This window comes from Echeneis naucrates, chromosome 9 (assembly GCF_900963305.1).
Source record: "Echeneis naucrates chromosome 9, fEcheNa1.1, whole genome shotgun sequence".
In the NCBI taxonomy this organism is placed as follows: Eukaryota; Metazoa; Chordata; class Actinopteri; order Carangiformes; family Echeneidae; genus Echeneis; species Echeneis naucrates.
This window is the reverse complement of record NC_042519.1, coordinates 2,301,032-2,373,120: the sequence shown is the minus strand read 5'-3', so window position 1 is coordinate 2,373,120 and position 72,089 is coordinate 2,301,032. Positions and strand designations below refer to the sequence as shown.

The 72,089-nt window shown below is 40.0% G+C and overlaps 2 protein-coding genes across 2 annotated transcripts; one reads left to right on the top strand and one right to left on the bottom strand.

Moving 5' to 3' along the window:
• Positions 1–5,095: 5,095 nt before the first annotated feature.
• On the bottom strand, positions 5,096–7,512 carry LOC115049118 (Golgi-associated plant pathogenesis-related protein 1-like). The gene is made up of 6 exons (XM_029511096.1): positions 7,415–7,512; positions 7,210–7,236; positions 6,878–7,087; positions 6,444–6,521; positions 6,099–6,248; positions 5,096–5,579 (listed from the first exon to the last, which is right to left on the bottom strand). The coding sequence occupies exons 2-6, from the start codon at positions 7,214–7,216 to the stop codon at positions 5,575–5,577; spliced, it is 450 nt and encodes a 149-aa protein (XP_029366956.1). The 5' UTR covers positions 7,217–7,236; positions 7,415–7,512; the 3' UTR covers positions 5,096–5,574.
• A 23,058-nt stretch (positions 7,513–30,570) lies between these two features.
• On the top strand, positions 30,571–51,124 carry LOC115048712 (protein crumbs homolog 1-like). Its single transcript, XM_029510413.1, has 13 exons — positions 30,571–30,640; positions 37,546–38,241; positions 40,262–40,457; positions 41,284–41,423; positions 41,701–41,886; positions 41,978–42,091; positions 45,281–46,234; positions 46,455–46,996; positions 47,718–47,883; positions 49,009–49,870; positions 50,222–50,338; positions 50,505–50,631; positions 50,903–51,124. Exons 1-13 carry the CDS (start codon positions 30,571–30,573, stop codon positions 51,122–51,124), a joined length of 4,392 nt encoding a protein of 1,463 aa, XP_029366273.1.
• Positions 51,125–72,089: the final 20,965 nt, after the last annotated feature.

Sequence of the window (72,089 nt, the reverse complement as noted above, 5' to 3'; positions counted from 1 at the left end):
TATTAGGTTATTTGTTTGTTGTTTGTTTGTTTGTTTGTTTGTTTGTTTGTTTGGTGGGGGGGGCGGGGTTAGTTTGCATCTGATAATCGTTGATCAATGATTATCAGATGCAAACAACTCAATACAAGAAATTAATAATATAATGGAATATCTGTTTGCATTATTTTTTCTCTTTTTATTGGACCTCTGTTGTATAATGGGTTGACCACTGATCCAATTTTTTTGATCTATTGTACAATCCATTGTATCGATGTACTTCATGTGGTTTCATGGTTGAACCAACTTTATTATCATATACAAAATTTACATTTTGTTACATTTATGATATTGATTTTAATGTAAAAACAAGAGACAGAAGCACACTTACCTAATATCAATGAATGTAGAATTGTAAATATTTAAACCAAACAGTAAATTTTTATCAAACAAACAAATTAAATTGTAAGGCTACAAAATCAGGCTTAAAATAAGGCTGAAAGAATGCAAAATACAAAATAAGGCTGACAGAATGCATTTGATTTTAAGATGTTCAACCTTCAAGCAAGATGAATCTCCTCAGTGACATTGTGTGGGTTTACAGGATAAAGTGGTTTAATTTACCAACCAAATCGGTGAAAATGAAGGCATAATAACTATTTAATCTGCTGTACAGAACTCTCCTACTTCTTTAGTGATGTCTGATGTCTGATTTTTAGGGTAGAAGATATCAACCGAAAACAGAAGAAACATTACAACAAAAACAGGACATGTAGATGAATATGGCAAATCTTTTTAGCTACAAAACTGCATCAGAGCTGAATAGTAAATGCTATTTACCACAATTTTACACATCAACTGCCACATATTTGTAGTTCCTAGTTGTTTGTACTTCTATCATTAATACAGAGTTGGACATATCTCACTTTATAGAACTTTCATATCATTTTGTATGCATTTGGTGTCTTGAAGTGACACATGAGAGCCTCTGTTTGGCTGATCTCCAAAAATAAGACTGAAGTGGTCAGTTTGATGCTTATAAAGGCATACAGTCACCAGTAGCTTATGCACAGTCACAGCCCTACAGATCACAAAACACGATGGCCATGGTGGCTTGCTCCAGGGGAAGTCCAAGATGAATCCGCCCACCATGGGATATCATGTTACAGAAGTATGCTCACAGCTCCATAATGTTAAGGCATTGCTGAAGGGCCAGATGGGTGCACTGGGGGAGGGTCAATTTGTACTATTAGTCTACCTCTGATACTTGTATTCAAAATATTTTGAATATTTTGATGAACTTAAATTCAGAACGATGTTCTCTATATATCATATTTAATTCATCACCAAATGTCATAAGCACAGACTCTTTTGCCCTGAGGACTGCAATGCAGCGTTTGAGGCCAGCAGGAAAATCCCTTCCAGCATGTTAAGATGTCAGCAGCGAGGGGGCAGGATCAGGAAGTGCCAGGACTTATGGGAAATGTGGTTTTTATTTCTTCCTTAGACAGGAAGTCCATTCACGTTGAGCTCCCTACCCCCACTACTACACTGTCAGGAGGGAGGAGAAATAAATTACGTCACCTCAAGCAGACAATCACCCGGACACACAAAGTTAAAGGTTACACATTATCTTCTGGATTTACTACACTGTTGAGGCCGAAAAAGGGTAAATGGTGACTGTTTAACGGTCTGTCGTTTCATTTTAGGGAAAAAACTAAGCTTACAAAAAATGTGGAGATGAAAGGGTGTGATAGTGAATGATGTATGAAAGGCCATGAATAATGTGTATATATATATATATATATTCTTTCTCCTACTGTTTTACTCTACTCTTTTTGGTGTCGCCACAGCCAGCCAGCTGTTGCACTTTTGATTTGGCTACAGTTTGTTACTCTGGATGCCCTTCCTGCTGCAACCCTCCCTATTTATTCGGGCTTGGGACCAGCACAAGCCTACCACTGCTTTGCCTTCTGACTGGGGTTTTAAATATATATAGTAATAATATAATATATAATACATAAGTAATATATAATAATATAAGTGATAATATATAGTTTTAACACATTTTAATTTAATTACAGTTACCTTTATTGCTCTATCACCTAGCTAACCTATTGCAAGAGGAAGGCGAGGCTGTGCCCCCCCCCCCCCCCCCCCCCCTCCACACTCTCTCACACACACACAAAGAAACAGCCATAAATGATGCTGATCATATGACACAATTAGAAATGATGGGTCCAGACTGGAAGGTGGCAGCAGGAAGTTCAGCTCTGACTTAAATACGTTCTCAGTGTCATGAATAAAGTGATTTTTAGCTGTTCAACTTGAATAAGACATGAAAAGTTTGAAATTTCATGCCCAAAGCTGATAATGAAAGGATGCATGTCAACCGCCATCATTTGCATGACTGACCATCCTTCTCCTGTCAGACTGTAAACCAGCATCAAAAATATGTAATGTTTTTTTTCTCCCCATGTGGTACTTCAAAGATGGCATCAGGTGCTGGTTTCCTTAGTACAACCTTGTAGAACAGGCTGATACTCATCTGACCTATCAACCAAAGTCAGAACCAGATGAGGGATGGTGTTAGTCTGGTATCAGTCGCAACCTTTAAAGATGTGTAGTTTAGATGAACATGAAGTCGAAGTTCATTCATTCATTCATCTTCTACATCTTCTTCTGCTTATCCATTTCCAGGTCGGGGGATGCTGGAGCCAGTGCCAGCTGACATAGGGTGAGGGCAGGGTACACCCTGGTCAGGTCACCAGTCCACCACAGGGCCAACACACAGAGACAGACAGAGAGCAGCAACCACCCACACTCACACTCAGACCTACAGACAATTTAGAGTCACCAGTTAACCCAAACATGACGTCTTTGGACGGTGGGAGGAAACCGGAGTATCTGAGAGAAACTTACACAGGCATGGGGAGAACATATGAATTCCGCACTGAAAGGCCCCAGGCTGGGCAATAGCAATAGTCATGCTGCCCTAGACAAATTAAATCAAACATTTTTAATATAGTGCCAAATCATAACAAAATGACACCAAGGCACTTTACACAATGGAGTTTTTAGAGAGACCCAACATATTCCTGACGCACAACCTGAGGCATCATGCTGTCAGAACTTGCAGCACCTGATCCCATCTCCAGGTGGTCTCTAAATATTGTCTGCTGGTCATTTACATCATGTGAAACCCTTAATAATCCTAGTTGGGAAAATAAACAGCATTGTAACACACAATATTAGTTTTGCTGGAAGCAAATAAAATCAAAGGAACCTCTGAACTTTTAGGACTAAGGTTAACAATTCATACAGGAAGAGTGTGCATGTGTGTGTGTATTTGCCCAAGCCTTTGAGCAGGTGCTGATACAAAAAACAAGGCCACAACACAGAAGGCAATTCCTTTATATTTTTAATTCATTTAATTCTTTCAACCCTATTTAGAAACAAGCATTCGACTGTAAAAGAATAAACCACAAAGGCAGCATGGAACAATCTCATTTTCTCAGTGTTTGGATTTAGGACAGGGTGAGGTGGAGTCTGACCACCACATCTGTGAAAACCTACAGCTACAAGGGGGCTCTTTATGTCAGCCAAACGTGTGTTAAAGGTTTATCCTTCAACACGTTTAATCCTTGGGTATTTCATTGCCGTATAAATATTCAGCATTAAGACAATGATCACATGTCATCCAGCAACCATCCAGTTTATCTGGTGCTATCATACAAGCCTGCAAGGCTTTTTGGTGTTGGACAGGATTTCACAACTTTCACAACAAGCACAACTTCCTGCTGCTTGTACAGAGCAGAGGGCATTTGGCAAAGTTGACAGGTAAAGATAACAGATATTAATTTCTCATTCCACCAGATTTCTTCCTGGAAACCTTTGGTTCCCAGTGTAGGCTGTTATCGTTCCTTCATAACTGACAAGAGTTTTCTGTAAGAAAACAACAACACAGCTAATACTAATACATTATCTGAAGCAGACTTAGTTCATTGGTTGGATGTTTTTTTTATATATTTTTTGTCTTAGAATTCTTTTCTATTCTAATAATATCAAAATCAGGATTGGAAATGCTCTATTAATTTCCAGGGTTCCAGGTAAGTGCCAGTGCTGACACATCACTTTTCTGCTATTTTAGATGTGGCTCCAGAATTTAATAATGAAAATAAAACAGAATTCTTTCAAACAAGAGTAAAAAGTGTGTCATATGGCTTTCTCTGAAAATGTGCTAATTAAATGAATAATGTCCCTCTTGTTGTATAATATAAGCCTCTGACTGTCATCTTATTATACCAAAAATGTTTTATGGGAAATGTAGTTCATGGAAACAATTACAGCTAACTTTGTAAAATATCAGGTTCTTATGTGTGTCTAGTTTTTCAACTTCCAAGAAGTCTAGCAGGGAAACAAGCTTTGTTATCCAATGCTTCCATCTAGTGGTACACTTTAGAATTTCGTATATGGATTTATAATCTGTCGAGAGCGAATCTATCGAGAGCTCCATCCATCATTAACGATATCATTTATCAAAGCAAGATAACTCCCCAGGCCTGGGGTTTGAAGCTAAAAGGTTCACACAAAAAATGAGGCTGTAAAGGTTTACACATTGTTGAAAAAACTTCATTACATTCAGACGGGTCTCTGGCCGGTGTCAGGAAGCTGATTATAGTTCACTGAACAGCTACCAGTATAAATCAGGAATTTCAATGATAAATGCAAACTTTTCGTTTAATACAATTGCTCAGATTTACCTCCAGACATTCTGGTTCTCAAATTGGTAAGGAAGTTTGTGATACTGACAATGACAATGTCAACTCATGCGTAAGCTCAAGGAGGATACTGAGAAAACCCTTTGTAGATCTTCAATAATCAGAAAATGTCTTTGTGTCAGTCAGATGACTCCTTCAATACTTTTTTCATCTATACATTTCCATGGTGTTTTTATATTTTGATTTTGTTCATTTTGTAGTTTATGTGTAGTTTTATTAATAATTTTTCAAGAAAAAATATTCCCATATGTCACACCATTTGATAACTAAAGTTACCAAGTCTTTAACACTCAGAAACATACGCTGAATGACATGTACTTAAATCTATTATCAATACATTTGAGGCTCTTCAATTTATTGGCAGTACTGTTTTATACATTGTGGCCTAGGTGAATATATTCCCCTTCAAGCTGTTCATCCACAAAGTCCTGATGGAGCGTCACTACTTATAACTTTTTCAGATGTTTCCTTTAATCTGTAACAATACCTTTTAAAAAATGTTTTATTCATGCTTTTACTCATACAAATTCTGTGTGACATGAGCCATTAGAAGTTGGTAATCTGACTGTAAAACTAAAAACAAATTCCCCAGTGATTTATCAACCCAACATATACCAAGTTTTAAAGACAAGCTTTTTGTTTTTTTAATTTTTAATTTTTATTTTATTATTCAAGTGCTACTTATGCAGAAAAACTGGAACACAAGGAAGGGTTCTGTTCAGGAGCAGTACAGGTCATCTCCAGCAGTATGCAGGTTTTCACTGGGCACCCTCCAGCCCTCTCTTCACAGGTGTTATCCCCTCCAACAGCTGTAAAATCATTCTGAAAAGTGACAGTAAATATTGGTATAACATAAAGATGACATGACCACATGACTACAACTTCAGAAACTGCTGCTACGGGAAAATTTTCTTTTGCATACACAAGATGAAAAAGAAATTGAATGACAGGTGGCTAAATGAGCAATTTGTCCATAATTATTGAGAGTAATGCATTTGTAGGTACCATCAGCATACTGTGTGCTGAAGAGATGAATTCACTCTTATTGTCTTTTGTTAAATATGTTTAAATATGTTCAGTTACATGTAACATTACTGCATTTAAAATATTGTTAAAAGCTGGTATTTTGCTGCTCTTGTGTATTTTCAAAATGAAATGTAAATGTAAAATTTAAAGTAAACTGAAATACAACTACCACACGGTAGTCTCCACTTCCATCACTAGCCGGGTTGTGACATTGAACTGATTGTGGGCAAAACTTACTGTAAATTTTTTGTTTCACTTTGGACAACAAACCTGTGGAGTTGCATTTTTACACCACAAAATATGTCATCCTGTTACCTAATGGGAGGACATTTTTCTCAAAGTATCCTGCCATGCTCATATTCCCAGCTGGCCGATACTGTCCAACGACAAATGCCCTTTTGCCGTCTGTAGCCATGCCCACTCCCAGTTCAGTGCTCTCCTTCCATACCACCTGAGTGAAATGACCTGCAGAAAGAATCACATCAAGTGAATTGTGGAGCTGTTTTCAACTTTAATATTAAAGTTCTAAAATTAAAGATCTAAAACTGCATGATTCTTGCAATATAAGATTGATATGAAGCTGTCAACCATGTCCGCATTGTTTAATCATTAGGTGATATACTATATATTTCAAATCTGATCATATGGATTGTGCTTTACCAGTATTGCCACTGAATCCAGGATGGGCCCAGTTGTAGTCTTTGATCTCATTGTACCAGGAATCAACAGCTTCTTTGCCTATCATGCAAAGAAAAAAAAAAAACTGTTAACATTTGCATTGCAAACTGAGTAAAATTAGATGACGGCAATTAAAAAAAAAAAAAAAAAAAAAAATACATGGGTAAGTAGCTTGACAAAAGTAAATCATTAAGTTTGCCCACATCAGCTGCTACTGGTATAAAAAAAGTGTGTGATGCATTGACCAAATAAGTGTCTCATGACTCATTAATTACATTTTTAACCTTTTAGTCAGGAGAAATTAAGTTAATTAAATGAAAAAAATGAAATAATAGAATGAAATTGATGTTGAATGACTTGGCTCTAGTTTTAAAGGGATGAAAAAGACTGAGGGATGGGCTTGGGCTGGAGTCAACCTGTCAGTTTGATGGTAGCTGAGCTGGACATGGTGAAGACATTTTCTCCGTCCTGAGTGTCACTGTGCTTCAGGGTGTTGGCTGCCAACAGATAATCAGCCCATTTCTGAGCTGCAGCAGTCAGCTCGCTGCTCAAAGTCAGCGGGGGGGTCGCGTGCTTCGCCCTGTAAGTGTTGTGGGCTTCCAGGAATGCCTGCTGAAAGCTTGAGTCTGGAGAAGGAAAGGTATTAATAATTTATTAGCTCGGAGTACTGAGACAGAACAGGCCCTGGAAGTCATTGAGTTTGGCTTTGGATATATGAATCCTGCCAGTGATCAAGTCTTTTGTTCACCTGTCATTGTGCCTGCGATTGTGAAGCCTGAAAGGTGGGAAAAAAAAACAAACAATTATCAAAAACTAAACCAAATCCACTGATCTGATGGCTGAATTATAACAATGGAACAATGCTATTTTGTACATGTCATCTCAGGTTTATCTCCTGCGGCTGTGGCCAGCAAAGACACCTTCCTGTACCTGCAATGGTCTGTGGCACTCACCTGAGTCTGTGTTTTCCTGAAGTCTGGTGGAATGTCCTGTATAGAGACATTCCTTGTCTCTTGCACCAGGTATTTATTCACATCACCCTTACTTCTCCTCCCTCACTCCACACATGGAGGAGGAGACTTAAGGCAGCTTTTGCTTGTAATTATTTTACGTTGCTACATGACACTTTTTATGATCTTGCAGGTTGCGGTAGAGCTGTTTGCCGGATATCCTGCATAACTGCACATGCATTTTTACATTCATTTTACATTACGTTCTCCATAGATACTATTATATATATTATTTCATATTATTATATTTTTATAATTGTATGGCTACAAAGAAGCATTTTTTGCTTAAGTGGAAGTTAGTCATGTGTTGTCTGATTCTTTGCTTCAGTCATATATTAAATATGATCTTTTAAAGTTTGTTTTCAAAACTATCATGTCACAGGTAATCAGATCTTATGAGTCTGTGTGACCACTCTGGCTTTAGGGAAACGGCTCTTGAAAACATGATTAATAAAGCAATTAAAAGAAGCTGCAGACATAAATTTTGAGAATTAAAACGTGTAAACAGAAAATAGATGAGTCATGGCATGTGCAGGAACCTTGTGGTAAACTCTTCTGACATCTGATAGTAAACATCAACAGTTGCTGCTGGTTTTTAACAAGTCAAGACCAGACAGTAAGAAGACTTCAAAAGCATCTGGATTCCATTAAATGACTCTAAAACCCCTGTACTTTTATATTGGTTGCTCTTAAGTACCACTTATCCAGTGGCATGGAGATTATGAGAAATAATAAAAATTTTCCCTCAGCGATTTGTGTGATCCCTACAGGAAGAAGTCAAGTGTACAGAAAGATGTATGCCAACGTAAGCTGGTTTGCTATAATGGAAAAACAAAACCCAGCCAGCCTCTCTGTGGTCAGGCTGGTGAAGGCACACTTAATGCATCCTTTAAAATTCAGCAAGTGTGCTAATCATTGCGACATGATGAATTGCTTGCCCCATAGCTTCATGGTAAACTGTCAGTCTGTATAATCAAAACATCAGTGTTTGTCTAAACCTCAGCTATGGTTTGGTTTGTAAAAAAAATCTTTTCCTGTTGCATCACAGCAATAAGGTCTCACGCTCAATTCCAGGCCTGGGGCCTTTCAGTGTGGAGTTTGTATAGTCTCCTCATGCATGTGTGGGTTTCCTCCTACAGGCCAAAGAGATGCATGTCCAGGTTTACTGGTGACTCTAATTTGCCTGTAGGCTTGAATGTGAGTGTCAGTGGTTCTACTGTATGTCTCTGTGCCGGCCCTGCATTGGAATTGCAACATGTCCAGGGCGAATCCTGGAGCAATGAATTGTCTCCACTGCCCCCAGCCACCTTGACAGAGAAGTGCTAGAAAACGAGTTCAGATGAGACATTACCTTGACCATCACCCTTGACACTGTGTGGTTCCACTACAAGCAGGGATCAGAGTTGGAGTACAACAACAAGGGCGCAGGAATTTGGAGACCTCATCCCCTAACTCCCTGCTATCATAGACTGGTCCCACAGATATGAAATGTTACTTCTTTAGCAGCAAAAGAACTGGAAGTGAGGAATCAATCAATCAATCAATCAAACTTTATTTATAGTGTACAATCACCATGCAGGATGGTCTCAAAACACTTTACAATTAATATAGTGGATGTGACAAACATACAGAGACAAAAATAAAGTGAAAACACAAATTAAAACAATCATAATTATATCATCATAAACAGGATGTTAACCTTCCTGTTATGTTCAACTCTCAGTAACAGCAAAAATGTTGCAGGTCAAATTGACCCGGTGCATGTTTAGCCATCCGGAAGTAGTTTTGAAAATATTTTTTCTCCATAAACATTATCTTTAGCTCAATTAATATCAATTTAATCAATATTTAGCGCATTCACTCCTGTTTCACTCCTTCCAGGTGATGGTTTATTTGTGATAATTCACTTGTTTTTCATTATTCAACTGCTTTTTCTACTGCTTCATTGGGCAAAAACGTTTCATTCATTTATATTTTATTTAAGCTTTTAACAATTAACATTTTTTAACATTTATTTATTATTTTTTTTAATTTTTACATGTAACTCACATTTTACAAGTCACTCAACAAGCCCAAGGGATAGTTAAGCATACAAAGCTGTACTCTCCCTCTCTCTGTCCCTCTTAAACACATCATCATAGTGGATCATCATGGAGTCGAGCTATATCAAGGAAATACACCAATCAGGCACAACATTATGACCACCTGCCTATCATTGTATTGCACCCCCCCCCCCCCATTAGCTTCCAAAACAGTCATAACCCTTCGAGGCATGGACTCCACAAGACCCCTGAAGGTGTGCTGTGGTATCTGGTACCAAGATTCTCATCCATCCAGGTCAGACACTGGATTTAAATTTGTTGGCCGGATACTGGTACCAAGATGTGAGCAACAGATCCTGTAACTCCCGTTTGTTGCGAGGGGGAGCCTCCATGGATTGGACTTGATCTGGGGAATTTGGGGTGTAAGTCAACACCTCAAACTTGTTGTACCAATACTGTTTCAATGAAAGGGGGTACATGGTTTGCAACAATGCTTGGGTGGCTGGTATGTGTCAGAGTAACATCCACACAGGATGGCATGACCCAAGGTTATCCAGCAGAACATTGACCAAAGCATCAAACTGCTTCCATCAGCTTGCCTTGCCTAGTGCAACCTGGAGCCATGTGTTCCTCAGGTAAGCGATGCGCACACACCCAGCCATTCACGTGATGTTCAACAATCATCTGTCTGTGTCCTGGATCACCCTTCATTCAGCCAGTTTATTTGCTTTAGTTACTGGCCTTAACTTCCCCATCACATCTACATGAACAACACAAGAGGGCACAGCACACATACACACACGTATAGATTTCTACATATTTATATCTTTACACTATTTATAGTAGGGATGAGCAAGTACACCACTTTACGTATCCATATCTGTTCAGCCATCTACATTATCTGCATCCGTATCCTTGATTGGGAAGGTTGAAGCCTAAACCAGAAGTGGGCGTGGTTTATACGATAGTTGTATTTTTAAGCCTGAAATTGATATGGGTTAGTCAAAAGTTGCTATATTCATTGAAAGCCTCAATATATTTCTATCTACAGCTTCATTTGTATTACACCAAGGTAAGAAGAGCAAGCTGACTGAAAAAAAAAAAAAAACACAAACCTGAGTGGGTGAAGAAACAGTGAGAAGTGACACACACGTCACATAAGCACTGCTTCTGCTATGAATCAAGCTTTTTTCAGGAAAGGAACTCTGCTGATTATCTGTTTCAAGGTTGGAGTGTGCTAAAGAAAACCAGGCTGTCTCTGTGTGTTGTGTGTGGTTGCAGTAAGCGAGCCTATTACAGCATGTAGACACACAAACACACACACAGCACCCTGAGGAGGATTTTCCTTCAGCCCAAGCACAGATATTGAGTCGTATTACTTGTATGACGCTCATACTCATCAAAATTGCTATATCCGTGCCTAGTATCCAGCTCAATCCTGATAAATATACACACTTAGTTGTTCATTTGATTGGGAAAGTGTGTTCTTTTTTTGTGCTGACTGTTAATAAATCCCAGTTCCAATGACAGAAGTGGTTGTCAATAGAATTTGATATCTTCACCTGCAAACTCTTAATAAGGATAATCCCGCAGAACTACAAAAAACTGTAGTTTTAAGGTTTGATTTCATCAGACATGGTTGGAAGGACTGATTTGAAAATTGGTTGGCAGGAACTTGTTTCAGCATATTTCAGAGTACTACTGGAAAACGTGATTTATGACTGCACAGTGTACACATTAACTTTGACCTTAACTGTGCAGCTGAAGCCGTTCATTATCAACAACAGAATGCTTCATGAAATGTTGACAGCAGCTTTAACCTCAAATAAAGGCCTGTAGGGCGTTGTGAGTTGTCACTGTTTGTCTGCAAAGAGAGAATGGTTTTGTAAGCTGAATTGCACAATGCTGCTCTCACGATCTGTAATGTTGGAGAACATGTTTTTATAAATGGTATTTTCTTAATACCATTATACCATTAATACCTTAATAACCCTAACCCTAACTTCCTTAAACCAGGTGCTCCAAAATGACAAGCTGTAAGGATGTAGCTTTTCATTGCAAAGTGTTAGTGTTTGATGGTAGCTGAGCTGAGTGTTTAATGTTAATTAAAATGTCTGGTGAAGCTGTGTGGTGAATCCTACTTTAACATTAATTTTGGTCAGAATTGTGTTGCTAATTTATAAAGAGTTTGGTCTAGACCTGCTCTATATGTAAAGTGCCTTGATGTAACTTTGTTATGATTTGGCGCTATACAAATAAATCTGATTTGATTTGATTTGATTTGAGAAAGATGTTGAATTTAATCTTTACCGTTGGCCCGGTGGTAGTAAAAGTTAATATGTTTGCTATGGGCAGGAGACCACAATTTAAATATATCGGTAACAGTTCTCGAGACAGGAATGATATGAATGGTTTGCTATTCAGTCCCCCATTTTCTGCAGCACTCTCATGGCATTGGAGCTAATGTAACTTTATTCTCTTCTGAAAACACATTTCTTCGTTTTAGCCTCTAGTCTTTTTTGATTTTTGTTTTATTGAGCATATTTTATTATTGTTTCACATACTTTTACTGTGTCTCTTTGCTTCCTATTTGACCCTTTTTCATAATGTTGACAATGATATCTTTCTTATTTTGCTCAAGCTTTTTGGCCTTCTCTACATACAGATACAATTTTCTTTTTCTTTATAATTTAAGAAATAATAATTTTGCTCAAGCTTTCTGGCCTTCTCTACATACAGATACAATTTTATTTTTCTTTATAATTTAAGAAATAATAATAACATAGAGCATGTAGCGTTCATTTCAATACATGAATTCTAAAGGTATACTGCACCTATGACCGATAAATATGTTCAGACAAAACAACATAGTGTGGGGGTGGTATTGCCTTTACAAACAGCATAATGTTTCATCATTTTTAGCAAGCAATTGGACTGGTACTGTTGCTAAGTATATACGTTGCAAAGAAATTTATTGCATCCTCAGTGCATAACAACATTCTCAGAGCTGTTTTACTCTATCACATTCAGTGAATCTAATTACTTGGTTGGACCTGCATATTAGCACAATATCAGAGATCTATTTCCTCTTTCCTGAAAGCACATATCGGCCATCGACCATTTATGCACTTTGGGCAATTAGGACCCACAAATAAACATGAAGTACATAAGTACATAAGTCTACATAAGGATATTCAACTATAAATACCTTTGGACCAGATTTTAAAAACAAAAACTTAAGCTGCGCCAGACAGTTTCAGCAGCCAGTAAGCAGGAAATGATACATTTCAAACCAAAATTTAGTTTTAAACCAAGGCTCAGTTTTTGTTGGCGCTCCCATTGTGGGAATGTTGCTCTCCAGCAGCATGCTGCTGCACATCTTCCGGTTAACACTCGTTGATATATTTTAGTGTTTGCTTCTGTTTCATTTTTAATGATACTGCCAAGCCAGGTATTTCAATCTTCCCACTCACGTCTGTATTTCTGCATAGGTCTTTGTTAGAGTGGCGCACAGGGTGGAGTATAAGGTGTCAGTCTGTATGTCTGTTGGTTTTTTTGTCTATCTTCCTATCAAACCGTCAGTCTGTTTGACTGACTGTCTGTTGGCCTATCTTTCTGTCTGTCAGCTGCTTGCAAAGACTACAAGTAAACACAAAGTTATCATTTACAAAGGTCTTGTACTGGTTTTCTAAAGAAAACAATGACAGCAGCATTACTCTTTACATGGAATCATGTCAGTGGCAGGTATTTGACAAATACCTTTTGTGTTGAAGGTGATTTAATCTGATTATTTGGAAAAACAAAAAAAAAAAAAAAAAACAGTTACACATTACGTGTCAACAAGTTCAACAGGTTCCTCTCTTAGTAATGTCTCATCACCACAGACCTGAAAAAAAGGAATTAACTTCAGCGTCTGAATGCTACACTTTTATCTGCTTTCTTGTTGTCAACACAGTATCCTATCTATGATGACTGAACATATCAGTTTTATTCCTGATCTTTTTTGATTATGTGGGACTGAAAAAAGACTCAGTGTCTACAGTTGAAACATATGGACTCATAGACAAAACAGTTTAAATAGATGCACAATCATGAAATCACAGTACAAACAACAAATATTTTGTCTTCTGTGGAACATTTCTGATGATTTTTGATAACAGCTACTTCACTGCTTGACACAATGAAATTCTATCATGAACCATGTTTACAACTGACACAGAGTTTCCACTTAGCAATAATGTCCTGCCACCCTGAGAGATCAAACATCTGGGGTGTCACCCCACAGGTGACTAGTTACAGCCTTACGGAAAGTCTTTTTCAAGTGTGTTCTTTTCCGCTTTTTTTTTCAAAATTTCTCAACTGCCCAGAAACCTGAGCCTCATTGTACCAATGTGCATCCCATTTCTAACAAATAACATTTCAAACTGTTCACATAAATATTTCTGTTGGTTCTATACAGTTCTTCCCAAAGAGATTGTTTCCACTCAAAACAAAAGTTGATATTGTGACTACATCAGTGATTTCAGATTCTGAACACAATTACACAAGTTAAGACAATCCTTTGCAAATCCTTTTAAAGCAATATATAAATGTTGTATACCATAATACTGACTGTTAAAAGATGACCACTTCTATAACATTTTTAATTAAACTTTAATTAAACAACATTTCTTTTACCAACAAAGTTTCTATTGGAGATGAGCGACTACGTCACCTTCTGTATCTTTTCATCCATCTTTACATCTACATCTATGCATCTGTATCCTTATTTGGAGAGATAGGGGCTTAAACTGGAAGTGGGCGTGGTTTATACTGAAAGTCGTATTTTTAGCCTGAAAATAATATGATTTGATCAGAAGTTGCTATATGTATTGTAAGCCTAAATATTATTTACAGCTTAATGTGTATTACACCAAGGTAAGAAGAGCAAACTGGAAAAAAAACCTGACCCAGTGACAGTAGTGTCGCCTGGCCTGGGCATTCGGGGCTTTAGCCCCAAACATTTCTTTTATAGCCCTGGGTCCACCTCAGAAAGAATGAAGTAGAACTGTACATGATAACCTATGAAACTAAAGAAGCAGAAAGTTTTGTAATTTCCCATCTTCAGTGAATGCAACACAGGCACAACACCAAGAAGACCAATTAGGGAGAAGTTGTTTGGAAGTTTTAGTGTTTTATTGGCTGGCAGATATCTAACCTAAAGTCTGATAGTGTTCCAAGTAATTTGACATCAGAGCAACAGGGAAATGGACATACAATGGTTTTTTGTGAGCAGAAAGGAGGACGGATCTGCAGTCATGGTGCGTGGGCATCAAATATCTGAGTCACCACATGGAAGTATATGTTCAGTATTTAGCTGTTGGCAAGGTGCCATAATGTTCAAGTTTTTTTGCCCCTACAAGTTTGTGGCATCAGGCCCCAATGTTCCCAGGTACCAGCAACGCCCCTGCCTGGTGAGGAAACAATTAGAATGAGAAACATGACGCAGGCTGCGTGCAGCATGCAAAACAGTTTAAATAGTAGGGATGTACACCAATATCCATATCTGTTTAACCATCTACATTATCTGTATCCATATTTGTACTCGGAGGGGTGGGACTTAAACCAAAAGTTGCTATGTTTATTGTATTGTCAATATGTTTTTATTTACAGCTTAATTTGTATTACACCAAGGTAAGAAGAGCGGAAACAAAACATGACCTGGTGAAGAAATAGTGAGAATGAGGAACACGACACTGGCTGCATGCAGTCCTGTCTGTTACACAAACGCCGCTTCTGTTACAAATCAAGTTTTTACTCCATAAACCCATAAAGTGGGGCAGAGTTGAAAACTTGGGTTATAAAAAGCTATTTTAAAATTATTATGTAGTAGTGTGGATGTAGCCTAACTTTTTTTTAGCAGGCTTATTACCTGGTTGGCGGGCATGCCACGGAGATTGGCCGGGCACAGCCCAAAAAAGCAATCTGGCACTTTCTTCACCCCGTGGGCCCACCATCTGCGGGGATAACCGATGGGATCAGGTGCTCTTCCAGTTAGGTGGCACTGAAGGCAGACGGCCTCAATGACCCATACTTGGGCAGCAGAGGCTGGATCTTGGGACATGTAATGTCACTTCACTGGGGGGGAAGGTGCCGGAGCTTGTGCGGGAGGTGGAGTGCTACCAGCTGTGGGGCTTACTTCTACGCACAGCCTTGGTTCTGAATCCCTTCTCCTGGAGAGGGGTTGACTCTATTCTTCTTTGGAGTTGCTCATGGGTTGAGGCGCCAGGCGGGTGTGGGGATACTTACAAGCCCCCGGCTGAGCACCACTATGTTCGGGTTTTCCCCGGTGGACGAGAGGGTCCTCCTTACGCCTCAGAGTTGTGGGGGTGAAAACTCTGACTGTTGTTTTTGAATATGCAAAGAGACCCTGAATCAGGTCTTGTGTGGGGCTCCGGTATTGGTGGACTTCAACACGTATGTGACACGTGGGGGACGTGATTGGGAGGAACGGCCTTCCTGATCTGAACCCAAGCGGTGGTTTGTTGTTGGACTTCTGTGCTAGCCATGGACTGTCCATAATGAACACCATGTTCAAGCATAAGGATGCTCATATGTGTACTTGGTACCAGAACACCCTAGGCCGACCCTGATCTATTTTGTGATTGTGTCATCTGATCTGAGGCCGCATATGTTGGACACTAGGGTGAAGAGAAAAGAGCACTTTAAGGAACTCCTGAATCCAACTTGCACGTCCTATGGGGTGGAGGCAGGCCTGGAGGATGATGGAGGATCAGTGTCGATCTCCTGGGAGGAGGTCACTGAGGTAGTTCAACTACTCCACAGTGGCAAAGCCCCGGGGATTGATGAGATCCGTCTGGAAATGCTGAATGCTCTGGGTGTTGAGGGGCTGTCATGGTTGACGCGCCTCTTCAACATTGCGTGGATGTCTGGAACACTGCCAAAGGAGTGGCAGGAGTGGTTCCCTTATTTAAAAAGGGGGGCCAGAGGATTTGTGCCAATTACCGGGGAATCAGTTGTCAGTCTCCCTGGGAAAGTCTACTCAAAGATGCTGGAAAGGAGGGTCTGGCTGATTGTCGAACCTCAGACTGAAGAGAAACAATGTGGATTCCGTTCTGGTCGTGGAACAATGGACCGGACATTTACTCTTGCACGTATCCTGGAGGGGGTTTGGGAGTATGCCCATCCAGTCTGCATGTGTTTTGTAGACATGGAGAAGGCGTATGACCGGGTTCCCCCGAGATATGTTGTGGGAGGTGATGCAGGAGTATGGGGTAAGGGGACCTCCAGTGCTCACTGGATCAGTTTGCAGCTGAGTGTGAAGCGGCTGGGATGAGGATCAGCACCTCTAAATCGGAGACCATGGTTCTTAGCAGGACTGCGTACTCAGGGTAGGAAATGAAAAAAAAAACAAACAAAAAAAACGCCAGAATGTGACACTGATGCCAATCCTTCACAAACAGCTGTGTCTGCAGGAAGTGACGAAAAACCCCATAATCATCCTTGACTATACAGGAGCAGTGGACCACCTGGACAAGCTGACCTACAGATGGCCACTTAGATGGCCAATGATTGTGTTTTATAACATCCTGGATGTGAAACAGTGGAGACTGTTTCTTCGGGAGCTAGAAGGTTCCCTTATCAAGGTGTACACTGAGCAAAGGGAGCAGGTGCCCCAAGATCCAGCTGCTGCCATCTTGGTCAGATAGCTGCATAGCTCAACAAGCACTCAGTCTGCGCCCACAGCAACACAGAGAGCATCAGTGCTGGCATCCTCCTCAGCCAGCCCTGCCTCAACATCAACATCAGCCACAGCCGGTTCCTCTGGGTCACTACCACCGTTAATGTAGGATGTGCTGTGATTTAACATTATAATGCTGTTGTCTGCTTATAGCCCTCATTAATACTGATCACATTAATAAGCACGGAACTAGCAAAGTCAACCTGTTTGCTAGTTTGCGTATTGCAAAATATAGTCTGGACGGGACTTGTTGTGCTTCACCTGCTTTGCATGGGTGGGAAAATTCCTTTGGCAGCACAAATTACTGGCTTTAAGTTTTGGGTAGTTAACGTGCCTCAGATCTATTCACTAGAGCACAGAGCTATTCACTGAAACTATTAAAAGCATTTCAAAAACGCACCTTGCACTTCACAACATGCAACTTGTAATGTAGTTTTGTTTTACATTTCTTAATTCTCAACAGACGTGTATTAGAGCCAGTGGCGTGCACATTTTGGGGGACAGGCAGTCAGTAAAAAATCTGGGGACTTTGTGCAGCATATGGAACTGACGGCTGCCTTAGCAGTGTGAGATAAAAAAAAAAGAAGCATTACAGGCAGCACACAATGAATGTAATTGCATATTTATTTATGTTAATATGTTAATAAAAATACTTTCAATTGGACTATACTACTGATCATTTTCATAGCACTGAGGTTTAATTTTAGTTTAGTTTAGTAATTTTAGCAGCATAGAATAGTGTTACTGTCATTATACATGCACATTGCACAACGGAATTTAAAGTGCCCCAGAAGATAAAATCAGTACACAAAATACAATAGACACAATAAATAGTAACACTGATAGACGCAAAGAAGCTGTTTCTTAGCCTGTTTCCTTTGGCCTTCAGTGTCCTGAAACGTCTGCCTGAGGGCAGCAGCTGGAACAAGGAATGTCAAGGGTGGGAGAAATCCTGGAGATTGTTCTCTACCCTCCTTTGACAGTGGGTCTTGAACAGTTCTTTGAAGGAGGGGAGAGGACAACCTGTGATTTTTTTGTGGTATATTTATCAGTCTTTGAAGTGCTTTCCTGTCTGCTGCTGGGCTGCTAAACCACATGCACAGTGTGTCAAAATGCTTTCTATGGAACAGTGATAAGGATACCAGCGGATTTTGGGTCAGGTGGTTGTTCCTTCGAACCCTCAGGAAATAAAGTTTCTCTTGGCCCTCACAGTGGTGCCATCAGTGAACTTTATAATGCAATTACTGGTGAATGTAGGGGTACAGTTGTGTGTGTAGAGGGTGAAGAGTAGTAGACTCAGCACACAGCCCTGTGGAGCGCTGATGCTGAGGCTGATGGCTGTAGAGAGGTGGGGACCTACTCTCACCCTTTGGGAGGAATCTGTCAGGAAGTCCTTGATCTAAAGACAAGTGGAGTGTGGTAAACATCTGACAATTTGGCCACCAGTTAAATGCAGAGCTAAAGTCCTCAAAGAGCAACTTTATAACTATGAGTTTTGCGTCCTATTGCTGGTATGCTGTCAAAATTATTGTCAACAGGTCTTCCTTTCAATAGGTCTTTGTGTTTTTGTTGCCAGATGTGTGTCACATATTAAAAACAGGTGACATGCTTACTTTTTGGATCATTATGGTGTGACACAGTCTTGAGACAAGAGACATGCATCTGAAGTCAAAGCAGGATGTGCATCTTCAAACCAATACATTCTGCTGTGCTTTAGGACCCAGATGCAACACATCCCATGTGTGTTTGGCATTAATGTGTCTCTGCGTGGGAACCCCCTATAGATAAATGCTACAGCACTGGAAAATTTAGACCTATAGCTCAAGGCTATGCTGGGGTTCCTCCATCACCTTTCTCTGAGAAGTTTAGATTTTTCTAAATATCTTTGATTGTTGCACCTTGCGTCCTGAGAAACTGAGACAGACATGAACACTCCATTCTGCTTACTGTCAGGAGGATTACTGAAATAGGAGTCTGATTTGAGGTTTCTGTTGCAGTTAAGAATGACTCAACAGCCAGCTTTGAATATTTTAAAGACCAGTTAATAATGTTAAAAAAAAGTGTTAATCAACTGTTTTAGTTTGCACCCAGATGGAAAACTGACTTCTTGTCCATTTAAGTTAGTTACTCTCAAGAAGACTGGTGTAGGAAATAGTTTTCAGAGCCTCAACTTAAAGTAATAGCTGTGATTATTTGATGTTGGGTGTGAGATTGGTGTACAGAGTCAAAATATTTCCTATGGTGGATTCAGATCAGCTTGCTGCTGAGCTGGGAAGGCAGAAACCTCAGGGTGAGCAGTTACCTGGTCCTACTGGTTGAGCTCATGCAATGCAGCCATGTTATGTTGAGTGCACAACGTGACTGCCAACTCATCTAAGATAAGATAAGATGGTACTTGTTTTAAGTGCATTTATCCCACATATGGGAAATTCGTCGTTACAGCAGCAACCACAGGTATAGAAAAAAATACAAGAAAAGACACAAGGAGTAGAAGTATTTGAAAAAAAAACCAAAAAAAACCCAAAAACATAAAGTGGCAGTGATAATGAAAAAATTACTCAAATAGTGCAAAAAACCCAACCAACCAAACAAACAACATGCTACAACATACTGATGAGGCACAGAAGTTACATGACGTCTGTGCACAGTTGCTAGTGCGTATACGGGCATAAATCAGTTGACATGGGGACATTCTACTCCAGTCTTATTGGCCATTACCATTACCTTGTGTGTGTATATATATATATATATATATATACTATGTCTCCCTTTGTTCTGTGCCAGTTTGTCCTGTCTTTTTGCTTGAGAACATATGCCTATTTATATGCTGCATTTCATGCCCAGTCAGTTGTTGTATTCCTTTGATACTTTATATAGTCTGTGCCTTAGTTTTGCTTCATGTTATTTTGATTTTTTGTCTTGCTTGTGTTTTCTAGATTAGTAGTTATTCCTCAAAGTGTTTTCTGTTTCCTCCTAGTGAATGCTTTTTGGGTGATACTTTTTCATAAAATAATTGTTTATTTTGAACTTTGCTTCCTGAGTTGTGCATTTGGGTTCCGCCTGAGTTCAGTCGTAACATAAAACTACAACCTTTCAGCTGTCCGTCAGAAAGTCTATCGGCCCCATCAGAACTTCATAAACATTTAAATATTGAACTATGCTGTGTTATTGAATGGAATCAGTAGCGGATGTTCACTTGAAATATACTTTTTGAAAAAAGTAATACAATTTAAATTATTAGCTGTGCAACTCAGTTGAAGTACTTAGATTTAAAAGTATAATCATCTTGCAGTCTGTTGCCATTGTTTCCTGCCATTCCGTTTTGGATTTAATTTTTTATCAGCGGATAGGTCGGAGCCAAGAGAGATCCACCCTTTAGATTCTACATTGCACAGGAAAAGAAGGACATACTTTTTGTGACACATTTGTGCAAATGCAGTCGATGTAATATGCAGCCCCTGAATTTAGACACAAATCCCAGTGAAAGCTGGGAATCAGTTATTCCTAATAATGTTTAAAAGTTAATATAAAGTATTTGTCCATTGTTCAAAAAATAAGTTTGAAACATTTGATCAAAACCACAGAACACAGAAGTACATTTTTGGCATTATCACAAATTTTAATAGAATTTAACTGGTTTACCCTCCACCTAATTAAGGGGAACTTACACTGTTGTTAAATTCAGGCCTGTATGGCAGATAGTGGAAAAAGGTGGAAAGTGGAAAGCAAATGTCAACATACAATACATGTTCCAACATTCAACTCAACAGCATTTTTCAGTAAATCCATAATGGCAGTGTTGTTAGACTGGACTCATGATTGACTCATGGAAAGTCTTTGGAATGTGTCATGTGTCAACCAGGTACATATGGGAGAACATCAAGTCTCTGAAAATTGTGTTTTGTGGTCTTTGGAGCTTTTCTATAAAATAGCCAGAAGAATATTTAATATTATTTTGAAATTATCATCATCAAAGGCAGCCATCTGAAAAAAAAAAAGAATAAAAACTATACTACTGATAAAACTGCTGATTATTAGTACATCAGCGGACTTCAGTTCATGTTAAAACTAGTAAATCACTGACGTTCTCAAATCTTTTACGCAACAACTCTGTTATCTCTGACAATGTTATATGTTATAAACGCCATGTGAAAACCATACCCTTTCAAGAGCTAACCATTAACCACAGGAAATATCATTTTAAAGCTGAAAAAGATGTTTTATCTTCTGAAATCAAAAACACTTGAAGCTCAACAACCCCTCACTCTTTCATTGGTGACATATCAGATATTTTTATTCTGTTAAGCTCTTGTAAATCCAATGAGGTTTCCCATGAAATTGCAAGATGTCCACTGTGTCACCTACTCTTTCATTTCCAGTTTCTGGCTTTTATCTGCACTGTTGTGCAAGCTCCAAGGGCAGAAGGAGTGTCAAAAAAACAAGGTTTTAAGTCTTACTCCCCAAAAGCAGAGGGGTCGTACACTAGATCAAAATGTGACAAAATGTCTATTAAAAATTAGTGACTGACATTTGATTGAGTTGAAATACCATTTCTGTCTTACTCACCTAATTCAGGAAGTTTTTTTTTTCCTCGTTTGCCTATAAAGTATTTGCCTGACACCTGATGATACACACCCTGAGATGGGTGATCTTGAAAACAGGTTAATGGTCCTCTTGTTAACATTATTTTAAATCTTTGACAAAGTAAAGTAAAGGTCTTTCCCATATTCTGCTTCTCTGCTGCTGCTGTTGCATTCATTCATTCATTCATTCATCTTCTACCATTTATCCGTTTCCGGGCTGCAGGGGGTGCTGGAGCCAGTCCCAGTGCACATTGGGTACACCCTGCACAGGTCGCCAGTCAATCGCAGGCGTGTGGCACCAGTTGGACAGAAACCTCAGCAGATGGCAGAGCCTTAATGCAATGGAAATGATCCATTGCCATCTGGTGGCCGGCTCTGTAAATCACAGCTCAGTGTTCCACTGTATCCCAAGAGCATTCCAGTGGCAGGTCACATCTCTGCTCTGGTGAGTAGAAGTTCGTACTTAGTGGTAAGAGGACTAAAAACTGTGGAATTTTCAGTGGATTGATATGAAATATTAGTGTAATGACTGCCTGCTGATTATATATTTGAATATAATCTTCTAGTTGTTCATTGTAGCGTTTTGGCACTTATTACAGTTAATGTGGGTAAGGTTTATTTCTTAATAGTGTTGGTATGGGCAGCACAGGAGCATAGTCACAAGCCCTCACAACAAGAAGGACACAGCTTTGGTTCCAGTTGTGTAGAGTTTGCATGCTCTCCCTGTGCCTGTGTGGGTTTCCCCCAAAGACTAAATTCTAAATTAGATCTGAGGAGTGTGAGTGGTTGTTGGTCTCTGTCTGTCTCTGTGTGTTGGCCCTGTGATGGACTAGCGACCTGTCCAGGGTGCACCCTGCCCTCACCCAATGTGAGCTGGGATTGGTTCCAACCCCCCCAGGACCTGGAAAATGGACAAGTCAACTAATGTAATGGTGTGACTAAGTGCCGTTTAACTTGTACTTAGTGATTTTAGGAATGGGAGTCCAGAAAGGGGGAAAATCTCCCGACAGAGGAGCCAAGCCAAAGAAATGTAGATGGTACTGGTGCCAGAGCAAGGTGGTGGGCACTGAGCTACGGCGTGTCTGTATAGCTATGGATCCAAACACACAAAAGCTGTTAGCTCGTTGCTGCTGCTCAGCATGTTTATTTTCTGCACATGTGCAGAGCAGGTCAGGGGGCCTGGTCTTCTTCCAGCTGCCACTTTGTGTGTAGGAGTACAAGAGGTGCTGCAGCCACAGCCCCAGAGATCCAGAGCTTCAATGGCCAATACCACTGAGCCACAAAAGCCTGCTCACGTAGGAGGGGGACAGGAGAGCCCCCTGAAGCCCCTGTATTTCATGCCCCAGGGCGTAGTGCATTGAATTCTTCTTCACAATGTTTATGGTGTGTCTAAATGTGTCAGATTCGCTTTAAGTGCTCTGCAAGAGACCAGGCAATGAGGGCCCAGTCCACCAGGATGCCGCCCACTAGCAACCCCCTAGGCCAAGCAAGCCAGAGACACAGGACATGGACTTGGCAACATCAGCAAGGTGGAAAAGCTGCCTCCAACTCAACAGCAAATGGGGGCACAATCACATCTGCAGGAATTGCCTCCAGGGAGTGAAACCCAAAATCCTATGCCAGAGCCGACTGACAGAGGCTATCCGGGCCCCACTCCAGGCCCCCAGGTCAGAGAGAGCCCCAGGCCCCCGAGGGAGGGAAAAGGTGGCGGAGGAAAGAGGGAGTGGTGGGGGAGAGGCAAGGAGAGGCCGGAGAGCCCACCAGCCAGCCAGCACCACTCCCAGCGCACGCTGGAGGGGCTCCAGGGCACACAGACATAGAGCGGAGGAGGTCAGCTGGGCACACTCCTCAGAGCCAGACAACAACCCCGGGGTGAGGAGGAAAGGAACACCCCTTACAGCATGCTCAAGGTCCAGGCATTCTATTCCTGGACATGGGGGTGATAACGGCATTGACGTAAACAGAGATTATAACACTTGCAGAGAGATTATTAAAGTGCAGGGAAGGTACAGGTATGTGCAAAGATGGCACGCAGTATGCTTGCAGCCAAAGTTATGATGCATATTTAGGTTTAGAGAGTTAATGAATACTCTCCATGTTTTTTTAAAGTGTGTACTAAAGTGTAGTGAACCCATGTTCAAGGTGATGAGTAGGGTTATGGCCTCTATTTTATATAGTGTTGTGAGCTGCATTAACTTTAGTTTCTTTTCTTTGTAGGCTTCCTTTTGGATTTGCTGCTGTTCTGCCCTTAGTGCCCTGTTTTGACTTTAGTGTATTGGTTGTCTTTTTTGTACTTTGTCTTTGCATTGTTAAATTATGAGTTACTCTGAATATTAAAATAACTGCTATATTTATTAATTTTGCTATTAGTGCTTTTCTTGCAGTGAAGTGGAAAACTTAATCTTATTTGGTTAAGAGATTTATGATCAGGTTTTTAGTGTTGCCCGTGGAGAAGGGTTAGGGTTAGAGAAGGAAAATTAGGAATTTTGGTTTGCAGCATCCCGTATATTCTGCATGTTGATTTGGACCAGTTAAGTGAGTATTCAGAGGATTCTGAAAAATGTATAATGAGCTTGTATGCTTCCTGTGACAATGTTTGAGGTTATTGTAAGTAGAGCAAGATACAGTCCGCATTGATGTTGGCATTCTGATGTATCGCTGAGACCTGTGGTTCAATTAATATAGCAAACAGCAGGAGAGAGAGAGAGGACATCCTTGTATTGTTCCCCTCTGCAGAGTGAAGCTCTGTGATTTTGTGGTGACTGTAGCCTTAGGTGAGTTTTACTGTGCGGATGGCCGGTGGAAAAATGACTCTCCAAAGCCAAATTGTTGAAGGGTAGCAAAGAGGAAGAATGAGTTCACTTTGTCAAAGGCTTTTTAAGCATTGAATGATGCCACAGCTTCTGTGTTACTGCACTGTTAGATGCAATGGCTAGAATGCTGACAATAATGATGAGGAGATCTGGCAGTGAAAGGAGGGAGAACACAGCTTAAAGACACGCAGAAGGGGAAGATAATGAGACACAAATGCAACCATCACACAGGAGGGGAAGCTTGACAGGAAGTGGGAAGTGAAACACTAATTTCAAAATTAAACAGGAAGTAGGACAAAACTCCCAAATAAATGGCCCTTGCATAAATAAATTAGAATACTTTTTGAAGTTACTAGCACTTGGCCTTCATGGCCGATCAAGTCATTTAGTTAATAAAATTAACAGTGCAGTGACACTGCCTTAGAGGAAGAAGTCTTATCAAACTGTTAAGTTTTTTTTTTTATATATAAATAAATATATATAAATTTGTTTTAATCAAATATCAAACCAACAAGACAGCACCTGTTAGTTTGTGAATTGTTTTTTTTTTTGGAAGCCTCCAGTTTGAAATTTAGTCATTGTTTTTTTTTTTTCCTCTTTTAAAATAAGACCAGCTCTGCTCATCTCTGGTTCAGTCTGTACTCTCTCCTTGGTAGCCACAGCATTCTTAAAAGCAAAAGTCCCATTCACGGCCCAGAAGTCGAGTGACTTTCAGCTGGCAGAAATTTTTCAGTCCTGAACTAAACTAAGTTCTTTTACCTGAGCACATACACAAACTAACCCCTGTCTGCAAAATGTTACCGACCAGAACATGGCAAACAACTGCTCAGGACTTCAAACCCTCAGGAGCTCCTAAGAATCTTGGCTCACTTTGCTGTAATTAGTATCTGGCAGATGGATTGATGAGGAAATTTGTGGGATTATCTTTTATACAGTTTTACAAACTTTGCATCTGATTTCTTATGTTGTGTAACATTTTTAACATCAGGCATTTTCTTAGGTCAAGTATTTTATACTTGCCACAGATTGCAGAAAACAGAAATGCCTGTTTGTCTGGCCTCTCCTGACTCCCCTGCTGTGAATTCCTAAAAGTAATGTCAAAGCTAAGCTGACAGGCAGACACAATCTTAAGTGGAATGCAGTATTTTACTATATTTACTTTCTAAATATTATAGGAGGAAGTTTGCCTTGATCCCTCCTGGGTTTTTTTTTCCAAATCCCTTTCATTACTTGAGCATTTGAGCAGGCATACTTCAGACCTGATCTGGGTGATGAAGAGTTAATGGGGGATGTTTTGGAAGATTGTGGGGCTCACTGGGGGGCCACAACTGGGAGTTGCTGTCTCTCTAGGTTATCAAGATTACTGCAGACAGGGGGCCAATGGACAGGACAACAGATTGAGGCCTCAAAATCTCTTCATACCATATGGAGGAAATATCATTATAGGTCCTCTGTCTTTCTGAACTGCAGACATTCTCATGCTGAGCTTGGAGATCTAGCCATACAACCGACCAGCTTATTGGAAATCATGTTTATTGTAGAGTCCAGACAAGCATGGACAATATTTAAAAAGAGCCAGAATAGACCTAAGACCCTCACAGTGTGGTAGTGATGAAGGCTGGCACGTAAATCACTGTATTGTACTAATCAGGAATTAGAGACAACTAGAGCAATTAGTGAAGTCACACAGATTTGCTTTGGAGAGCTGGTGTCAGGCAACAGCATTTGGTCACATTTAGCAGCACTGTATTTTAAATGCTTGAACTGATAAGATTCCTCTTCATGGTGCTCCTTACACCCACACTAAATCTCCAAAGAAAGAGGTAAAGGTATGACAATGTCTTATGGCATCAGCTCTCAGTTGCATTCCTTACTTAATGTTAACCTAATTTGGACACAGAGGCTCAGTATCATGCTCCTTTTTAGTGCCACTAATACAGTTGTATGCAATCAGCTAGAATATGAGAAAGGAAACGGATGGACAGCCTGATGTAGAAATTTAAATATAAAGATTCTCACTTTCTTTGCTGAAAATAAAGAGAGTTTAACAGAAATACAGAAGGCAGCCATTCATCACATTTCTGTTGATTTCTTTGCAGATATTCCTCAGGAATTCCCCTATTTCTAATGCATTGCTAATTGCAAATAGAGTCACAGAACCTTTTGTTTTCATTGTAACAGATATATGGTCACATTCATTCACTTTCTTGGCCGAGACCACAACAGTTCAACAATGCTTTAACAATGCTTTAATAAGTCAGTGAATGAAATAGGAGACAGTGATTATTGGCTTTTCCACAAAGAGCTGTTCACATCTTTGAACCTGGGACCTGTTGCTCCCCAAAACAAAAGGTACATGGGGAGAGTATTTTTGCCCAAGTTGTCTAAGGTTTGGGGACCAGCCAGCGTGGTTGAATTTACGATTTGTGGATCCTACATTTCCCATAATGCAGTGCAGAAGATTATAATTAGTGGTCTCCAAACCAAAATTACTCCAATTAGTTATTTTTTCAGAAATATCTGAGCTCTTCCAGAGTCACAAAGGCAAAGTGTTGAGCAGTAAGAATAAACCTGTGTGTGAATACAAACTGTAAACCTATTATGTAGGACTGGTGCATTAATCCCTCATTTTCATGAATTCTTGCCACCCAATGCTGAATAAATACATTTTCACCTATATGGTAACAGGTGACTATCCTCAGTTTTGCATTTTGCTTGTCCTTCAGTTCCCTCCTTTTTTGTGTGTCTGTATCTGTGTTTGTTGGCTTTGTGTTAGTTGCAGTTTGAATGTCTCCCCATCTGAACCCAGCATTCTTTGTTGACAGAGTTAAAAAAAAAAAAAAGGCACGGTAGGGGGATGGGGGTGAAGGAGTGAAGTTAAGGGTCAGAAGGCAATTGGAGCTTTTTTGAGATGCCATTGTTGTTGGGTGACTAGACAGAAATGGATGTTAACTTGTGGAGGGCAACACAGAATGTATATGTGGGCGAGACAGAGAAACACAGACACGCAGGGCAAGAGAGTGAAAGTCAGATGGATCACCTAAAGCAAATTTCCTGTATGGAGCTATAAAAAGCCCCATCCCTTCCTCTCAAGAGAAGGTGCCAAACCCTCTCTCGGGTTTTTCCTGAGGAAAACCCAAAATGGCAGGTCCTCACAAAGTTACTCAAATGTTCCAAAGAAACACACTTTAAAGCGTAAAGTCTTGATGAACATTGTTCATTAGATCTCAAGATCCACATGCAATTTGTTCCTTACTTTGATTCATTTTAAAGAGAAATTATGTTCATAGGTTCATTTCTGACTTGCCTCCCTGAGTTTTTTTTTTTTTATCATTTTTTTTTTTTTTACAAAAAATTGTTATGAAAGAACTGTTTTTCTATAGTCAAGAGCTTAACAGCTCTTGAGTTGTTTACTTTACTAGAGCATCTGCTATCAGTTGGGGCAGACTGGACAGTACCAATTTTACCAGCTAACTTTGGTAGAAAAAAAAAAAGAGTGATAAAAGAAATGCAGGCATTGTAAAACTGGTAATTAATTTAATATATATATAAAGTTCAATTTTCCCCAGTATGGAACTATGTGTAAGCTGAGGGATAGAGTGTCTCAATTTGTCTTCATTTAAAATGTATTTTCTGGTGCTTTCAATTTCATGTGATGTAGCCACGACATGTTAAAATGCCACACTGTCAGTGTATCTACTGCTTTCTTTTAACATGGGGCAAAAAAAAACAAAACCCAAGAAACGAAGAAAATTAACCCCAATAAACACCAAGACATTTCACTGGCACCATGGGCACACAACGTGTGACACATTGTGTACTTATTAAGTTGGTTAATAAACCCTATTAAACCCTAATTTCTATTGCCACTTTTTTTCTTCTAGCATTTTCCAAAGTTATTTGGCGGTTTTTCCTTTGCTACAGCTGCAACTAAGTGCAATCAGGATTTGTTGATGCGTGGGTCTTTTTCCCAGGACTTTTTGACATATTTGACTAGAAAAACACCAAACACATGTCAAGGATGTGTGATATCATGGTAGTGGCATATTAGTAGTAGTGTTAACAACAGCTAAAACTATCATGTAACTCTGACCTGAATTACAGGAAGAGATGAAAAATGCTCTTTGCACTAAAACATTGTGCCATCAAACATGGCTGTAAGGCAGCTCTATAGGCAGTTGTTTCTATCATTCATAATGAAATAGGGTTAGTGTAAATGGAATTTTATTTAACATGCAAAAGCCATATTCAATTAAAATAAATTCGATAACAGGTTCCAGTAACCCCCCCGTGACATGGAAAGAGATAACATGTTGCTACTACCCAACACTAAAAGAGCTTCTTCTGAAGTTTTTTGGCTGTGTGCAACCAGCTGTTTGGAATATTACCTCCACCTTCTGGTGTGTGAGGTTTTTGGCTGTGTGTGTGAAGGGAGTCCCAAAGTTAAAATAAAATTTATTCCAACTGCATAAGCATAAACGTCTATGTTGCCTGAAAGGCAGACTACAGGCAGCTCCTGGTGAAGCTGAGCTGGTTAAGACATGTCAGCCTGTTGTATATTTCTTAATTGTGTGGCAGCTTTAATGAAAACAGCAGTCAGTCACCAAGGAATGTGAAGCTGTGCAGCTCCTGGGAATCACCAATTCACATGTTTGCGTGTTGATTGTAAAAGGCACTGTAGCGACAAAGCCAAGCTGCCTGCTCCTCCATTGCTCCCCTAATCTTTGATTAAACTTTTATTGTTGTTGTTGTTGTTTTTCTGATTGCAGCAGGTTGGAGTTAAGCCTTATCCTGGATTCAGAAGAAATGGATGGGGGTTGTGCGGCTGGTTTGGGGATGGGTGTGGGGAGTGGGAGTGGAGGTTAGTCAGGCCTTAGTCTAGCCACCAGAGAGGCCTTTGCCAAAAAGATAGGGCTGGATTAAGCCCCTTCTACAGAAGGTAGGGTGGGGGTGGAAGTTGAAAGGACTGGGAACAGCAAACGACTAGCCAATGACCACATCATGGGGTAATTTCGACGATAATTAGAATTTTTCGATTATTGATGCCAACAGACTTTAGAGGGGACAGAACATAAAAGTCCTAAATTTATTTTCTTTTTTGCTGACCAGTATGAAGTGGATATAGGTTATCCATCAAATATCTAATCAAGCTCTATTTGTGTGTAAGACTGCTCTAGCTCTAAGACTGCCATCTACATGAGTATATGTATCCATTTTGTCAGTGCTCTGAAATATAGAAGTAACATATCAGACAATGGCAGCCTAAATTACAAAGACACATTCCGAGACAAACAAATACACGCTTTCAAAATAAAGGATGACATGGTTATTTATAATCTGGTTTGATTTGGTTTAAAGTGTTTATAATCTGGTCGTTTATATGACATAATCTGTTAAATAATAATGGAGTCCTAATATGTTAATGCCTCTGCATTTCAGCAGATATTCAACAGTGTAATATGTTATCTATTGAATTGGTCATTAAATAGAAATACAATTTCGTTTAGGATTCTTTTGTTTTTGAAATGAAGAGTCAAACAAAGAGCCTCAGGGTTAGGAACTGGCAAAAAAATGTTATTTGATGACAACAGCCTTAGTATTTGTGATGTAATATGAGTGAACCAGCGGCTGAGTGAGTGGAATCCAGTTGTCCGTCCCATGTTTTCCTCTCTGCTGGGGTGATTACTCTGCTTTACTCCAGCCCTGCTTGGTCCCCAGGGAGACGCACTCAACCTCCAACACACACTCGCACATACACGCATATATTCAAACAGAATGGTCTGTTATGGAGGAGCTGCCACTTACTCTCAGCAGCTGAGTATGAGCAGCCTGGATGGAGCGCTATGATGAGCCAGAGGAAGGACCAGTGGGCTGACAGCATCATTCTGCTCTGATTGGAAACAGCAAGTTGAGACTCAGCATGGATTTTGGAAGAATTTGGTCCTCACATCAGCGGACAGTGCTGATCACCATGATGATGTTTAAACTGGGTAAGTGTGCAACAGTTTGCTGCGACGACCAGCTCAGTTCCAGATTAACAGTCATCCATAGGAGGAACTCTTGGACAGTTTTGATTTCATTACATTTTAATCCAGATCTGTAGCTGGGCATACGTGTGTGAAACATGCATAGTTATACCATGTAATAACGAGAGATGTAGGTTTTCCGATAATTACAGGAAAATTCCTTTCCTGTAATCAACTGTATAAATTAATGGATTGATAAATTGTTTGCCCATCTATGGATAAAATAATAAAAAAAATATGAACACATACGATGCATGTTCTTTAGGTAGTAGGTAGGTAATCAACAAAGGTTAATTAAATGATTAATTGAAAGATTTTAATGACATGTTTCAACAGAAGTTTCAGCATCATTATTTGTATGAATGTTAGGAACTTGGAACCTAGTGATGTGATTTATCAGGACGCTATGTCTGATTGACCCTCTATGAACTAATTTAACTGAACTAAGTAGCTAGTTTGACTCATGACTCACTCATGTGTGATGAATTTGTAACTGGTGCAGCACCAGTCTTGCGGAGCGTCTGAGTTTGGGGGTGGGGGTGGTCGACCCCGTCAACTTATGGAACTCTGTTGACCCAGTTTTCCCGCGACCCTCGTTTATGTGAAGCGTCTGAGGCTTATTTGAAAAGGTAGCAGGCCTGCGGCCAGGATTGGCTGTGGGTGGCATTGTTAAGGATCACCATGGTAACGAGCTGGGCGTCCAGCTGCACTGCTGCGCAGCTTTTTTTGTCTCATCTTTGAATGGGAGGAATGATGGGTCTTAAGGAGTGTGGCAAGAGACCTGGCACTCAGCGCTTGAGAATTTAAAGAAGCAGACAGCAGCCAGAAACATAAGTAGGCGGAGCACATTCATAATAAAGATCAGGGTGACAGGATTTGCCAACTAAGGCAGGGGAATTGACTGTCAAAGGAGAAAAAAATCAAAGATTTTTATGTATGTATTTTAATATATTTTTTTGGCTTTAATGAAATTATATGAAACATGAAAAAATTCCAGAGAAACAATCCTCTCTTGCCTTAAGGGGCCTTGTTGATTGCTGCCATCTCCAGATGACTCACAGAGGAGACAAGTGCCTGTGAGGCTTTTCAGTATAAAACTGTGACTAATGCAGGGAAATTCATTCTAAGAGGTGCTAAAAGCCAAGACGCAAAGACTGATAATTCTTCTATGATGACTGTGTGCTTGTGGTGTAAATGCAATAAGACTTACAATTCTTCAAAATCTTTTCAATGATTTCAAATGAAAGTTGAAAAAAAAAGGTCATTGTTTTACCTTGAGAATGCTTAACTTTGAACCCAAATGAAGCATTGTGTTAAAGGTGACTCAACTCAGCAAAGAGACAAAAGGATATTGGTCTTGACTAAGTGTGTAACTGTGTGTGATTCAGGGAGGATATGAGCTTTTTTGTGTTAAGGAGAGCAACCAACTGCAGGGCTGCCAGGCTCATGTCGTGAATCAGTAAAATTCCTCTGAGCTCAACTTGGGCTTTAGCCAGGGGCATCCCTTTCTCTGTGATTCGAAACTTAGCTGCTTCCTTTGGCCTGCAGCGTGACGCTCTGATGACTTTGATTGTGCTGCTGTTGCCGTGACAAGGGGTAAACGCTCACCGTCTCCCTTCCCCCACCCCCTGCACCTGCAAAGAGCAAAGCAAAATCCAACATTTTTTTTCCCTAATTTGAGTCTTAGTCATGTGGGTTATGTGAACCCCATCAGGTAAAGAAATCCTCTTATGGGATGTTCGTTCAGTTTCAAAGGTCTTTAAGGTTTTCAAAGGTCTACTGACCTAAAAAAGAGGAATACCAATGTGTCAGTCCATCTGTCAAACTGCCAAGTCTGGGGTCTCATTGATATCCAATAAATTTCTCAGCTAATAACTGGGTATGGCATTAGTAAAGTAAATTAACACTTTACTCAAAATGGGGGAAATAATGAAATTGTTGCAGAAACTTTTCAACAGCAGAAATTCAATATAAAAGTTGAGGACCTCTGAATGAACACAGAGACAACTGAATAAAAAAAATAAGCCACGGTTAAAGTATTTTAATGCTCTGCTCTTTAATCAGTATATTTATGTTTATTTATATTCAACATTATTATTAATATTTATTTAACAGAGTTACATTGTGTGAACATACATATACACATAAAACTCAGGGAAAAAAACACAGTGTGAATTAGCCAGGAGGTTATGACAGGAATAATTAAATATGATCATAGAAACTATAAAATCAATAAAACAGACATAAGAAAGTCAAATAAAGGCATCAAGGTCAAGACCAAGTAGCTTAATGTTATATTTTGAGGAGTGATTTAAACGTGGGCACTGTCTCATCTCCTTGAGCAGAGCAAACCAAATCTAGGGGTTCATGGTTTTATTTGAATTTGCCTGAGGATCTGAGGCAGTGCATTCAATTGTGAGGGAATAGCAGTTTGCAGACATGAGGAGGGATTTAAAAGTGATTTAAAGTGTTTTAGACTCATTTTTAAATGCAGCCACGGATTCACAGCGTTGACTGCAGAAAATCCGATCCTCACCTGTCCAGTTTTGGTGAATCTCTGTAGAATCACGATGAGGTCTCTGGGCAGAGTATGTGGACTGTAAGCAGCTCTGCTCAGTGTTATTCTTGGCTTGAGATGCTGGTACTACTCAGTGCCAGGAACCAACCCCGTCCTGCAATAATGTATGAGGTGCTCTGACGGCTGGGGAGGGGGGCTGTACGTAGGAGGCACAGTTATCAGCTCCCTGGAATGTGTCAGGGCTTGTTTGGGTCTTCATGGGGGGCTGAAGACTGAGGTGACCCTTGCTGCCCTCATCAGACCAGGGGAGTCATGTGATCACAGGTGGTTAAAATTAAAGTGCTTGAATCTGAGTTCACCTTTCCAGGTCTGCTCCTAGGAGTATCAAGTCCTTGATGACATTGGAGGCGAAACAGTATAAATGATTTCAATACAAGTGTGAAACAAAAGAAGGAGGTGAAAGAGGGTGATACATAAAGATGATGTAAGACAGAGGCAATGACACCTCTGAGATAAGGAGAAAAAACATGAAAAACCATCTTACCATTCAGCTTTACTATAAAATTAACATTCCTGTCTTTCCTGTGGGACATGGCAAAATGATACAGCCACAGTATTTCCACATTTAGTTTAGTTTCATTTAGTTTTTCTAACCTGATATGAACTTCATTGTCATTAGGAAAAAAAAAATGTCCTGTTTGTCCAAGTGATTTAGCATGATGAAAAAACTAAAGCCAACCAATTACAAAACACTGCATTGCAAATATAATGATGTATTTGTGTACAATAATTTCAATGATTTCTGAATCTACTTATGTTTTTTTATATCTGCATGGATTTGCTGAATTACTTTAGAACTTAGTCTAAAAAGAAACACTTGTAAATAAAAGAGTAAATTTACAATAGCAAATAATTACACACAAGACACACATTGCAACATTGACTTTCACTTTGTATGAATCCAGCAACAATGCACACAGACGTTAACAATCATAACGACATTTTAATAGTCATCATAAACGAATTCGCTCAGTTCAGGTTGTTAGTCACTTCACCTTCTAACACAGAAGAAGCTTTTCGTCATACACTTTTTTTTTTTCGAGCAAACTAGCTTTCAAATTTAAAGTGGAAACACAAAGAACATTGTCCTTTACAGTATTTAGCAGGTACTGCAAGTGTGGTAGTGGTGTGATGTGAAGAGGAAAATAAAGGGTGTGACAGCAGATGCATGTGAAAGGAACTGGAGAGTGTCAAAGTGGACGCAGTTGGAAACGAGGAATGTAGGTGTTTGAGGGAAATTATGAGCTCATTGTTACTTCGCTCTTGTTGTTGACTTTATGCCAGCAAAAGAAGAGATCCTCTTTGTTTGATTTTATACAGAAGATACTGTACTGTAGGTGACAATCGCACACCTTGTTTGGCAGCAGAGAAGAAAAACTAGTGTTATCGTGATTTCTCCACCTTAGGGGGGTGGGGGGGGGGGGGGGGGGGGGGGGGGGGTTACAAGAATTTTGAAGATACTTAACGTAACCTGAGAAGTTGTAAACTAAATATGCTATAAAATAAATCCTTGATCAAGCCAGGACACCACCAGCTTACCTGGTATGGTGTCAGCATTAACATATAGTGGCTAACATTAAAGCTAGAGTTTTGTTTTTTTTTTCATATTTTTACTGTTCCAAAATGCATCAAAGGTGGAGATGTTCTGCCAAACACATCTTTGATCCAAACTCAGATAAAGCCTTTGTGCCAGCATCTCCTTTCCAAAAAAAAAACCAAAAAAAACAGCAAAAACAACAACAACAGAGAAGCTATTAATCAATACATAGATGCTCTTTTTTATGGTATGGTGCCCTCGGGGACTGAGCCTTCAAGGTTGTTGCTAGCCAATGGAAGACGTCACTATGACTGCCCCCTTCCTTCAGGCAATGAATCAGCTCTGCTCATTGTTCCTGCTCAGTAGCTGCTGCTTCGGTAGCTACCATTAGTTATCATTCCACACTTCTAACCATTACTTCTTCTGCTAAAAACCGCATTTCCCCCACTTCACATTTATAGTTAGGAGGCTGTGATCACTGTATGTTTTGTTTGTATTTTCCATGGCATCTTCTCTTCTCTTGTTCTTTTCTTTCCCCCCCCTTCTACCGAGCCCCCCTGCCTCTTCTCTCCATTACGCTTGCTTTCACTGTACCCTGTACCCCCACTGTACCCCCATTGCCTTTTTCTCAACCCAACCGGTCGAGGCAGATGGCCGCCCCCCCTGAGCCTGGCTCTGCCCAAGGTTTCTGCCTCTTAAAGGGAGTATTTCCTTGCCACTGTCACCTAGTGCTTCCTCTCAGGAGGATCTGTTGGGTCTCTTTAACAACTTCATAGCGAGTTTGATCCAGACTTGCTGTATGTGTAAAGGGCTTTGATGTAACCTTTTAAGGTTTGGCGCCGTATTAATAAGTTTGATTAGACATGATTTGATTTGACAATGCACACAACAACAACGTCAGTGAAGGGGTGGAGGAATATAACAAAGCAAGGAGAGGTGAAGGCTCACAGGTACTTCATTAGTTTTAGCTTGAACCATTGGATCTTGCTGCACATTGCAATTTTAACACAAGCTTCACACACAGGGTCCCCAAGAGTATGAGACTTCACTACACTTCATTCATCCAGCAACATATATGATCACAAGAATGAACTTAAATGAGTCAACTTTTTTTTAACAGGTCAGTGGATCATCACATCTAAATTAGTTCTTTCTCTGAATTATTGAGGAAGCGCCTTGTATGAAGTTAGAAATAAAGTGGAACTGGAAACTCAGTCGGAGTAGCATTTATCCTGTATGCAACATGAATATCGAGAGCAATTTCATAGCAATCCTGCTATCAAACACATTGTCACAAAATTAACAATCAGGGTTTCAGGTATCTCAAATTCAATATTTCTTATGTAGAAGTGGATAGTGGTTACATAAGAATTGTCAAGAGGGTAAAAAAAAAAGAGAAGAATTTCCTTTTAACAAATATGCACAACTATTGCATTGCAACAACTATGAGGCTTTCCTTCTTTGGATCATTCTTTTTTTGAAATTAGGATTATGGCTGAAATGCTCAAATGCCACTACTGATCTACATGTTAGCATCTCCCTTGTGTAAAAACAGTTATGAGTGAAACATTCATAGTCAGCACTGACAGCTGCTAGATCCTTCATGTAATAAGTTTACTAGTAACACCATCTGCTGTGGTTCTAAGTCCAGAGAAAAGAGGGGCTTGGTGCACTTCATCACCCGAGGAGTCATAGTTAACTCACTGCATAAACTCTATGGCAGCCAAATCTCACAGCGAAAAAGCATTCTCTCAGTTGCATGGCTGCAAGAAGAGGTACTCAATTATTATAAACCATTCAGTCTTTTGGTAAAAATTAATATTTATGAAAATATTAATGTTACATCCATAACTACTGTAGACATTGAATTATTAAAATTCAAGTTGTCATTTTGTACCATTGGCACTTAATCCTGAAACCATTTTGTGTCAGAAATCAGTATTAACACATGGTTCTTGGCCACCATGGCACAAAAAGCTGTTCAAAAAACTTCACATGTTCAGGGTTTACAGGACCTTTTTCTTTCTTTTTTGTGAAACAAGACAGCTGCTATTACTGGGAAATGCATTGAATGAATTAGTTAGTTGTGATCGTGGAACAGAAAGTAAAACTTAAAGCCAAACAACTGAACCAGTAGTGTGAGAGATGTCTGTGTCCACATAACTCAAATGGACTTTTATTCATTGCCATAATCAAAATATACATTCATTTATGCACAGTAACCATCAGAATTCAGACTAAAAGTTCAAAATTAACCACCAAGTCACAGCTGAATACAACGCACATCACAGATTGATCTTGTAAATGTGACAGCATTACTTAATTATTATACACAAAATTATTAAATAGAAAGTAGGTAAACACTTGAAAGATTAACACACTGGAGACATTGCCCTTGTACTTGCCTTGACACTTATTGTCCAAAAAAGAAAAAAAAAAAAAGAAAAAAGAAAAAACTATTTTAAGCAGACAATCAAAAGAACTTAATTTTTTAATACCCATAAACACTATGAGTTAAATTTCAGGTAAACTTTATATCTCTGTTATTTATATCATATCATCATGTGATTAACAAACACATTTTGTTTAAATACATGACTGTAGATAGGTTTTAGGTAGCTTCAAGCTAGAATTTGAAATGAACCTGAATTTAGGGTTTACTGAATGAGCAGCAATGGGGAACGGTCTCCCTCCTTTGCAGTTTGGGATTTGAACATTTATTATAGACTCATGTTTCCTTTCTGCATCTTTCAGGTCTTTTGTGCACTGTTGCTGCAGACGGTTGCCTCTCATCTCCCTGCCAAAACGGTGCCACCTGTCTGGACCACCTGGGTGACTACAAGTGCCTGTGCCCCAAAGGACCAATATGGTACATGGGCAGAAATTGTGATGAGCTGTATGATGCCTGTTTCATGGCACCTTGCACCAACTGTACAAGCACACCTGGGACCAATGAGTTCACATGTCACTGCCCGGACGGGTTCACAGGTTACAACTGCACCCAGGACATTGATGAATGTCACAGCAATCCCTGCAATGGTACCAAGTCCTACTGTGTCAATGGGATCAACAGATATTCCTGCCACTGTCCCATTGGATTAGGAGCAGATGACTGCCTGAGCAATGTGACCACTTGTTCAGAGGACACATGTCAGAATGGTGGCACTTGTGTGGACATCCCTGACACTGGACACCAGTGCCAATGTGCCACCGGGTTCCAAGGGATAAACTGTGAGGAGAACATTGATGAATGCCAGTCTGAACCCTGTCAGAACGGCGCCATTTGTAAAGATGGGGTTAACGCGTACCAGTGCTTCTGTGTGCCAGGGTTTCAAGGTTACCACTGCGACTTGGACATAAATGAGTGTGCCTCCCGACCCTGTCAAAACAATGGCACGTGTCTGGATGAGGTGGATCACTACTCGTGTGCCTGTGCTGCAGGCTTCAAAGGTAAGACAGTGTGTATGGTGTTTTATAGGTTGTGGAAATTTATGTTCATGATTGAGAGATTCTTGGATAACAATTTTAGTTAATAATAATAGTTCATTTTAGTTAAACCAAAGGAACATATTTTTCTTTATTTGGAACGTAATATTGTGTTTTCTTTTGCTTCTTTTGCTCATGTTGAGGATGTTCATAATCAATTATCATCACAAGTATTGCAGACACCTCATGCCTTTGGAAACATCAACACAATACCTTATTTTGCGGACCATAAGGCGCACCAGGTTATAAGGCACACGATAAAACATCTAAAGTGAAGCACAGTACATACCGGTATTACAAAAAGCGGTGGAGGTAAGCGTACTGCGTACTGTTCTCTGATTGGTTTATCACTGCCAGCGATAGCAAACACCTGAAGTTAGTGTGACGTTGGACAACGTTGTATCCCAACATTTGATTAGTGGGGTTAAGATACGGATTTGAAAATTGGGTTTGCGTTAAAAACCGAACGTGTAATTATAGTAAGGTAACACTGACTAAATGTTGGACGATGGTTGGTTGCCAGCACTACATAATTAGTTATCTAACGTTGTCTGACGTTGCAACCCATATCGACCCATATTTTACCGACCTAGATTTTTGAGTGCAGTGAACCACATAACATTGGTTCGAGGTCAGTAAGCACAACAAGAAATCAAACATAAGGCTCACTGCCGATTTTTGAGAAAATTTAAGGATTTTAAGTGCGCCTTATAGTGCGAAAAATACGGTACTTTACCTTTTCCCCATTAATGCAGTAACTTATTAAAATTCTTCATTTCATAGCTTCATAAAGTAACTCTACATTGCACTGGCCTATATACAAACACTGACCAGTTGAGCTGTCCTCAGTCTTTCCTCTACTATTGTAAAGGGATTGTTTTGTGGGAGTAAAGCAGGGACAGGAGTGAAACACAATCCTGTGTCTGCATCTATAGTAGCCATCCATGTGATGGATTGATGTGTGACTCCAATCACTTTATGTGGTTGGCCAGTGCTTATGTCCTTTGACCTTTTATATTTGGTGACTTAACTGTCATCCTGAGCTTTGTTGTGTTTAAGATGCTTCACTATAATCTTGCTTTAGTCACACCTTATTTGCCATCACATGGATCTTTTATTGTATTCAAACATAGTGTTGATGAGTTCAGTCCCTAGACTGCATTTTAAAATGGATGTCGACAATGTTGAAAAGGGACGTCAGTGCTGGAGAGCCTAGAACCTTAATTTTAGTTATAATGATCATAGTTTTTAGGTTCAAGTCCTCGTCAATACAACATGATGTTACATTTTTTGAACGATGGTCCCGTAAGTGGGGTATATATTAACGTGACTAATGCATACTCTGACTACCTGAAAGTCAGAATAGAGCACAGAGCAGATAAGATTACCACCTCCTCCAAACGTGCTTTGTTTTTTTTTTTTTCAAAAAGCCAAGATGATTTCATTCAAATTACAAATCAGAGATTTCACAAAATGTTTGGTAATATTACAGTGGGTTGCCACTTAGTTGAGCTGTTTCCAGTCTTTTGGATTCATAGTTTGCCAGTGTTAACATCAGAAAAGATAAGCACATAAGCTCTGTATAAGCTCTGTATGTATTTAAAGCACATTGAATTTCCTTTGTGTATGAATGCACTATATAAATAACCTTGCTTTGCTTTACATAGAATCATTCAATATCAATGTTTTTGGCTGCAGCTCAGGTTAGCCAGCTGGTGTTGTGCAATATGAGTTCAAAATGCAAAGGCAACAGGACACATAAAAGAAAATGTACAAAGAGAGGAATCTATGAACTGCTTCTCATTTCAGTTATAAAAAAAATCTTGCATGGCTGCTTAATTAGCATTTGTGTTGCTGTTGCCCATATGCAGCTGAGCTCTTGGTAGCTATAGTGTAATTGTGTTGTATCTGTACTTGTGTTAATTAGGTGTGTTGCCAAGCTCATGTCTTGGCCTGTTGCCAATTATGTCTTTGTTCCCTTCAGGGATTAACTGTGAAGTGGAAATTGATGAGTGTGAGATGAAGCCCTGTCAGAACGGCGGCACATGTCAAGACTACATCGCTGCGTACAGGTGTGAGTGCGTGGTCGGCTTTCAGGGCCAAGACTGTGAGGTCAACATTGACGAATGTGCCAGCTTGCCCTGTCTGAATGAAGGCAGGTGCATAGATGGAGTCAACAGGTAAGACACACCTGTATTTTACACTGTCAGCACTAATCTGGCCTTAATGTAGTTTGAAATAGTCCTGTTTTTGGAATACAACAACCACATGTATAAGCAGTTACACATACCTGAGCATGGAAGCACAGTATGGGCTGGAGTGCAGCTGTATGTAGATGTATGCAGATGAAGTATAGTGCAAATGAAAACAAGCTAAGTATACAACATCTAAGTAAGAAAGTAAGTAAGTAACATTTTCATAGACATATGTCAAGTGATCAAGTGATAAAAAAACAAACAGAAACTGTTGATTTGCACAGTTGATTTGCTTGACAGATTTGTCATCTGATATCCTGCTAATTACCAGACAGTTCAAATTTGCCAAATGATCTTAGAATTAAAGTTAAAGTTAAGTTGTTACAGATCAGTGTAAAAATAAAAGAGAACTGGTACTAATTGGTGCAAATTCCTCTCTCTCTCAGTCTCTGTGATGATATGTCACACTTCAGCCTGGTAAGGCTGAAGTGTCATCCAGCAGCGTGTTGTGTCAGCCTGGTGCATTAAAGTTGACCAGGGATAAAAATTAATCCACTGTCAGTCAGTGATGACTCATTAAAGGGCTGGAGGTGCTCATAATACCTGGTGCAGTAGTAAAACCGATTGGAACAACATGGAGTCAGCAAGATGGGGAAATTAACCCTAACCCTAACCCTTTTATCATCTTTATCTCTAAAAAGGTGATTTCAAAGTGTATTTATCCATGATTTGGTAAACAAAAATAACTTTTTAAAAAATCCTCATCGTAGACAATGTCCACAGGTTCATTTGTATCTTTATTTTCTCCCAGCTATGAATGTGACTGTGAGGGGACGGGCTTTATAGGCGACCACTGTGAGGATGATATTCCTGAATGTGCTTCTGACCCCTGCAAACATGGAGCCACCTGCCTAGAGGGAACCAACCAGTACAAGTGCCTTTGTTGGCCAGGTATAGTTTGTTTCATGAACAAAAGACCTGAAGTTATCTGATCCCCAATCAAAACAGGCATTACACTCAAACTTGACAGAATCATGGAGTGAACAAGTGTTTTATTCTTAGTAGATGTCAGTCACCAAGGATAGTTGGCGGATCCCTGCTTCATATACAAAAATAAATGTGCAGGGTCAGCACAGGGTTTTATTTATAAAAAAAAACAAAAAACCTTCTAAATGAAAATTAAGCAATTAAACATTTATATATAGATTTGTTCGTGTGTATTTTCCAGGTTATGAGGGAGATAACTGTGAGTTGGATATAGATGAGTGTGAGCAACATCCCTGTGAGAATGATGGTCACTGTTTCCAACGATCAAATGCCCTGAACTATGGCACGTTACCTGAACTGAACACAGTCAGTTTCACATATGAAGGAGCTGTTGGCTTCATCTGCCGCTGTCAGCCTGGGTTCACTGGTAAGCCTGTGTACTGCAGTACCCCTTCAGTTTCTCATCACAAAGTGACAAGCGATTAGATATGACCCTGATGAGTTTCTTCCTCTTTCAGGAGACAACTGCTCAGTCAATGTGGATGAATGTGAGTCTGGTCCATGTCAGCATGGCGGAAGCTGCAAGGATATGGTCAACTCTTATCAGTGTGTGTGTCCAAATGGCTTCACAGGTAGGAGGAACCTCTTATCTGCTCTGAGTCTTATCTACTAAAATCCTCTTCCCTCACTGACAAGGTGGTGTCCTGTCCCTGTCACTGTTCATCTTCTAAATCACTCCTAAATTTAAAAATTACAACTCTTCCAACTCGATCGACCCCATAGGTAAAATTTCCCTTCCCTCTGAAATGACCTGTCTCTTGGACAAACTGGATCTTCATCATTATTGTTAATAAACATTAACAAACATGTGTTGAGCCTTTTAAACTGTTTGGTTTGAGGACAGGGTTAGCTTTTGTTCATAAATTCCCTCAAGGTTAGAGGACCTTTATGGTAAAGTAATACTGCAATACTGACCTGAATGTCTTTTGTGGCAGAATAGAAACCTTCACACGCAACAACAAAGGGTTAATCTTGCTAATGCTGATCATTCTTCATGGCAAGGCAAAGCATTAATTACTCATTAGAGGAGATTTATTTCCTCATCAGTCAAAAAAGATGCATTACCTCAAAACTGTGCCATAAACTGAACCCTTGAAATATAAGATATAGACTTCAACCCATGCTTCAGTACAAAAATGAGGAATGAGCTGTTAAAGGTGAACAAATCTTGTTTTCAGTTGCACAATTTTCAGGCCAGAACAGAATGTAGCATATGGTACAGGGGGTCGTAGCAGAAAACAACAAAGCCAATTAAAGGTGCCATATGTCAAGCATCCATCTTGGGCATTAAATGGGGGTCTCCTGGGAAATTGGTCGAGAAGAGGGGAGATTACAGTAAAGCTTCTTAACAGACGAATTAAAGCCTGATTAAAAACGGACAAAGATAATGCAAAACATTTTTTTTCCAAAGATATGAATTTTCCTCCGATGGCACAGTAGAGTATAAACATATCACCATTACTAACAGCCAGCAAAAGGAGAGAAAAATTCCATGCAGCTCAAAAATATGATTCCATGGCCAAAAGGCTGAGGTAGTTGACGCTGGCTGTTAATCCAGTGGAGATGAGCCCCTCTATGCCTTTTTCAATGAGCAGGATATGTTGCGTTGAGAATGTCTGATTTGGGGGGTCTTGATGTGTTATATAGGGGTTAGTTATCATCAGGTTATCTTTTAAAGGTAATTAGTTTTATCAGCTGCACTGTATGCTGGAAAATAATCACTCAGCTTCTTTCTTTGATAATGAAAGATGCAGATGTAAGAGAACTAAAATCCTTATTTTGCCTCAGATAGAGCTGAAAACTACCAAGTTGTAAAATACTGAAGACTTTAAACTAAGCTTCAGTTAGACAAACATGGGATATGAGAGGACATGATTAAAGTCACATTTTTTTCTGAATTGATGGAAACATTTGGGATATGATGTGATAAGATAAGAAAGATAAGATAAGAAAAGATAATCCTTTATTAGTCCCTCAGTGAGGAAATTTGCACAATGTAGCAGCAAAGAATAACTAGATAGTAAGATGAGGTAGAAAAAAGTTAACAGAAGTTAACAGAAACTATATATATATATATATATAATTTGGCAGGGAATTGGCAGTTGACTTGCACTATTCAACCGTGTAATTGAACATGGTGTGATGGATGGAGGGGTGTGTGGTCGGCAAACTACTGGGTTTGTTGTGTAGTCTACCAGCAGAAGGCAGGAGTGATCTGCATACTTTGAGACAAGCAGCCTCTCTCTGAGGAGCTCCCCAGTGCCACTGTCAGAGTGCCACGCATTGGACGATACATCTTCACAACATGAAGAGCACATGTGGCATGGTTTTCAACAGGGAAAAGTTACATCTCACACAAAAAGTTATGTATTACAAATTTATGATCCTATTTGTCAGTCTCATTAAACCTGACATGAACTACATATGGAATTTTGTTAAATAGTTTTACATTTTTGCTAATAAATCAAAAGTGCATTCTAATTGATATGTAAATGCTAGTAAAGCATTAATATTGGCTCCATATAGCAGTCTAGCTACTCTGAGACCCGGCCCACCTGAAGACTTGAACCTGCAGTGCCTCTTGTTGGTTCAACAGCTCCTTGCCACTAGTGGGCATCCACAGGCCAGCAGGCAGAACAGAGGGGACTGCAGGTCTGCATTCCTCTTGTCAAACTCTGAGCCAGCTGGAGCCTGGAAGCTTACCGCTCTGCTTGGGCTGGGCTGCAGACAGAGCAGGGGAGTGTGTGAGGGAGGGATTCAAGGAGGGATGGAGGAGAGAGAAAATAGGGAGGTAAAGGAAAACTGGGCAGGGCTGCTTTTTAATCAGTCCTGCCTGGCTGCTTGAAAGGGTGAAGTGACAGCATTTTTGCTTTCTAAGCTAGAGAGAGGGACAGCCAGTGTAAGAGAGAGAGAGAGAGCGCACCTGCTTGTGTGATTTCTGCCAAATAGCAGTGTGAGGAGCGTGCTGGCGGTTGTCAGTGGATCATGGAGGGACTGAAGTTGATACTACTGATGTATTGCTGCTTTGGGCCCCAGTGGCTGACAGGTACAGTATGGTACAGTACTTCTTCAAGACATAGAGGAAAGGTTGGCCTGCTCATGTGAGATGGCGACATCCTGGCAGAGATAGGATGAACAGCTTTAAGGTTCCTTGGGTGTAGAGTATTTTAAAGGACTATGTTAATGCAAGTTGACTGCTGCTGCCAGGGCTTAATGTTGAATGCTGTTTAATGGGGCAGCTCTGACCACAGAAACTAAGGGCAGGTAAGCTGTATGAAGGCACATAGAGCCTTTATACCTTAAAAAGGGGTTTGCACACACGTGTGTATTTTGTGTGTTTATGTGTATGTATTTCCGGGTTATGAGGGAGATAACTGCCAGGTGGACATAAGTGAGTTTAACAGTGTCCCTGTGGGAATGGTTGCAATTGTGACATGTAGAGCTTTGGTTGTGTTAAAGGGGGAATGCAAATCCAATTCACAACTGCGTTTTCTACTTAAACCCCATTCCCCCAGTCATTTCCTCATCTGCAAATGGCACTAATGTAAATATTAGTGCGGGACTTCAAACAAATCTGCCTGTTGATCTTTACATGTGCATGCTGAGCTCCATGTCTCAGAGTAATTTACTTTAGCGGGCAACTTTTCACCCTCCAGTTGCCTCCGGCCTGACCGATGATGTGAAAGATGTGGTGTGGCTGAGAAAGACAAATGTGAGGCATTGTTGCTGTGTTTTATAAATGTGATGGTCTCTCCATGCAGGCGTACACTGTGAAGTGGACATCAATGAGTGTGACAGTCATCCCTGCCAAAATGGTGCAACATGTGAAGATGCTGCCAACACCTATAGGTGTATCTGCCCGGAGCCAGAGCCTGGCCAGGAGCCCTGGGGAGGTCACGACTGTGACGTTCGCCTGGTGGGCTGCCAGCAACACCAATGTCAACACGAGGCAGGTTGTGTCCCCACACTGACTGAGGATGGAGAGCAGAGCTACACATGCCTGTGCCTGTCTGGTTGGACCGGAGAACGCTGCAACACCTCAACCACCTTCTCCTTCAACTCCAAGGGCTACGTCCACATGCAGCTGCCTTTTTCCAAAAACAGGACTAAGAGAGAAAGTGATGACCACAACCATGGGCTCTACATGCATCTCCGATTCAAGAGCACATTGCCTGACATGGTGCTGTATTACCGGGGAACCATGGAACAGTTTGTCTCCTTGGAGCTTGTCAGTGGTTTTATCCAGGCCAAGGTCAAGGCAGGGAAGGTGCTGCAGGTCATTCACCCTGGCCCAGTAAATGATGGACAATGGCACCAGGTTTTTGTGACCATGGATGAACGCCTGGTTCTGACTGTAAAAGGGCCTGGCTGTGAGGAAGGGTGTCAGGTGAAAAATGAAGGCCACAATCATCTAATTTTCCTCCAGCCCAGCTCTTTTCAACAGCTGTATATAGGGGGGGCACCACAAGAGTTTTTAAGCCATATGTCCAGTGGAACGGGGTTCATTGGCTGCATGGAAGACTTTCATGCTGACGGTAAGCTGCTTCTGCCGCAGGACCTCATCAGAGAGGAAAACCATGGCTTGGAACTCGGCTGCACCAAAAAAGACTGGTGCCAGGAGGACCCTTGCATGCAGCAGGGGGAGTGTATGGACATGTGGGTTCGTGCCCTTTGTCAGTGCCACCGGCCCTACTACGGAGAGAACTGTCAGAAAGGTGAGCGTTACCACTTTATTCCTCATAGGTTTTTATGAATACACTGAATGTTAACAGCAAAACTACCATCTGGAAACACTGATGAAAATACAATGATCTAAAAGTGGCTGACATATTCAAAACAGGATTGTTGTGTTTTTGAGGATGAAAAAGTGTAAGTGTTTGTGTGGATGACACATTGACAGCTTCATGCTTCCTACTCCCACATCTCCCACATCAGAATACAGATCCTGGACCTTTGGCCATGAGAACACCACCAGCTACTCTGTCTACAACATCTCGGAAAGCCATGGACACAACTTCACCATTTCTTTTTTCATGCGCTCTCTCAAACACAACGGTCTGCTTCTGCAGCTCAGTCGAGAGGGAGACCCCTACTTGACCATCTATTTGAAGGAAGGCACTGTTGCTATTTACAGCCCTCACACCACACTCCTGTCGGAGGCCAAATTTGTCACTGATGGCAACAATAATTTGGTGACTGTTAAGGTAAACAATGGCCATGTGGTTTTCCTCAAAGCAGGCATCCACCGTGCCTTAGGTAATGTGAGTATAGAGGCAGGGGATGTGGCATATGTTGGAGGGCTCCCTGTAGGCAAGAACATGAATGCCTGGGGTGGAAACTTCAAGGGCTGCCTGCAGGACATTCGGCTGGACCACAAACACCTGACCATCGAGGATTATCTAGAGAGGGTGGAAATTTACCAGGCAAGCAGAGAGGAGAGTGTGCTACAGGGATGCAAAAGTGATGACACTTGCAAGGTAAAAGAGAAAATACATAATATTTCTGCATGATCATCAGTTTAATGCAGGATAAACACACACACACACAAAAAGAAATGTGCAATGGCCAGGGCTTCTTCTGAAATGTCACTTTCTGCTTCTCTGCCTACTACTGCATATGTTACTTCTATGAGCACAACTTTTTCTGCACTGTAAAACAAATTTTAAGAACATTCATGGAAGCTCAGTCATGGAAGGAAGGATTAAGCTTAGAATTAATATTATCGATTGCTTTCATTTTTACTACTAGTGTAGAAATTATTTTTTTGTCCAATCTGGCATAAATCAAAATGTGGCTATTTAATTCGCCTGCCACTTTTTTTTGCGCAAACATACCAAATTTAATTACAGGCCAGTGATAGGCTGACAGTTTGACCAAAATACATGGCATAGATACATTATGTAATTAATGAAGCTGGATCACAATTAACATATCAGATATTGACACTGTATGCATCATATTCATACAAAGCTCTAACACTGAACTCATGCTAAATTGCGTAATCACCTTGCAGTGTTGCCCGATAGCTTCACTTTAATGCCTCATCCCTATTAACATTGTTCAGGTTTTGAATGCATTTGCTCTGCAAGTTAGAACTCAGTCCTCTCTGCAGCTTTAAGCCTTTGCGGTCGAATCAGGTGAGAGAGTTTACAAGTGATCATGATGGATTACATGATCACCCTGTTTATGTGTGTATAGGATGAGCCCTGTTTCAACGATGGACGGTGTCAGGTCACCTGGAATGACTTCAAGTGTGACTGTTCCATTAACTACTCAGGCCGGCTGTGTGAGACACAGCTGTGGTGCATCGGCAACCCTTGTTTTGACGGAGCACGCTGTGTAGACCTGCAAGATGGTTATGAGTGTGAGTAATCCTTTTGGTGTATATGTATATATAGAGCTAAGATTTGAAAAGTCTCTGAGGGTATCTTTAACAGTAAACAGTATAGACAATCTGCCAACATTAGACCCTCATTGACATCAAAGCAAATGTTTTTTAGCACAATCAGAGAAAGAAAGTCCATGACCTCAAAAAACCTGCATAAGGTAAGAAGAAAAAGGCTAAGCAGTCTAAGCAGCAACATAGATTATGGAGTGCAGTGTAAAATATTTTACCAGTATGCCAACACTTATATCCTACTCTGCCATGCTTTGAGATTTGATTTTGGTGTCACTTTAGCTCTCAGGACATATATCTGATTAACACACAGCTTTAAAAGGATGTTCCCCACACTGAATTCTGTGATTTAACAAATCCAAGATAACAATAAAATGGTCTTTTTTTCTATTTGGGAGTCAGCCCTGTGACTTACATGATTGATTTGGCTGCAGTTTTCAACCCTCCCCATTTAGCCAGGGTTGAGACCTGCATAACCCTACCACTGGTTTGTCTTGTGGTTGAGAGTTTAACTCGGGACCTCTGCATTCAAAGAATGCAGCTCTACCACTGAGCAAAGCCTCCAAGCTATTTTTGAATTCACTGATTCAAACAATATCTAAGCAATTTAATGCTGAACTAAACTAAAAGATGAAATAAGCGAAAAACTAATCATGTTTAATAGATCTGCGCATGGTAAATGCCCGTGTTTTTATAGTGCCATTCCTTCTGTATTGCTGGATAGCCATTAAAAATTGTCAAATCAAGGGCCAAAATGACAAAGCACTCTTATGGTTTTTATAAACCTGTCCCTGAAAAACAGAAGACCGCATCAAGTTCAAGTTCCTTGCACACAATAGAAACCTGCCACAAACAAAAAACAACAAATAATTCTCTTTCATCTGAGACAAGACCCGCTCTTTAACATTACTCTGCTGATTCTACTACTCTACTCATATAAGAAAGATAAAGTGTTGGAAGGTTTTTTGGAAAGTATAAGAGAGTTAAGAAAAATATATTTTCTTAAGAGACAGTGTGTTGCCTCCAGGGACAGCAGCTCATTAAGTGGTTTTTCAATCCAGTTTCAGTCCACATGATCTTTTCTTCCCGCAGGTTTAACTGAAGCCCTTTTTGAGGACAACTCTCTTCAGTATTTTGCCAACAGCTCTCTTCTGAGTCCTGTAACTAACATCACGATGAACATGCGAACCCGGGATGAGGATGGGATCTTATTACGGGCCACCGGCCGAGGCGAGATTTTCTGCATGGGTCTACTCAACTCATCCTTGCTCGTCAAACTGGACAGCGGGGTGAGCTCAGAGCTGCTTGCCTTCACAAGTGACAGGACCATTGCAGACGGCATGTGGCATCAGGTCCAGTTGACGATGGCTGACCCAACACAATCAGCATCCCGCTGGTATCTCTCCCTGGATGGGCAGAGAGTGGGTGGCAGCTTTGGCATTGGTGGCAACCTCAACTTCCTCAATGATACAAAAATCTGGCTGGCTGAGAAATATAAAGGATGTTTAGCAGAGGTGAGAATTGGTGGAGTCTACCTGCCGCTCCTTAATGTACCAGATGCCCCTCAGGTGGGCCGCTTCTCCATACTGAGTGGGAAAGAACCAATCAAAGGATGTCAAGGTGCCCCAGTCTGTGATTCACAGCCATGCCTCAACCAGGGTGAATGTCTGGACCAGTTTTATGAATTCAACTGCAGCTGCAGTTTGGGATGGCAGGGGCAGCTGTGTGAGACTGAGATAAACGAGTGTTCTTCAAGTCCGTGCGTATATGGGACATGTAAAGACCTTCTGGCAGACTATCAGTGTGACTGTGAGCCTGGATACACAGGGAAAGACTGTCAAGAGGAGGTAGACAACTGTCTTGAGATCAGCTGTGTGAATGGAGGAGACTGCATTGAAACTGTGGGAACTCACACATGTCTATGTCCCTCTGGATATGTTGGCAAGCGCTGCCAGTAAGTCCACAGCTTTCTATTTCTCTGCTTTTTTGGATGGAACGAGAACTCATATCCTCTAGTTACCCTTTTATTAATTTCTGCAGTTTTCCCAAGTTATATCCTTTTTTTAATGAGCTACTTTCAGGGTTGAATGATATACAAGAGCACACCACATGAACTACATTTTTCAATTGGACACCAGACATGCTGCAAATACTCATTACACACCAAAAGCTGTTCATGCAAAAATGTGTAAAACGTTGCATACTTTCAGTTGATGTGGTCACATTAAATTTCATTTTCATCTGCACAACAAATTATGATGGCGATATGTTTATTTTATGAACAAGGGGGTTTTGTGTCCAATAGATGGCGTTTCCCTCCAGTGGCATGTGACGCAACGGCCGAATGTCTTAATGGAGGGATTTGTATAGGAGGCAACTCTGGAGGAAACTGCACCTGTAAGCCTGGATACACAGGTGCCAGGTGAGAGCAGTACACAGTCCACTTCTCACTGTGCACCTGCGGCTGAGGAGAATTTGTGTCTGAACCATGATCAAATGTGAAGGTCATGTGTCATGTGAGAGTGTCTGTGTGTGAGCTGCATCTCTGTCAGTCAGTATTGTGTTAAAACCCTGCTGGTGTGTTTCAGGTGTGAGACAGAAATAGATGAGTGCAAATCCAGTCCTTGTCTCAATGGCGCCACCTGTCTGGACAGACTTAACCACTTCCAATGTGTGTGTGCACCAGGCTTCAGCGGTACGCTGTGTGAGAGCAATGTAAGTGAAAGAAAGGCCTATTCACACTGACACAACCTCTGATTCGTTCACTGCAATTGTTTTACAATGCATAATCTAAAAATAATAAACTTCACAGACACAAAAAAAAAATATATAAATCAAAATGCCATTAATATATGTTGCAATAATAAGTGGGTAAATGAAAATTGGATGGCCCTTAATTCTGGACTAAAATTGCTTATGGTGCTTATTAAAGAATTAAATTATTGTTTTCAACAGCACTTGACACTCAAGCCCTGTGCTTTTTCAGAAAGAGGAGCATAAGGAGCAGGTTCCCTGGCTTGCAGTGACGATTCCTTTGACCACCTTATGTGTGCTACTTGCCATCCTGGTGGTGTTCTTCCTCATCATGACGGCCCGGAAGAAGCGTCAATCAGAGGGCACGTATAGCCCCAGCTCACAGGAGGTTGCTGGTGCCAGACTGGAGATGGGCAGTGTCCTCAAAGTTCCCCCAGAGGAGAGGCTAATCTGAAGCCGATCCATGCACCTATATCTAAGACTTAAAAAGCATGCACTCTGCAGTGTCACACTTTTGGGCTTTGCCGCCTTGCAGACTAATGATGAAGGATAAGTTAATGACTAATTCTCTGCCTGGGAGAACTATTGACATTAAAACCTGGGAGTTGCACAGATAAAGACCAGAGGCTAAAGGTCCTGATTTATCAAGCTGTTTCACTTAAGAAGTGAGCGTGATCAAGGGATGGTCTCATGCTCAATGTCCACTTGCAAGGTCAAGTGATGGGAACATTATCAAGCCTGATTGGACCCAAATCAATGAAGAGGAACTGTATTAAAGAGCAACCCTAAACCTGTGGGTATTAAGAATTGTAGAATATTCACTGAAAATCCCTGATACTGAACTTCCCTGACACACTCTGTACTTCGATGTGAGAGCGAGTAATTCATCATTTATGGTTTAGCTAAGCAAAACCTTATTTGAATTCAAACCTCTCCCCTGCAGATTCCATATCTGACTGTTTTGGTAAGATGGTAAAGAGGAATGTGCACAGGGAGAAAAATATCTGAAACAAATTCTGTCAAATTGCATTTTAATTTGCATGAGAGTTAAGATCATAATATTATCATGGGAGCCCTCTCTTCACAGTGTACATCTTGTATTAGTATTACAAACGTACACAGGGGATGTCTGATTAATTGTTAGATTTTCCGGAGAGAAACTAATTTAAATTCCCTCTTTATCATGCTAGAGCTCCCTTGTTAATGCTAATTCTGCATGACTTCAGTTTTTCAGCCTAAAAGGTTACAGAACTCAATTCTTTTATCCCTTTCCAAAACAAATTTGACATTTTGTTTTGCTTTGCTGAATCAGTTTTTGTTTTTTTCTGTTATATAAAATTGTCTTGAGCACTGGTGCGTAAATATACTGTCCACATCTATGGGATAGGAGCATTGCATACTTGAAGGCGGTGCGCTTCCATTGTGCGTCTGCAGGTTTTCATTTATCCTCCATGTTACTTCACTTCACTATAAATTAAAACATTCAGGCAGTTCAGTTGCAGGGAAATATCTACTGTGTTCATAATTGCTGTTTTATATTGTCGATGTGCACTGTATGGCTAACAAGCTAACCACTTTGCCCATTCTTTTTAAATGCTGCACATATTGTGAGTGGTTTATCAATGTTTTTGCATTGTGTTTAATGTGTTACAAAAGTTGAAGTCACTGTATTTTCTTGTTTGTAATATCCTGAACAGAAACAGTATTTAATTGTAGAATTTTTGTTGTCATAGTCAAAGCCAATCACGTCAGTATTTGTGTACTAGTCTGTCGCTAGTTTAATGGAATAATTCACCTATTTTCATCATGCGTTTATTCCATTATTTACAAGAGAAGATTCTAGAACATGCTAAACAATTACCCATATAGGGTAAAACTCGGATAACTTATAAACAATGAGATACAAAAGAAAGCAACCATTTGCCATTTGCCTATTATCCTATGGAGGTTCTTGAGCTCAATCTGCTTTCTATAATTCAATATTGTTTCACTAGTACTCATCAGAGTGACTTACTCTAATAGTAATAACAATTTTAAGGTGTCTTCCTTAAAGTTAAGAGGCGTTAAAGTGAGAAGCAGGCCTTAGCACTCCATTGTCTTCCGATCCCACCATTCACTCGCCTTTCACTCTGTAGTCACTGGTGTTGTGCACATTACTAGACCGGATGTTATGACATCAGTTCAAATGGTGAGAAGAAAGCAATATGCAAGTCAAATGAATTAGTATAACACCAGTCAATGTTATTGAACAGAATGTCACATGCCATTTTAAAAGGGGTCATGTGCACTGTTGGTTTGTCACCAAGGAATTGTTTATTAATTTAAATTTTTCAGTTGACTTTACATGACCAAGTGCAACTGACCCAGTGTTGCTCTCATGTGGCCTGAATTGGTTCAACTAAATAGCCAAAAGTTTGTGAGAAACAGTAGAGGTACCACATACAGAGCATACAGTGATATTTTAGACAAGAGAATGCTGCCAACAAAAGCCAGTGTAAATGATCAAGTAGTGAAGGTGATTTGTACGTAGCCCCTGACCCCTTTTGCTTGTTGTCTTGATATAACACCTGTTCACACAGCAAAGAGTGATATCATTTTGCTTTCTCTGTAGAGTGGTATGAAAGCTACCATAAATGAAACCCAACACAACCACCTTAATTTGCAAATGCAAAAGTATTGAATTGAAGTGATTTTTGAAATGAAAAAAAAAGAGAAAAAAGTATTGAGTTTTGTCTTCAGTAAGTTATTGTACAGGACCATGTGCTACTGTGGAAGAATACAAGCGATTCTACCCCTCTTTATGTTTTTCTATCCAAGATACGCAAAACAATTTTTTCTGTTAATTAAAAGAGTGATGGGCAACCATTATTTACCGGCAAAAGCGAATTCACTGTATGTCAATCTCATGCCTGTATTTCTGACAGATGACAGCAAGATAATATGCATGTTTCCATACAAAAGGTTGCTGTGGTGAAGAAGTGATTATTTCTGGGAATGATTAGTGAGGATGTTGCTGCTTCTCCAAACACACTTCCATCTCTCTGATCACAGCTCTGTCTCACACTGTGATTTTCTGCAGTGCTAAAGTACCTTCAGAAATCCCTCATGACTGCGTGGCACGTATAAGTATGCGCATGATAAGAGAGTTTGAGCCTTCATGTTCTCCTGCATTTGTGAAACCTGAGTGTTCTAGAATTGTTTTAATGTCAGACGTTCTTCACCACATCATGGTATGAAAGAGCTATACATTGTTACATGATGATATACCTATAGGATGTGATCATATGAGAGGGACAGACAGATATTGCAGCTATGTACAGAATTATTTTACACTGGATTTGTTTCCACTGGAGCTGTACAATGTACAGCAAAGTGTAGATCAGTGCTTGATGAGTTCTATTCCAAAATATTACATCACACTTTGCAAAATATGAATAGTTTCCATATGTTTAGCAGTGAAAGCAATGGGTCGGTCCAGAACTTGCGCTGTAATTCACTCACAAATACTCACATTGTAAATCAAAATGTCCAAAAATTGGAAATTAGAAATATTATTATTGTAATTTTGGAATATAACTTTTCATTTGTACTGACGACCTTTGTTTTATAAGAGGATTTTATGATCTTTCTGTAGAGTAAGATGTATACTTTCAATTGAAGTGGATAGTTATGTGTTTATGGTAGAAAATGGCGCTTTAACTGGTATAAAAATGGATGAATGGAGTATGTTTTTAAATGTGTTTAAGGGAAAATAAAACTCAAAGGAAATGAGTTGGATGTTTTCACATTGAATATTCTCACAAAAAAACAAAAAACACATACACTACATACAACATACATACAACAACATACACAAACGCTATATTTTATATCAGAAAATAATTCATTAAATAAATTAAATTGGACTGACACAAATCAGACCCTTCACCTACTATGCACCTATGACACCGATGGACACATTTAGCTTTGTTTATATTGACCAAGCAAAACGTCACATTTGAGGATGCGTTTCATCGGTTTCTGATATTCAATAGTTTGCATATGCAAATACAAAACTTCTAGCTACAGATCAGAAGTACTACTTATTTTAGGAGAACTGATACAAAGGTACCAAGTTGTGATGGACTCAACTAATACACCCCCCTTTTGCAATGGAGATAAGGCTGCATGGATAATAATTTTGGAACTAGTCTGGGCTGTGGGCTATCGTGTCTTGTTCAGGGCCTCTGCATGCCTGATTGACAGAGCTAAAGTTCCAGATGTTGCATGAATATGATTACTCATTGAAAGTGATACAAAGCCTTTAAAAGGCTGGCCAGCCAGTTATCCAGGCACTTGGATAAAGACGCAGCCTCACTTCAAACCTTTTGGAAGGTCTCCCTGCTACTAGATGTTGTGACTGTGGTGAAGGCTGTAATAGGGTTAGAGAGCTCATTACTTCTGGATTGTAGTTCCTGCAGGAAACAGGCATTTGCTTCCTCTCTTTGGGGTTTTTATATTGACTGACTACATGAGGCTTTTGGTTGGATTCGATCCCACCATCACTCACAAGGCGTAGCCAATGAGCCATGACTTTGATAGAATTCAGAAAACACTACTCTGTTTCCTCTGTCCTCCCTAATGACATCTCCAAATAATGGACTGACCCAAGTGATGAGCACAATGCATTCTGTCTGAAAACCCCACGTTGTCTGTTAGTACCATAATATGTGTCAGTTCATAAAAGGCAGATGTGTTTCTGACTTATCTTGCGAAGCTGCATCAAAATAGTATACTCTGCAGCCTCTTTCCTGTGCTGCTTGCATTGGCTGCTAACTTACAGTTCAATAATTAGCTAGCATTAAATATGGTACATTTAAGTTAGCAGAAAAGTTTAGTAACAAATAGTTGTCTGCTCATTTCTTCCCACATGGTGGCACTACCATGACTCAAAATGCATTCTAGATCTGGTAGCACATCAAAAAATGGGTGGAAGAAAATTGATGGAATAATAACAGAGAACAAGGTAAGAAATAGTTTGGTGTTGAACATCTTCCATGCCCCTTGCCCTCCCCTCTCCCTTTGAAGATGTAATGGTGCATTCTTTTGTGTCTCTGAGTGACTCCCACCCATGGTGGCGGCTTACTAGGTCAGTGCTTCTCTTCCTAATGATCCAAGCAAAGCAGGACCAGCATCCTTCTCCTCCTACTCTACTCTGGGGGAGGAGGTGCCAGGAATGCTGGCATGAAACCTTGAAATTCTGTAACTTCAAAGCAAGTTAGAAAAGACTTGGGGACAGTCTCCAAAGACATTTCCAGTCAGGGTGACATTATGTGTTTTGGAGACAGCCTTAATAGAAATGGTGAAATATCAATCTATAATGAAACCTGAAAATAGTGAATTTAACTCTATCATGAGAAGCATGGGAATAACATACGCAATATCCCTCTTACAGAAAGTCAAGGCATCTATTCTTCTCTGAGATATTGTTGACTATTATAATTATACTGCTGAGAGCTGAATCTGCCACAGTTGGGGCTGGCATACAATGATCATAGACATTTCTGCGCGGTGAAAACTTTCTGTGAATACATGATGAAATACATGTTCACAGTTGCGTGACCGCAGACTCTGGACCCGGACATGTCACCATTGAGTTTTTTCTTGCTGTGTGGTTGTGTCCTCTCCCAAAGTGTTGATGCTGCATGGGCTCTGGGTTGTGATGTTTAAACAGGATGCAGTCTGCACTCTTTGAACAACTCTGTGTCGATACAGGTTTAGTGAATTGATTAATAAAATGCTAAAATCTACTGAGCACATTCTTGTTATCTAGAGGATGAGTTATATTTATTTTATACACCATGACCAATAGTAGCAACACCTACTGACCCAAATTTATATATTTAGACTTATGGTCTTATTATATTTCTGTTCACCATCTTTTATATAAATTCATGTTCTAATGGTTTATACTTCTTAAATAATTTTTTGTCTCTTTGTTATTGTAAAGGGTGTAAACCATAATATAAAATTACTATCAGATCAAGTTATAATGCGCTGTCGGCCACATGCCTCAGAGGCTGTGACATATATTGACATTGTGCTATACAAATAAACTTAATTGTAGTCTATCTCTCCCTCGCTCTCAGAGTAGGGTGCATGGCGCAACCTCCCACCCACCCTTTGCACATCTCCTCCTCCACCCATCTGCCCCTCGCTCTCCCTGACTGGATGGCTGGCTGGCAAGTGACAGGGCTGACAGACGAGGCCTGTTCCTGAGTTAGTATCATGTCGGCGGGGAGCGAAGCTTCCCAGCATTGTCAACCATCATGGTGCCAGTTCCAGGTCTAATGAGGGAGACTGCTGCCTCGGCATTGCTTCACCAGTGTCAGAAATCGGCCTACAAATCAGCAGTGCATCACGGGGCCACCACAAATGATATGTTGACAAATGCAGATATTTCACTTTTAATTGACACTAAGAGACGGAGATGATCCGGCTGCCAGGGCTTCTGAGAAGACAAGACAAGACAAGATGGGAGAGAGAGGGGGTGTAGGTTGTGGCAGTGGTGGGGGGTTTAAATAGTGTTAGAGAAAAGAAGATGTTGGAATAGCCTTGGAAGATGTTTAATATTTGGGCAGGGTGTCATTTCTTCTGTGCGTTACGGTTGAGGGGAAGCATAGAGGGGGGTTGAGATTAGAGGTGTGTGTCTCTGAGACTTGTCAGCACTGACAGACGCTGTATTATGCGGCAGCCGCACAGCTGACTGGCTCTTCTAAACCCTGACAGCGTTGCCTATTCATTTAGCCAGGTGGGCTTTCTCTGTAAAGTCCCCTGTCTCAACTCTGCCTGACAAAGGCTGAATTAGGGAACACTTAATATTCTGCTACCTGTTATTGCTTTTACTGTCTCTTTGCCAGTTCATTTTGGGATTTGAATAGCCTTCCTTTATTGCTATATAGCCTAATAAAGAAACACAAAAGACAATCTTTGGCACATAGTTAGATTTGGTGCTATCTTATAAAAGGCTGAACGTGCTTATTATGTGTTGCAGCAGTTGCCTCTGTTAATATCATGAGTTCATGCACTAACCAGTTTGATGATTCAACTTCTTCAAGTTCATTATATTACTTGCATTATTTCTCAAATAATCATATAAAATAATCTTGCATGTTGGAAAACTGGACAGTGTAAAACAAACAAACAAAAAAAAAAATACTACACTTTGACTTTTGGCAAAACACGTTTTTAATTCACAATATGTTATGTTATGACATGTTGCAATAAAAACATAACAAACAAAACACATTAATACCAGCCATATTGGACCAGACAAGACTGCCTTCTAAGCAAACTGGAGGAGCATTTGCTACTGCGATCAGACTTTTATTTTCACTCCATGAAGATCAGAAACCCTTGAATATAAAAGCCAGCTCTGAAGTTGGCTGATTAAAAAGTAATAATACATTAATGCCTTATATAAAGAAAGCCAGAATTACTTGTGCTTGCAATATGGCAGAGTACTGACGAAGAATTCAAGAGGTAAATACTTCTATGCATTGACTAGTAACCATGAGTATTATAACATCAACCAATCCAAGTGTCATGAGGACAGAGATTCAAACTAATTACTAAGCACTGCTGTAATATTAAGTTTAATTGTCTCCCAGCCAAGCTGGTACTTTTTACTATAACTTGTATAAATCTGATGTCATTACTGCAATGCTAACCACATTAATGTAATATTACACAATTTCTGCCACTCCTGCTCTATTTAGGAGAGATATGAAAAGGGAGTGAGGTATAGTCTCTTTTGGATGCCCCTTCCTGCCATTTTCAGTGGCACCCTTTTACATTATACCAGTATTTGTCTATGTAGCGCCAAAAAGTGTTATTTTATGGCATGCACATTATTGACTAACATAATTGTGTATTATGTTTACACATTATTGTGTAATTGATAGCAGCAATCATCCATTTTCAGCCATGCCCAATATCCAGGGTCGGATCTGAATTACAGCAGGTCAAGCATAGTAGCTCAAACTTGTTTCTCCTCATTAACTTTTAAAGCTCCCTGTGGTCAATAACACAGGCCAGACTAGATTGGCTTGATAAGATGTGTCCCAATTCAGAGGCTCTTTCTTGCTTTTTAAGACTGACTTTGCCACAGTAGTATGGCTAGACTGGGTTAGGGTTAGACTGTGCTATTCCAAAGGCTCCCTCTGATACAAAAAATATGGCCTCCTCTTCCTGGGTAATATAGCACATGGCTCAGCCAGTCTCAAGTTTAATTGCATGCCAGTGATGAAAATATAATAGTGGCAAGTAACACGCTGACAGTGAGCCTGGGGATTATGCTTTCAAATTTAAATACTGGGATTCTGCTCGGTTTAGGAGCTAACAGTTTAACATTTATAAAACAAAAGACTTTAAAAAAAGATGTGTGTTGTTAAGGTTGCTGCATAACCAGAACATTTCCTTGCAATGAAATTGTGTGAGCACACACAACTGGTGACATAATGCAGAAACCCTCTACATGCAGGACAATGTGGCAATGTGGTGTCATTTTGTCACGGCTTTCGTACTGGAGATGCCTTCAGCAAAGCCTCCCATGAATTGGGACACAGCTGAATGAGGTGTACATGCCTCCCGTGGAAGTGATTTCCGTTTTAACAATTAAATGTCTTTGGATTCAGGTTTCAAAATGTTCATTTTAGAATCCAATTGAAAAACAAAATAAAAATGTCTTTTCTCTTTTCTACTGTTGACAAGTCACTGAATGGTTTGGGCCCTAAATACATATCTAAAATGGTCCATGCATATGCTCCTATTAGGCCTCTCTGATCAGCAGGAACTGGTAAGTGATTGGAGTTAAATCTAATTAGTTAGGAATAGTTAAATCTAAAAAGGGTGAGCTCTCTTTCAACTACTGTGTTGCTCACCGCTGGAGCTATCTCCCAATGGATCAAATCTGCCAGGAACATGACTGACTTTAAGAGGAAGCTAAAAACTGCTCTTTTCTCCACTGCTGTGATTTAATCAATTGTGCATTATAATCAGATATATTTTTTCTATGCTGCATTTTGATACAAATATTCATATATTCAATGTTTTTCTAATATTCTTTCGAATTTTTCCTCTCCCCTGCACACTGGATGACCACTGAATAAATGTCCTGCCAAATACATTTTCCATACCTTACCTTTTTTGCATGCACATATTCAGTAAATATACCCACGGTGGGATCTTAAAATGATTTGTACATTTGGAAGCACAACTCTCCTGTTTGTTCAGAAGTTGTGTGTTGATTTAGAAATATATTTCTATAAAGTTAAGGGGCTCCCATGGGAAAGGTATTGATGATGTAAATAAATAAATAAATAAATAAATAAATAGTAATGATAATAATGTTAGGGGAATGCAAAGGAATTATCAAAAGTGGGGAGCCGCCATTAGGAGTCAAGCTCCGATATCAGTGGCTCCTTACCTGGACACTTACAGTATGACACAACCAATGATCCGTGTGTTGCAGTTCAGCCTTTTGGCCACTAGAGGACAGACACGAGCTGCCAGTAAAAGCTGAGGACTGACGAGCAGAAAGGAGACCATCCAAGTTTTAGTGTGTTTATCTCACATCCTTGGGCTTTGCTCATCAGATCAGTTTAAATAACAAACCCTCCTAGCTTCCATTTCTCTCTCATGAATAAAGCTGTGGCCCTTAGTGTTGCCTGCACCGTCTCTTGGCAACGCTAGACTGCTCTCTGAAGCTTAATACAGAGTAACCCGCACAGACACACACATGAAAACCCACAGACACGCAGGTAATAGTTGCGGGTCACAACAGAAACATCATTAGATATCCAGCTGTCAACCACTCTCTTGGATTCTAAATTGGATGAGTGGATGAGAGCGATACGGCACAGTCGAATAATGACTCAATTGCATATTGTCTGATCTGTTTAAGAAAACCCTGGTGTCTTCTCACCTTTACATGTCTTAGACTTAAAGTACCCCAGGAATCAAGTCCAGTCTTGGCTGAATTGCAATACTTGAAGTGGGGAGAATGAGTGTCTATGTATGTGCCCGGATGGTGAAGCTCTTATGGCAGCAGGAGTTTAAGACAGAAGTTTCACACGGAGGCAAGATACAGTATTTACTCTGCTGATGAATTTGTGGTTAATTGTGAGTGCTGGTGTGTATGACTATGTGGGGGGAATGTTAATATGCACCCTTGGGTAGGGCTGATAGAGAGGGAGACATTCCTCATTAAAGTAATTAGACCTGCAGGAGAGGATCCCCTGGCCCAGGAATAGATATGCACACCACATACATGCACACCCGCACACACACAGACACAGTGAGCACCTCTCGCATTTTTTGACAGAAACATGCATGTATGCACACAAACATGTTTGCCCAGTTTCTCTCTCTCTCTCTCTCTCTCTCACACACACACACACACACACACAACCTAATCATTCTAAATATATAGCAGATAGCATTGCAATTAGCTTTGCCTTCTATCCTTACACATTCATTCACTGTTACATCGTACTATAGGTGAGTGTTGATGAATTTGGAAAAGAATAATGAGTGGCTGATACAATTTGCTCGCACTGTTTCAATGTTTCCTAGAAATTGCATGTCTACAAAACAAAGCTTTATGGTTTCATTTAAAAATGTAATATCATGGCAAATATATGTTTTTAATTTACATATTTGACAAGGTGCATATACATCAATAAAATATCTGATTATTTCATTGTGTGGGATACCGCCTTTATTGAACAGTTTAATGATTAAAATTGGAAAAAATAATAATATAATAATATAATATAATAAAAACATTTATGGAACTATTTATTTTCCATGCATTACATGACTATTTTCCATACATATGCTTTCAACTTAGCTTTACTACAGGTCGTCACTTTTTATTTCAGCCTTATAAAGACTGTATAAAAATTTTTTTTGTGTGTGTTCAAAATTATTCATTTTAAAAAGTGAAAACTGAGACATATTCGATATCCGTATTTGCACCTTTGTGTTTTACAACACAGTGCAATATCTGGTGTGAAGAACTGGCGCTGGGATTGAGATCTGTTCAGTTTTGCCGCATTTGAAGGCTGCTATTAAAATCCGCTGCTTTTTTCCTCCAGACCCCTGTATCTCACAATAGATGAGATCCCTGTTGCAGCATTGCTTTGTCTTTGCGTCCACGGTGTTTTACCTAATCATGTTCCATGGGAAGTTGATAACTTTGTTGAAGACACTGATATCTTAAATCCCATGATTTTGCATATAGGTGACAAACAAACAATACGTTGTTTTATTGTCTCTGTGTTTAAATTGAAGAGAAACAACCTATTTCGGTTAGCACAACCTTTCTCAGCTGTACCAAAATCCAGTCAAGTCAGATGATAATGACATCTGAAGTTTCCCTTGAGTCCGGTGGACACACACTCAGCAGAGAGGTCAACAGTTTTGGCTGGGGTGCAGGGGGCCTAGATTTCATCTGGCTTTGTTCACAGCAGTACTGTGGAGGAGCTGGGGAGGTGAACATGAAAGCCTGCTGCTGTTTGTCTGTACTTGAAACAGAGGGAATCTGGGGAGGAGAACAACAGGGCTAATTAGTCAAGAGGAGCTGACAGTGCCCAGCCAAGTGGCTCAGAGCCAGTCTGGGGCGGGGTGGGTAGGGAATGGGGGGGGGGGGGGGGGGGCACTGACGACAGGGTTATATTTTCACAGTGGCTTCAGAAAATAGTGCAATCTCTTCACTTTTTTGTTTTGAAGATTTCATTGTAAATTGATTAAATGTCCATTAATCTACACTTAATAAGTGATAAGCTAAGACTATTAGCTTTTGCAAACCTTTTCCAGGCATAATCTCGGGAGGTCTGTGTGAATGGCCATTTTTAGGACTTTCTGTGAAAATTTTGCGAGTTTGGTAACTCATCGAGAGTTTCCCTAAACCTAAAGAACATCTTGCTGTGTTTAGCTGTATTCAAACTTCCCCTCATCTTAACAAGTCTCCCTGTCTCCCTGACAGGCAGCATGGATCATATATGAAGTGTTGTTTTGTCAGTTCCACATCCAGAATTGAAATGTAAAACAGCTGTTAGCAACAGCAACGCAGTCTGTGACACTGGCAGACACTGGTAGAAGTGGCTGATGAGAGCCAATCACGGAACCATCGTGGGGATCCACATCATCCTCTCCAAAGGTCTCAGTTTCTGTCTCTCCAGACTAAAATGCAACCTTACAGTTTTCAGACTAAAACAAGGACAGTGGCATTTTCAACATTCTCAATTTTTATGGCTTTAAAGCTTCAGGGTAATGTGGAGAGGAGGAAACAAACATACCATGGGTGGGTATCGACTTAGTTTTACATGTCCTCCTGTGAGCACCCTTTGTGTTTGTAAAATAAGAGTTCTTATCTTATATTTTTTTGTGAGGGCCCCTGAGAGCATGAACATTAATCAAAGTTTTATTAACAGTGCTATTTTTCCCAAAAAAGAATTCCTGATTTTACTCATGCTTGAAAATAAATTTTTGTTTTGATTGATATAAGACCCCTAAAACCCCTGTTCAGTGTCCACAGTTCCCATTTTTCATTTTTTATCATGTCTGTTTAAGTCACATTAAGTGACGCACACATTTGTGCCATGCGAGAGGCTGTACAGTCACAGAAGCAGCATGTTTTTTTTGACTCAGATGTTACATGTTTAGGTGTACATCTCCTGCTTCACATCTCCAAAAAACCTGAGACATCAACTTAGCCTAAATGTGAAAATGGGTTGTGCTGGACAGTTTGTTGTTTGCTGATGATGGTGTATGGGGAAGCTTTGTTTATTTCATAAACTGTGAATCTCACAGAAATGCCAAATGAGCTTTATCACCTCTGTGAGCACAGACATGCCATAAAGACAGTTTGCTTTACCTGCATGTTTTTGAGTGTGAATATCAACTGCAATACTTTGGTTTTTCAGAAAAAAGGTGACGATAAAGACCAGATGAGGTGGAGAGGAAAGTTTACACGCTAAGTACAGTTTAAAAAAGACACCTGCATTCCACACCAGGGTGTCATCCAGAGAATTAATACTTTTTTGTTTGTATCCACTCTGTCATAATTCCTCTTTATACATACGCTACATACATTAGTAGGATAATACTGCTGTCTTGTTGTAAAGACGCAATGCTCCAATAATATTTCTAAATAAAAGTAGAGCCATAATAAGTTATGTAAAGACTGTGTTAGACTAATAAAGAATAACTGCTTATTCCACGTCTGCAACAACAGAGGATGATTTATTCAGGGTGTGACAGCAGCTTACCATCCATTGTATCTTATGCTTGACTGAACTGGAACACAACTATCCATATTACACAAGGCCAAAATCACCATTTATTCCTGAAATCTTGCACAAAACTATGCACAAAAAAACAAAAGGATTATACACATAAAGTGCAAAATCAAATTTCAAAACAAAAAATGTTACAAAAAAAAAAAAAACAAAAACACTCAACATTTACTGAACTGATCAAAAATGTGTCTATTAATCCAGTTACATGCACATTTGATTTAGCACATAGACTATGAACTGTATTACTAAAACTATTGTGTAATTAATTGTAATGTGCTCACTGTCAGTTATCAAAAATAACTTAATAAGTAATTAATCAGCCAGAATTTTTTCCCCTTTCTGCTGTCAGTCTAAATGTACATTAACAGTCAACAGCCAGATTAGTGGCCCCAAGACGCTGTCCTTACAGGTATAATGGTGTTTTGAGTTATATGACATTGTAAAAATCCCAGTTTAGCATGTAAGCATATTGTCACACATGCAAAAGAGCCAACCATGTGAGCTGCAGTAACATGACATGATCCCTGGCAAAAGTAACAATAAAGAAAGTCTTTATGATGATCATGAAACCCCAGTCTTTAAGATAAAAAAAAAAAAAAAGGCTAGACTTGGACAGGAGCTAGACTGTGTCAGAGCATAGAGATGGTTAGGGTGACTCATGTCCAGCAATAACAACTCCTCTAATAAGGCAGCTTTTCTTTTAAATCATGTGGAAGACTGGATACATGTGTATTGCTTACTTGGGGAACATCAGGATGTGAAAGTGAAAGGCAGGCAAAAGTGGAGGAGGTAATGTGATACTTTGAGCAATGTTTTTCTGAAATGTCTTTCAAAATGTCTTTCAACTTATGGAAAAGAGTTTTTTTTTTTTTTATCTCAAGGAGTTTTCTACATAGTTAAATAAAGGTTATTGTATTGCTTAATGGCAGTGACCTCTTTCAGCAAGATGATGCCTCCTGCCACACTGCAACAATGGTTCAGGAATGGTCCGAGGACAACAACACCAAGTTCAAGGAGATGATGTTGCCTCCAAAGTTCCCAAAACTCAATCTAATCAGCGTCTGTGAATAAAATACGTCTGGAATATATTATATTTTTTATCCAGCACAGGGCCAAAAATCCAAGCCCATGTGGCTGCTTTTCAGCAGTTTCAGAAGTGCTGCCTGATTCTCACCTACTGTGGTAGATAAAGGAGTGTGGTTGGCGCATATGAAAAGATTCATACATATTGAAACCACAGCAGGTCTGATCCCGCCCTCATTCATAATCCATATTCCTTAACAGCCCCAAGAACAAAATACCTCTTAGTGCTCAGCTGTGGCATTCATTACAATACATTCTTCCACTGTTGCTTAGATTGGATGTAGAATAGGGGTTGAGGAATAAAGCTATGTGGCCCACATATAGTGTGATTATACATGCAAAGCATAATACATTTGGCACCAGGGAAGCTTTTTACAGTACGCAAATAGATAAGGTCAGATGACAAGATAGAAGGCTTTCAGGTTTTTAATGGAGGCACTATACAGGTTGGCTATCAGCTCTACTGAAAAATTGAAGGAGGTGCCTGCACCCTTGGTGTTAACAACGTAATATTCCAAGAAAAGCATGAAAAATGTCCATTAATTTCATTTTATTGCCAATAAAACAGGAACGGAAAATATGATAAAGCAATGTACATCCCAGCTAAATAATGTTGGTAGAAGATTAACTATAGAACAAATAATTCACATTTCCTTAACTAGCTGATTTAATGTAGTGGACATCTGCCCCACAGCTGGTTCATGGACAGTTTCACATTTGCTCTTCTATGTTCATAGTGTTTCCAGGTCGCAGGGCGTGCTGGAACCAATTCCAGCTCACACTGGGCGAGGGGTGGGGTACACCCTGGACAGGTCACCAGTCCATCACAGGGCCAACACACAAAGACAGACAGAGACCAACAACCAGTCACACTCACACTCAGACCTACAAACAATTTAGAATCACCAGTTAACATAAACATGATGTCTTTGGACGGTGGGAGGAAACCCACACAGGCACTGGGAGAACATGCAAACTGCACAGAAGGGCCCCAGGCCTTGGAACCGAACCTGCAGCCTTCTTGTTGTGGCAACAGAACCAATCACTATGCTGCCATGCTACCCAGAGCGTACAGCATGTAAAAAAAATATCTAAAGTATAAATAGAGCAGACCATTTTTGTTGTTAATTTTGGTTTTAACCACTGATTCCTATGAATGCCAAAGAGCTTGTTAACAACCTGAAAATATTTAAAGAATGATTTCAAGGTCAATCTTGACTACCTAAAAGCACATCCAATCATAAAAGAACTACAACAAAAATGCTCATTGTCACAGGTAAAAAAAAGGACACGACTAAATATTTTCAGACCAAGATGATCAGGATCACTTAAATTAAAATTGACCATCACCTCCTTAACCAACCCCAAAACCAACAGCTTGAGTCATATTTTTGTAAGCGTTTTGTGGAAAATTTTTAATAATCAACCACCCTCTCAGTATGGTCCTTTTTGTTTTTGATAAGCTGAAACTAAACAAGATTTTGTTTGAGGAGAGACTATTCACAAAATTTACATTATTCAGATGTCTTTGTCTGTTCGATGACTATAGACAGGTCTACTGTAGATAGGTGCCATTTTGACATGGCGCGGCTTTGTCAGAATGAATAGCACTCTTATCAATCTCAGCTGTTGTTTGCACTTAATAATGAGATGTTAGCATGCTAACAGAGTAAGCTAAGAACATGGTAAGCACTTTCATTGTGAGCCTGACACGGCTGTAGACTCTTAGTCTTACTAAACCGGAACAATATCAGCTTTATATTTGCTAATGTACCACACCTTCTCCTTCAACTGTCTTGATATCTTCTCATTACTGCTGGGATAGGGAGTAACGACCACCCCGACTGCTGCTTAAACTCTATGTACAGAGTTTGTGTATGTGTGTGCACACCCATTTCTTCATGTGAGTGATGGAGAGCTGATTAACAGAACTGTGAGCAGTCCAGGGGAAAAAAAAGCACATTCTGAAAAACACACCGCATGCAAATGTGTTTGTCACTCTGACAGTATGTCTCAATTAAGGCCTGAAAAGCCGAGCAGAGCCGGTCTGAGCTGCCAACTTCACTGACCCCCCCAACCCTCTAACACATGCGCGCACACACATTATATCCACACACTTTCCTTAAAGCGCAGTGAAGAAGTGAAGAACAAAGACGAAAAAGGGGAAACTGAAGGGACGGGGAAAGAGGGAGCCTTCAGCAGCATGACAGCGGGGGAAATTCTTGAGAGGAGTCTGTACAGTAAATTGACAAGCGGAGAACTACAGTAAAGCGGGATGATAATGATAAGATCGGCTGGAGCACACATGCTACTGAAGCCAAAGCTAGCTGTAATGACAACAGTAATGGCAAACAATAAACACTCAGCTCCGACATCCGCCAACAGCACCCACCACCACCTCCCATACCTGCCTTGCAACTACCTCCTCATCATCACCACCACCGCCAGGTTTGATGGCTACTGTGGCACAATGAGCGCAGTTTATCCAGCACAACACACATAGAGTGGGCCCCAAAAAAACCGACACACACAGGATACATGCACGGTTGACCTGCCTGTATACTTTATGGTTGATGTGCAGTACATAGGCAAACCATGGACACGGACAGTCATACAAAAACAGCCGTACATGACAACTACACTCACAATCTTAATTACATATAGGCTCTCTAACATAAGACCAGACCATGAAATTCATTTCCTCCTCACCAACACGCACCTGTGGCACACATGCACACCTACATAGACAGAACATGCAAAGATGACCACACTGGAAAAAAGGCTCAGTACAGCTCAGGCATTACACAGATTAAAAGGAACACCAAACATAAAACACACAAAACAGAGATGAATTTAATAGTATGTGTAGCTGCACACACATACATGCACTTTCTACTGTAGCAGGGAGCTGATGGCGAGGAGAGGCTGATGATGGCTGATGTGGCGCTGGCTGGCTGGGTAGCCGTTTAATTAATCTCCAGACAGACAGTGGCATCAGAGAGAGGAAGATACTGAGAGAGAGAGAGCGTTAGAGGAAGGGAGACAGTGCATAAGGGAAATAAAGATAGAGACAGAAGCAGCGACAGCCACAAAAAGGCTTTGTCTGTCTTTCTGTCAGCCCTCAGGACACATGAGAAGACACCCTGCAGGAGTCTTCATAAAATCTGTAAAATGACATGATGAATCTCAGAGGCTCGTTGCTGGTTCAGTGGAACCATCCCAAATATCAGTTTGTAGGGTATGGATGAATAGAGGGATGGGTTGAAGTTGAGGTGTGGCTGGATGGCTGTCCTCTACGCTGGGAAAGGGGTGGCGGGGTTAACGGAAGAGTGGGTGCAGTCAACTCAGTATATTTGTTTGTTGTTACCTAATACACCTGTGGAGCAGAACTATAAAGAGAATATGATTCATTGACTCAAGTAAAATAAATAAGCAGAAAAAAAAATGTATTATTACATGTAAAGTCCTCCTATTACATCTGAAAATAATAATTATTAGGTATTATAGTGACATGAAACCCCTGAGTAGTGTTTAATATTACAAAGTATAACTATAGTGTGTTATTATTATTTTTCTTTGACATAGTTTTGTGTGCCATCACAACACTTCCTCATGAAAAAAGCAGCAGCAGCTCTGGGTATGCCGCTCACCATGCAGCCCCTTGAAGCGAAAATAGTAATAAATGCATCATATTCCACATCATCTGTCCTTTTTGTATTATATTCCTTACACTCAGACAAAAATAAGAACTGCCTGTGGTTCAGAACGATTGCTGAAAATACTGGGGATATTTTGCTAACTGTAGAGTTAACCGCTACATTCAGCTGTTATTATAAAAAGTCAGGAAATAATATACGTTAACTGCCATATTAATAGAACTGTTCTGATGACCTACTGCTGCCACGCCAGCTCTCTTTCTTCCAGAGAATCGTAGAGTTGACAGCTATTTAATCATCAGCGTCCCCCCTTAAAATAACGGCATCAGGGCTGTACAGATATGTGAATGTGCAATGCAAGTTCTTGAGAAATGCACTTTGATGACTTTGTAATTTGTTTCTCTTCTATGGACTTGTGCACGTGGCCAGGTTCCATTGACAAAGAGCTAGATCTAATTTAGCAGCATAGCTAACAAACATAAATACTCACTACTGCACTCTAAATGACAACCTTCATCTCTTCTGTCGATCTGGTTAAAAAAAAAATAATTCTTCACAGCTCTACATTTGCAGTATTTCTTCTTCCCCTTTTAAAGCATATTTGCTGACCTCTCCCCGGTAAATTTCAGTCAAAATACATAAAATGGACACTGGCTGCCTGAGCTGTCATCAAGAAATGGTTCAATCTTCTTAAGTAACAAACATGAACAGAAAAATATGCCCCTCTATAATCTCAATATCCATTTTGATTTTGCCTGTTACAAACAAATAATCCACTAGCCACAATGCCTTACAGAGACATACAGTCATGTTCCACTACAAAATGCATTTTATTACTCAACACTACATCCAATAACACTCTGCTCCTTTTCTCTCCTTTTTAATTTTTTTAAACCTACCAATGAGCCAACACTTTCCTCAGGGTATCCCAAACTAAAAAAAGAAAAACATATATATAAATATTCACTGAACTATCCTGATGATTCCCACCTCCAAATAAGTTGTTGGAGGCTAAACAAGAAAACGTACCTCTTCTGTAGCCTGGTGTGCGTTCTCGTCATAGCTAGATCAATATGTTACTAATTCAGGGGGGAAGGACTGGGCCTACGACTTTTTCACTGTGCAGTGAGCCTGTAACAGTATTTCACCAATAAAATAGCAATGAGTCATAAAAATAGATTGTGTTGAAGCCTCATCTTACAGCAAATATTTTCCCTCTAAATCGCAAACGCTGTTGTAATGTTATCATCGGAATCTGTTTAGCCAACGTCATCTGAATTCATTTTAAGAATTAATCCTTTTTCTACGATAGTGAGACTAATGCTGGTATTGTGCATCGATACTGTTTTTACATGTCACCTGTTTGTGTGTGTGTGTGTGGACTACCATGCGACATGTTCAGGCCTGCACATGCACAAGCTGTGCTCACCTGTATGGTGGGTGTGTCTGCAGCCCCCTGGCATGAATGGCCTGGTTACGGGGTTAATTGTGTGTTAAGGGCGGGGGGTTCCGTATACGTAGTGTGGTTGGGTGTATGTGTGTGTGTTTGTGGTGTGTGTGTGTTGAGAAGCTATAGCATCAGCTGCACCTGATCTGGCTCCCTGATTAAGCTGTGTAATTTCCTGCATGAAACAACAGCTGACCAGGTCCCTTGGGTGGTGGCCACACACACACACAAACTGGTGGCTGCTGGCTATGACAGCAGGAACCTTGCGCTCCCTGAGGAATATACTTTCTATCATACACCTGGCATCTACAGCTCCCCTGTCTCAAAGGTGAAATCTCACAACATAAAAACAGTTGAACAAACTGGAACTCGGTGTGTGTGTGTGTGTGTGTTTCATGTTAAGGTTTGAGAGTCACAGCTGTGATTGTGGGAAAATTAAAACTGATCCTAAAATGGTTTCTAGAGACATTTAATCTGTACTGAGTTCACATAATTTGCTATTCTTTAGTTTTCAGTCAGTAAATCTATATGACTAATAATACTAAAATAATAATTCTGATCATAATGATATTAATGTGGTATTTTCTTTTGAAACATGACCTACAGCTGTCTATACAACATCTATAATATTTTAATGTAAAATATTTTTAGAATTTTCTTTGCATGAAGAAAACCTATATCCAGAGGTAGTTGAATACATCGACCAAAGACTGACAACATTTTGCATCTTTTAATATAGTTATAGTAATGAATTCTCCCTTAAATCATCATTGACTTTTAGTTAAATCCTTTTAGTGGCAATTTTTATAATTAAATATACATAATGTTAATGTGTTTTTATGATTTCAGGGTTTTAGTTTGCCTTAGTTTCTTAGTTACATTTGTCATTTAGTATTGATTTTAGCTGTCCTAACTTTTTTTTATGCAGAATACGCACTATGATATATTCCCTGTTAACCTAATGCTCCAACACCCTAACACGCTAACCCTTAACCCCAAACCCCAAACCCCACATCTAATTACATCATAATTAAATTAGATACTGCTCCTAAATATAAACTTAATGATACTTTAAATTATTGATTCTTTTGTTTGGAAGAAGTTTTTAAATTCCGATACTGAATCCCATACAATTACTTCATCTTTACACCAGTTTCTTTTCTGGTTTCTAGTTTTATATTCAGAAGCACTACTCATCTTAATATAAGATTTCAATCAAATTATAAAGTAACTTTAAAGAAATTGTGAAGTAATTTCAGTGAATTTACATAAAAAAAAAAATCTTTCAAAAGCTAATAACTTTAAACCAATAAATAGATAAGGCTTTAAAACATGTTTGAATATAAACTCACAGCTTCTGAACCATCCAGGGGAGTCAGCTGTAGAGAATGTTTATTGTCTGACATGTCATGTTTCCAGAGATTACTTGCAGATTATGCAAACATTACTGCATGCACAACCCCACTGGAGGTATCTGATTCAGACACACACCCACACACACACGACTCCAATAACTTCCCTCCTCCGGCTGCGTGCTGTGGGATCTGGTCAGCGGCGTCCGTCAATTGATTGAGTGCAGAGGAGGAGCAGAAGAAGGAGGAAGGAGCCGCAGGCCATGAGCAGCATAGGAGGTGAAGACCTATCGGAAATCAGTGCACCATGAGCATTTCTGCCCCATATGGGCAACACACACGCTCAGACAGCTGCCACAGTTTTCTGTAGCAGGGCCCATTGCACACACAGAGAAAAAAGATTAACTGTACAGAGTCCACATTTGCCAGACTCTGTTCCTGCCCTGTTCTCCTTGGCTCCTTCAATTAGAAGGATAAACACATGTACAATGATGACTATTAGCCACAACGTTAAACTACTTCAGATTATTTTTGCGTA

Bases quoted from the DNA above. Each gene is read 5' to 3' on its own strand.
- LOC115049118 (XM_029511096.1), bottom strand. The intron at 6,522-6,877 runs GTTGACTCCAGC...TTTGCATGATAG, and splicing joins AGCTACCATCAAACTGACAG to GCAAAGAAGCTGTTGATTCC. The intron at 6,249-6,443 runs GTAAAGCACAAT...TTCTTTCTGCAG, and splicing joins TGGATTCAGTGGCAATACTG to GTCATTTCACTCAGGTGGTA.
- LOC115048712 (XM_029510413.1), top strand. From the start codon at position 30,571: ATGGATTTTGGAAGAATTTGGTCCTCACATCAGCGGACAGTGCTGATC. The intron at 38,242-40,261 runs GTAAGACAGTGT...TGTTCCCTTCAG, and splicing joins CTGTGCTGCAGGCTTCAAAG to GGATTAACTGTGAAGTGGAA. The intron at 41,424-41,700 runs GTATAGTTTGTT...TGTATTTTCCAG, and splicing joins CAAGTGCCTTTGTTGGCCAG to GTTATGAGGGAGATAACTGT.